The 72,089-nt window shown below is 37.1% G+C and overlaps 1 protein-coding gene across 2 annotated transcripts; it reads right to left on the bottom strand.

Moving 5' to 3' along the window:
- Nucleotides 1-18,016: 18,016 nt before the first annotated feature.
- Nucleotides 18,017-70,571, bottom strand: LOC131037879 (uncharacterized). Of its 2 annotated transcripts, XM_059220131.1 has the most exons (3): nt 70,075-70,571; nt 45,621-45,779; nt 18,017-19,191 (listed from the first exon to the last, which is right to left on the bottom strand). In XM_059220131.1, exons 1-3 carry the CDS (start codon nt 70,357-70,359, stop codon nt 18,814-18,816), a joined length of 822 nt encoding a protein of 273 aa, XP_059076114.1. In that variant the 5' UTR covers nt 70,360-70,571; the 3' UTR covers nt 18,017-18,813. The 2 variants fall into 2 exon arrangements, with proteins under 2 accessions (XP_059076114.1, XP_059076115.1); XM_059220132.1 differs by lacking the exon at nt 45,621-45,779 and having other exon boundaries at nt 70,075-70,552.
- Between the last annotated feature and the right edge of the window lie 1,518 nt (nt 70,572-72,089).

Raw genomic sequence — 72,089 nt, 5'->3', positions numbered from 1 at the left:
AGTTGATCAGCCATTTTGTTGAGTTGCATAATATCCGAAGTTATGGATAATATTAAAAGGTTGCTCGATGTGGATGATTACCAAGGCTTTCAACAATGAAGACATCATCAATAAGTTAGTGCACTTTGGTAAATCACCGAAGACTCTAGGAGATTCTCTATCGCCATTTAACAATCAAGTTGATGATGGAATGTTTAAGGTCAAGCTTTAAATGCCAATGGATATAGTGTTGAGTATGTCAGAGGTTTTTAAAAGAAGAGAAAGTTGTCGATCACTAAAGGAAGACACTTATTATAACTACTCGATGGCTCAAAGAAAGTAGTTATTATGACTACCAATGCTACAAACAAACGCAAATTGAATAAGCATCGGTGTTTTGCGCAACACAATAAAGTTGCCCATTTTTATTGTGAATTATCTCTAAACTATAGATATTGAAAGAAAGGTAGTTATTGTAACTACCTTGAGTATTCGTTCAAAAGAGATTTGATGAATCGGCTTTAAGAGTTTGAAAGAAAATTAAAAATTATAAGATCGAATTCCATAATATTTCCAGGCAAAGCTTGCATGCAATATGCAGATGCATATAAATGACTTGTGAATGGCAACATAAGACTTCAGAAAGGAATGTGGCCCCATTGACCCCCATGCCCGCAAGACATATAGAATATGAATTTGGTGAAAAGGCTTAGAAACTTGAGGCGAATAGAATTGGCAAGTCTAAAGCCAAATTCCACAACTTTCACTAGCATCCTTCCCGCTTGTGCCAGAACACGAGCTTTGGAATAGGTCACAAACGTTCATCAAAACATAGTGGATGGAGGGTTTTTGTTAGATATTAGAGTTCCAATCGCTGGAGCCAACATGAATGAAAAACGTCGAAGTGTAGATGAGACACAAGCAAACTGTTTGACAGTTTGCCTCAAAGAAACGATACCACATGGACCGCAATGACTATAGTGAGTGCACAAAATGAATTTTGCAAAGGAAGCTCTCAAAATTGTTGAATTAATGCAACTCAACATTATAAGTTTTGTTTGTGTTCTAAGCGATGGATGAGAGCTGAAGATGCTTTAATCGCATAAACTACATTATTTATGTGATTGATAATGAAACCAATGGTGGTCGTGTGTACATGTTTGCTTGGTGTTGGTAGATCATATTGTTAGTTCCCCCCTGCAACTTTCCGTTTTGAATACTCATACTTGCGGGTTGTTGTATTGTGCCTTTATTTCTATCAGTCTTTTGTTCTTCTTTGTACTTGAACCATTGAACTCTGTCTAAAGTAAAATTCAATACGTTCACAGTTCAAAGCGCTTTCAAAGAATCATTAGCGGTCTTTGCCCTCACGAAAGCAAGCATTCTATTGTCATCCGTTTGAACTTTGAACCCATGAACCAAGTTGGTTCAAGGTTCAAAATGTCTTTTGTAAGCCACAACAATGTGTTGTTGTATAACGAGCGGATGTCTGCATGTTTGAAGTTATTTTCCGTACGTGAACTTTGAACCTGTGAACCAAGTTGGTTCAAAGTTTAAAATGTCTTTTGTAAGCCGCGACAATGTGTTGTTGTATAACGAGCAGATGTCTAGATGTTTGAAGTTAGTTTCCGTACTTGAACTTTGAACCAATTTTTAAAGCGGTTCAAAAGGTTCAAGCGGTCTGCTTTATAAATCTTTGTCGTCGCTCGTTCTCGGTAATGTTGTATGGCGCTTTTTCCCTATTGTATTTTTTTAACGCATTTGAACTGTTGAACTCTTTGTGAAATGGTTCAAGGTTCAAGAGGTCACTTCTAAGGCTCTTGATGATAATGAAAGTGGCGTGGACCTGTTTGTATCGACCATCAGAAAGACTGCTTCCGTGTTACACCAACGACCCGATGACAAAGCACAACTGGATAACAGAGCATCGAATGAAGAGATTTCTTGTTATCCCAACGCCTGATAAGAAAAAGCAAGTTGAAGACATGATCATCGGACTTTGGGAGTGCCATGTAGATGTTACGCCGATGCCCGATAGGAAGTGAGGAGCGTGAGAAGGTGTCATCAGCCATCGATGAAGGTTTGTTTCGGTTACTCCGATTATCTGATGGAAGACGTGAACTTTGCAAGCCGGTTATCGGGCATCGGAAGCCAGGTTTTGAGGCTACGCTGATGACCTAATATGAAAAGTGCAGAATTGTTTTTCTTTTAACTTGTTAGTTGCATAAACGATTTTAAGGTTGGTTTCTTTGATTTTGCGGGGCGGAAGCTGATGACTTTCCGTGTTTCCTGTATAACCATTGGCCAAGTTGTGGCTATAAAATGATGTTTCTGAGACTTTAGATGGGGGGGGGGGGCAATTGTGATTTTTTCGCACAAGTAGTTAATATTCATTTTGTTATGAATTGTTGTAAACTGGAATGACTGGAAATCAATGAAAATTTATGGTGTCGTCTTTGAATTTGTGTGTTTGAAGATTAGTAATATTTCCTAGGAAGTTTACTATGAGCATGATAGCATTTTATGATCAGCTATTTATGTGTTTTCTTCAATTCATGTTGTCATTACTTGTGAGCAGATCCATTGTGGATTGATTTGTGCTAATCCCCCTTGTCCTGTGAGGCATGAGAGAGAATCGATTAGACATCAAAACTGTTGTGTTTTTGCTATGCTATGGATTTATACAATGAGCATGTTTGTGAATCAGAGTCTGTGAACTCTCACTAAATGTTCAGAAGATTTTCTCTGTTTTCAGTTTGAAGGCATTCATTTGTGTTGATGGATGAATGTTAAAGCCTTTTAACGCTTTCTGGTAAAAAGTGTCAGTGTATATAATAAATTTATTGCAAATCATATGAGGAGCTGCCCTCTAATGCAGAGGTTGAATTTTAATTAATTCATCCAATTGTTGGTAATTTGTTTCTTTTCACAAAAGGGAGAATTAGAGTCACATTTTTTCTTTTATCTAGATTTCAAAAAAGAGACAAATATGTTCACCAACACATATATAAACATATGCCAAGTATTTTCTAGCATGTAGCTACACTCCACAGTGCAAGAAGAGAGTTAATGATGAAATGGTTATAAAGACAAAAGATGTGGATGAAGACATGGAGGTCACCTTGACAAAATCGACATCAATTTCTTTCTTCAATATAATGAATTTCAAATTGCCTTTTGAAAAAGTGACTTATGTCACTTATTGTAATTAGGGTTAGCCCTTTCAATTCAACTTTGTAAAAGATAGGTAAATCCTAACTTGTCTCAAAAAAGGTAGTTACTAGAAGTAATAACTTAGGTAGTTATCCTAAGTGGTTGACTTAGCTAGTTATCCTAAGTAGTTGGTTGTCCTAAGTAGTTACTGGAGTAGTTATTCTAAATGGGTAACTTAGGTAGTTATCCTAAGTAGTTACCTAGGGTGGTTATTCAAGGTAGTTATGAGGTGGTTATTCTCTCAAGCCTATAAATACATGGCTATTTTATTTTTAACGAGGGAGACTCTTACAAAGGGAAGATGTTGGAGAACTTTTGGATTTTACATTTTGTACTCAAAGATTTTGAACTTGTATACTTTCAAAAGAATAATCAAGAATGCATTTAACTTGTATGTCTTGAATGTGCTTCTTATTTATTGTTATCAATTTCTTGTATGTTAAATGGATAATTCATTTGTGTACTTATGCAATCTATTGATCTTCAGTTCAAATGATATATGATGTAATGAAACACAATCAAGCTTTGGTATCTTGGTTTGGATGTGCTAGAGTTATGCTTAAATCCCTTTGTATCAATCATCATTGGTGAAATCCTATTTGGTGTTCGTATGTTTGCCATTGGGGTTTCTGTTATTCTCTTTTATTTAGTTTAGTTGTCTCCTTTTGTACTTTTGGGTCAAAAGTACATAAAAATCACAAATATCTCCATCATACAAGGGAGTTGCCCCTCTCAAATGCAAAGGAAGATCGCAATTTGATTGCAATCTCTCCAACTGTTGGAATGGTTGTCACTGCTCTTCGGGCGAACAGGGTCAATTTTCAAGATGAATTCACAGTAACAAATCTATTTACCAACAAAATGTTAATGATTATGAGGTCAGAGTTGCCAATGCTTGGGAATTAAATCATCTCTTTCAGTCAGCCAAACCTAAGTTAAATAAAAGAACCAACATTAGCTAGAGATTACCTCCCCGAGGTTGGGCCAAAATCAACTTTGATGGGGCAGCCAAAGGGAACCTTGGACTGACAGGATGCGGGGGAGTGTTGCGAGATCACAATGACAATTTTCTTTCAGTGGTGGCGCTCCTCTTGGGCACTAGATGAACCAACTTGTTGAAGCCATAGGGGCTTATCAAAGCTTAATTCTTGCTAAAAATCACAACTTTAGTTGTGTTTGGGTGGAAGGGGATTCAAAAAATACTATTAACTACCTAAGGGGTACCTCTAAACCATCTTGGAATGTTAAAATGTGGATTAAAAAAGATAGGGATATAATTAAAAATTTTGATAAATGCATTATATCCCATGTGTATAGACAAGCTAATGTGGCAGCTGACTATCTTGCTAATAAAGGGGTCACGAGTAAGAGTTGGACCAATGGTGACAAGCTGGACTTGAATCTTGTGATGCATTTGCTTCATGATCGAAGTCAAGGAAGTAACATTAATGATGACTCGAGCTATAATGACTCAGAGTGAATCTAGAAAGATTGGAACTTTTTCAATTAAGGCAAGTGGCCAGAGAGTACATAATTTTAAAAGTGAATTCATTTCACACATTTTGTGGGCGATTATTGGCATTCTTTGGGCCCTGTTTTTTGTTCTGAAAGTCGAGTGTTGTGAGAGCGACATAGAGAAATTGAGGATGGGGGGCGCTAGAAAAAGGATTGAACCTCCTAGCTACGCGAAGTTGAAGAAGGAATGTAAGATGTGGAAAATTTGGAGAAAGGGGGGTTTTCCCCTTATATCAAGAGGCTGCAGTGTTGTAACAAGGATGTTACGAATTATTTTACAAAGCTTTGGAAGGATGGGACCATTTTTCTCCATGGGTGGAAAGTTATGGTGGATGAAAGCCTCATTGCCCAAGTTATTCGGCTTTCCATGGATGGCATGAAATATTACAGGGATAGAGTGTATACGGAGCAAGCTGTGAAGGATTTTCCCAAGAAGGAAGCGGAGAGAGCTAAAATTGTTAAAAAGATTACCAGTTACTATTCCATTTCGATGTTCAAGTCCTTCTGGTAGAAGATTTTAAAGGTAATTATGAAATACCTTACTTTAGATGGTCGTTATACTAGAGTGTATGGGCATCATTTTGTGATCATGAATCACTTTCGTCGTGGAGTGAAGATATCATTCCTATTTTATCTTATGTCTTCCCTGAGAGCCAATTTTAATGACCACAGGAAGAACCCCACTAAGTTCCCCATATTGCATGAAGGTCTGTTAGTCCTTATTGATTCTCATTTGCGTGCCCTTCCTGCCCCTGATGACTATATTCATACTTCCTCTGAAGAGGAAACTTGTGCAGGTGAGTCAGGTGAAGATGAGTCTAGGTCTGATTTTGAAGGTGAGTCTTGTCCCCCTTTGAAAAAAGTTAAACTTGAGAAACCTATGAATACCAATCCCCCAAGGGGCAAGGGTAAAAAAGGACAAAAGAAAATTATGGTTTCTTCCTCTTCTACTTTGGCTAGAAATGGCTCCCCTGCTTTCAGTGGCACCAAAGCTAGTCCTGAGGATTTTGTGAGTGAGAAAGAAGCTAGCAAGGAGTCAAACAACCATAATCTTCAAACCCCTCTTTCCCCACCCCATGAGAATGCTAATGTGGGTGCAACAGCTCATGAGGACCTTCACCCAAAATGTGCAGAGCTTAGTGATTAAAAGGTAGATTATGAGAATGTGTTGGGTATGGCTTGGGAACATGCAATTGAAACGTTCAACATGTTAAAATGGTTGTTTCATGAATTAAAGGAGGTTAGACTCAATCAGAGAGCTCTGGGTAGTAAAATGGAGGCCATTCCTATTGGGAATGATCAAAGTAATCAAAAGGATGTGGGGCAGTGGATGGCGGAGGAGAAGAAGTTGGTGCTGGAATGTATTAAAAGAGAGGGTGAAGGGATTGATCAAATAAAGAAAGGGTTTGAAGACCACATCTCCAATGTTGAAAATGGATACAATAAAATCCAGACTACGCTTAAGGCTATCATATTGAACAGCCACAAGATTGTGAAGCATACCGGTGACGTTATGGCTACTATGGTGCATAGTTTGGAGTAGTAGGAAAGGGCTATTGTCACCATTGGAGATGACACTGATGTGACTCAGGTTGAAAAAGGACCCAGTAGAAGGACCTGTAGCAACATGAAGAAGAAGGACCCAACAGAAGGACCCGTAGCAACATGAAGAAGAAGGCAGTCATTCAGAATGTGGACTACAAAAAAGTGAAAGTTACTACTGCAAAAATGAGTGTCCTTGAGGCTGAGGTGGCTAAGACCCTCAAGAGCCTCATGTAATTGGGTATGTGTTTCTGTTGTCTGTTGTCGTTGATGTCTCTATTTTGTTGGTTATGTGTTTCATTCTCTTTGTTGGTTTTTTGTTGCCCGTCTAGGCTTTGCTATCTCTATGACTGTCATTTGTAATGTCTTTCTCTTGCAGCCTATTTTATTGTACATATATATTAAACTTTGATTCTAACTCTTAGAATCTTTTTGTAAAGGGTTTTGGGGCCCCTTCAAAACCTGTTTTTTCTTTAATCCAAAACACAACACACAAGAGATTGAATTCACAAAAATACAATAGCGTTTTTCATATAATTGGTTCGATTAATATTATTGGGCAATTGAAACTATCGTCGAACCATATTTTTCCCTTTGCATGGTTCTTGTTTTCTTAGCATGAAGCATATGAATAGGCACAACAATTCTTCAAAACGCTTTTTTTTGACTTGGCAAAGCCATTTTTTTTTGTGGTTAAAGAGATAAGTTTTGCTTTGCGTTCCTATTGAGTCATTTCCTTGATGGAGTGTTGGTGTTTTGTTAATTGATTTTGATAATCCTTGATGGTGAAACATTTCATGTTTTACAAATTCGCTGGCACAAGTTTGTCCATGGAAGTGGATGTATAAATGTTGGCAAAATCATTTTGCCTTTGGTATCATGGCAAAGTTTCTTTGTATATGTTGTGGAAAGAATATTGGGTGTTTTTTTTAATAAAAGAAACACATCTAAAAACATGATATATTTGTTTTTCACGTATTGTGTCAGAGGTTGTGCTTTGTTTTGAAAAGACCACGATCGGTAAATGAACGATGGGAAAAAAAGACATCTTTTCGAGTTGTTGGGAGGTGTGGTAAATGCTAAGAATTGACAGAATTTGAGGGATGTCTTCTTATTTTCTATATTGATTATGTGTTAGAAAAGGCACACCATGTGTTTTATACACTGATAAAAAAAATGTTGGATAGTGGGTGCATTACATACCTATTGTTATAGGTGTTGGCGATTTTTTTTATAGAAATATAAGTGTAGTTTTGATAAGATGGATAGTAGTTGTTTTTTTGTATCATGACAGTGAAATTGTGTGATCCTGAAAAGGTATTTTTGTGTGTGCTATCACTTTCATGATGAAGTTGGAGATCTTATTTTACAACATCAATATGTTTGCGATTTCAAAAATTGCTTGTGTGGCATTTTAACGCTAGCCTATACTGAGTTCCTAAAAGAGTTGAGATTACATTGCAAATGTGTTTTGAAGAAAAGGATATATGTTGATGAGTTTGTGTGTGTGTCTATGGTTGAACCAATTTGTTTAGCAAAAGGGTGGAGGTTTGACATCTTTGTGAAAACGAAACATATTTGAGTGTGAATAGGTATTGTATAGAAAGGTTGAAATGAGATGTAACAATGTCATGTTCACTTATAAAATTCATGTTCTTGTATAGCTTGAAATCTAGAGTTGGTGCTTCAGTTGAAAGAAGTTGGTGCTTCAGGGAGGGTTGGTTTTCTCAGTGAGTTAGTGCTCACACATGTAATCTGGGTTAATGCTCATTTGGCCTATAAAAGTCATTAATCAATCATGGCTTCTTACCCGAATGGGTTTTCCACGTGAAATTCTATGTTCTTGTTTCTATATGATCATTGTTTAAAAGTTTGAAATACTAGTTCACCCTCCCCCCTCCCCTCTTAGTATTTTATGTGGGCTTTTCAATGGGTATCAAACCAAGCTACCTTCATAAATAGAGAGCTTTAAAGCTTGAAGGTTGATCCTGTTAGTACACATGAATACACTAGAAGGTCTTGCTACAAATAGAGCACCCTTATTTGATGGCTCCAACTATGCAATATGGAGTGTGCAAATGAAAACTTGTCTTATGTCTTTTGGTTTTGATGCTTGGAATAGTTTTTAAGTCTGGTTAAACAATTCATTTACCTCTTCCAATGGATGCTGATGAGAAAGAGTTCAAATACAATGCAAAAGCCATGAATGCAATATTATGCAGTCTGTCAAAGATAAAATTTGTAAAATTTATGCATTGTGATACAACTCATGACTTTTGGGAGAAACATTAGAAAGCTTATAAAGGAGATAATCAGGTTAAGAAAGCTAAACTTCAAACTCATAGGATGCAGTTTGAAAGTCTCAAGATACAGGAAGAAGAAAATGTTGCTACTTATTTTTTCGAGTTGATGAAGTTGTAAACTCTCTTAAGGGCCTGGGTTTAAGGGCCTGGGTGAAAAGATTGAAGATAGTATTGTAGTTCAAAAAATTTTAAGATCTTTGTCTCTGAGATTTGATGCATAAGTTTCAGCAATTAAAGAAATGGTTGATTTTGACAAGTTGACTATTGATAAGTTTCATGCCACCTTGACAACCTATGAGATGAGAACAAACTCTAACTTGTCATCCAAAAGGGAGGCAACCTTTAAAGCTTCAAAGAAATGAAAAGAAAAAGAAAATGCATCTAGTCTTTAGTTTTGATGGTAAAACTGATTTTGACGAGGCTCACTTTGTAGGAGAGTTAAAAAAGGATTTTGGGAAATATAAGGGCAAGTTGCCTTTCAAGTGTTTCAACTATGAAAAGGTGGGACATTTTTCAACCAAATGCCCATATAAGAAGAGTGAGGACAACACCTAAGCCTAAATATAAATGAAAGAAATGCAAAGGAAAGGAAAAGAAGACTTAAAAATTCAAAAGGAATTTCTACTCTAAGGAGGAAAGTTGTTCTTCAGATACCAATGATGGGGAGTCATTAAATGATGAGATTCTTTTCATGGCTCTAGAAGAAACTATTACTGAAAGTAAATGAAAACTATTCTGATGAAGGAGAGGGAGAAGTAGATCTTGAACAAGAGCTGATAAGAGTGAAATCAAAAGACTTAAGAAAAAAATTAGAATTTAAAGGTGTTGCTACAAGAAGAGAATGAAGAAAAATCTAAGAAATCTCAAGCCTTAGAGGATGTAGAAAAATTGATAGTATATTTGAAGGTTCAAATTGAAGAAGCAACGAGAATAGAAGAAGAAATCAGAAGTCGGCTCAAGGTCAAAGAAGAAAATTGTGAGAAAATTAAAGGTAAAATAGTTTCACTTAGGAAGTTAAATAAATCTTCAACATTGTTGAATCATGAGAATATAAATCAGAAAAAGTCTATGTCTTTAGATGACATTTTAGGCTCACAAAATAGTCTTTTGATAAGAGTGGAGTTGAGCTTCAAGAATGTCAATGTTCTAAATCTACTAAAGAAGACCAGCAGAAGACCTATGTTGATAATACAACGGATTCATCATCAAAAATTAGAAATGATGCCTTCAAAAGGTCTCCTATCTTCAAACAAGCACATATGACTAGGTTTAACAATTCTTTCTTCTATGATTATTGTTATATTTGTAATTATTTTGGACACAAGGCAATCAATTCTAGAGTGCTTGCAAGGAGAGACTTCAAACTCTTGAATAGGTATTCTTTTGCTCCTTTGAGAAATTACAATGTTATACGTGTACTAACTTTGGGCACACTACAAGAGTGTATAAAGGTGGTGTGGTAGATTTCTCTAAAAAGGTTCATACAAAGAACAAAGCTAATGAGAGTACCAAAGTTTGGAGGAATAAGGAGAAACAAGTCCCAATAGAGTCCTTGATTGTGCAAATCGCCTTTCTTGCACAAAATAAAAAAGACATCTGGTATTTTGATAGATGTTTCTCTAAACATATGACTAGAGATAAAATTAAGTTTTTGACTCTCAAGAAGATGAATGGAGGCAATTCAGTGGTAAGTCATTAGCAAAAGTGCTAGGTAAAAACACACTTGTTTTAAACAATGGTGAGACAAAAGTTGAAAATGTTTTGTATGTAGAAGGGCTAAAACATATTTTGTTAAGTGTTGATCAGTTATGCAATCAAGGATACAACTTGGTTTTTAATTTAGATTGTTGTGTAATCAATAAAGATGGTAAACACATTGCTGATGCTAATAGGGCAGTTAACAATCTACACATTCTTGATGATATTAAGAGTGAAAAGTGTTGTTTGAGTCAGCTAGATGCAATTTGGCTATGGCACAAGAGATTTGAACACATGAATTTTGGTAATCTTATTCAGATCAGTAGAAAGGAAGTTGTTAGTTATGTCACAGCTTACTAATCTTTCAGATATTGTGCATAAAGAGAGTCAACTTGGCAAACAAACAAAGAAAAGCTTCAAGTCAAAGGAGTATTCAAGCACAAAACCTCCTGCGTTGATACACACTGATTTGTGTGGACCTACAAGAACTACAAGCTTGCAAGGTGAGAAATATTTCATGTTCTTAATTGATGATTATCATGTATAACTCGGGTTACTTTTTGGAAGGAGAAACCAAAGGCACTTGAGAAGTTTAAGGTTTTCAAACCTCCAGTTGAAAATGAGAAAGATTTGAAAATTAAGTGTTTACGTTCTGATTATGGAGATGAATTCACATCTAATGATTTTATAATTTTTTGTGAGAAAATGGCATAAAAGGGCAATACTCAGCTACTCGAACACCTGAACAAAATGGTGTTGTTGGGAAGAAGAATAGATTAGTCCAAGAAATGCCTCGAAGCATAATAAATGAGTCTAAGGTGAATGATTTTTTTTTGAGAGAGACAATCCATATTGTTGTTTATATTCAGAATAGAGGGCCGATTAGAGAAAAGCATAACAAAAAACCATGCAAATTGTGGAAAGGTAAGGCTGCTTCAGTTAAGTACTCTAGATTTTTTGGCAGTCCTTTCTCATTAAAAGAGATGAAGACAATCTTGGTAAATTTGATCCTAGGGTTGATGAAGGTATCTTTTTGAGTTACTCTTCTAAAATAAAGCTTATATATGCCATAACAAAAAACTACATAAGATTGTTGAGAGTATTAATGTAAAAGTTCGTGAGGACACTAACACACATGATAAGTTGGAAAATTGTGATTATAGCACTCAAAGAGATGAAGTGGAAGGTGTTGTCCAACAATCTTCTTCACATGTACAAGCTGGGACAGCAAGTGGAAGTATTAAAAATTCATCAAGAAGTGTTCGATATGAGGCTACAGATCTCCATACTAAGAATGTGTTGAAAATGTTGTCATTGATGTCAAGAAGGTAAGAAGATTATATGCTTCGTTAATGATGTCAAGAAAGTAAAAAGATTATATGCTTCGTCATTGATGTCAAAGATGAGAAGACCATTATAATAAAAGTTATGAAAATGTATTACAGTCAAATGTTTTAGGAACAATGACCTTATTAGTAAAGCTATGCAAACTATTAAGGGTTCAAAAGTAGAGATCGACTTGGACCAGCGACTCATTATTTTTAACATGCAGCGGTTTGAGAACGATAATCAAAAAGTTATATAAGGATTATTGGCAACGAATTAAAAGAATATATTTATTATGTGTGAGACAATGAATAGCACAAAATAGTATGGTCGACTTCTTAAGTTAGCGACTATGTTATATGGCAGCGATTTGTTAAAGAAAAGTTGCATAATGAAGAGATGGCAAATTTATGAAGAATAATAATTAAAAATTGTGATGGCAATGACACATATATATAGTGGTGGCATTGATCTGGACGTACTATCAAAAGGCGCCGGCAAAGGACAGACTTTAGCCTATTTACTGAGTAAAGTCGATAAAGAAGGTAATCCACTTTTGAATACTCTTGTGTGCGGTCATTCTGGAAATGATGAAGAAACATTCAGTGCTGCAGATGCGTATAAATTCAATAGAGGCATGGTCATTAATACACTTGATAGGCATGCAAAATCCAAATTCATCAACCTCTTTGCCATATGCAAATTAACATTATCATTGTACCGGCTACACATAAGTTATGTTAGTGGCAGAAACAACAATGGTCTCAATATCACATTAGATACAACGATATATATTGAGTGAAAAACAAAAGGGGGCAGCGACATGAAGTAAATCATTGATACAGTGATCAAATAGTAATAAGAAGGTATGACCTGAATAATTTGATGCGATAAAAGATTTTATAAAGGAAGCCACTAAGAGAATTGCAGCGATAAAGAAAGGTAGAAAAATGGACGACTTCTTCCTAAAGTGCAGCGACTGTGTTAAATAAGAAAGCTGTGATAGAGGAATCTGTAAGGAAGAACGAGTATGTTGTAAATCGACTAGTCTGCAAAAGGCATCGATCTGTATGTTCATTAAAGTATAATGCAAATCATATGCTTTAAACAAAGATGTCTAATTATGAACAGCAACTTCAGTGTGTACAAGGACGATTCTTATAAAGACAGAAACCAAGCTGGCCGGAAATGAGATTATTAATTATGAAGGTTGTTTGGCATGTTAAAAAGACTTTGATTAGTCAAAGCAGCGACCAAGTTCATTATAAGCAACGATTATGTTTGAAAAATATAAAGCAGCGATATATTAAAGAAAGCATGGTGTTTGGGAATCAAGTCTCGTAAGAAGAGAGTGCGATCAGCGATTATATAATGAAGACATGATTTTGATTATTAACAAACAATGAGTGACTAAAGGTGATGCGATTAAGAAAAATACGACTGATGCGATTAATGAGATTAGTGAAATGAAGCAATCAATTCATAGACAATGATATAAGCAGCGACTGATGATTGAGAGACAGCCGATGATCAATGGAGTTGCGATGCGATTCCTTATTAAGAAAGAAGTCAACGTCAGCAAACAATCTCGTTCATTATGTGCAAGCTGATTGATAACCAAAGGTGGTGGAAATATAAACAAGTCAATAATGACACTAGTTACGCAAGTCAATTAACATATGATGCAAACTAACAAATACGTAAGAAGCCTTGCGATTCATCTTATGTTGAAAAGAAAATATTATATATTTAATTTAGGGAAAATTTAAAATATATAGAAAAATTTTAAATGTTCATATGAAAACATGGATAAAGCATTCATATATATTATATACATTATATTTATATGAAAACATGAATATAGCATGTGTATGATACTATGAAAACATTTTAGAATGTAAATTTTGAACATACAACGTTGTCAATACTCAATATGCATTCATAATTCACAATTTCAATTCGTTCACATTGTCAATATGCATATCATAGTAGACATTAAAGAAATGACATACACAAGGCTACACTGCTGCAATTACGATATGAAAATCAAAATAGTACTAAGTAAATACAAAAAAGCAAAGTATAATGCTGCCCCTAATCTGAATCTCCTAACATTGCGTCAAAATCAGAGTCCAAAAAGGCAAAGTATAATGCTGCCCCTAATCTGCATCTCCTAACATTGCGTCAAAATCAGAGTCCTCGGAGTCTCTCCTAACTTTTACCTATTAAGTATTAGTATTAACTTATTAAGTTTGAAGTTTTAACTATTAAAATTAATATGAAATTCAAATTATTTAAATTTTATTTAATATGATAGTTCGAAGTATTGGGGTTGTCCCCGTACCGCAGCGGTTGTAGGCTGCGCACCTCCGGGTGGAGTTAAGTATTAAGTATTAACTTATTAAGTTTTAAGTTTTAACTATTAAAATTAATATGAAATTCAAATTATTTAAATTTTATTTAATATGATAGTTCGAAGTATTAGGGTTGTCCCCGTACCGCAGCGGTTGTAGGCTGCGCACCTCCGGGTGGAGGTCTCGGGGTCAAAACCCCTGAGCCTCATGTCGTGCCATCCAAGCTGGGCGGTACGGTGAGGTGGAGGTTTATCCCGCCCCTCGCTGACTATGACTGTCCGTAGGTCCCCCCATCCCAGAAAAACATCTGCTCTGCCCCGCTAGTGCCGACAAACCAATCTAGTAGCGCGTACCGCGAGGAAGGCCTAGCACAGATGTAGGGTAAAGCTTGATGTCGGCTCTCATTGTCAACGGCTCGATCGATGGTTTGTCTCTATTCGTTGGCCAATGGAAATGACGATTGGTGCTCTCAAGCCGTGCAGGTGCTTCAGCGAGGATGCCTTGGCTCATGACATGGAGATGAGGTCCTCCCATGTGATCTCACTGGTTCATTGCTCCAGTCAAAAGCGCTTGCCCTTAAAAAAAAAAAAAAAAAAAAAAAAGAAGATAATTCGAAGTATTAAAAAATTAATATAATAATATTAATATCGTTTTCTTTTTAATTTTTACTTTCAAACCATTTAGGGTGAAAATTTAACTTTTAATTTAATTTTTAATTATTTTAGAACCAAAAATATTAAAAATAATGACATTTTTTTATGTTTTAAATTAGCCCAGTCATTGGGGACGTCCAGCCGTCCCCGAGATGGATTGGGGACTTCCCAGCCGTCCTCGGGACGTACGGACGTCCCCCCATTTCTGCGACGCTCCCTGCAAATACCCACGTATTTGGGGACCTCGGGGGGGCGTCCCCTGGCCGTCTCCAAGTCCCCGAAACGTCCCCGGGACCGGGACAGGGGTTTTCACGCCAGGGACATGTCCCCGGGTTACATAGGAATATTATTGATTGCTTGGTCACAAACTATATTAGTTACCTTGAAGGAATGCTAAATCTATCCATAAGGAATTTTGAGAAAAAATCTCAGGGCCAAATTACACTTTAGTGGGCCCCAAAATACAAAAGCATAAAAGTAGAAAATAACAAAAAAAACAGATTTTTAGGAACTTTTAGAGTTCCATCTAAGACTGTCACTTGGATGAACTGAAATGTTCTATAAATAATTCATCGAGAGGATGGGCCCCATTGCTCCTACCTTCTATACCAGATGAGGGAGTTTTTGTTGAAATTGATTCCTAGTAAACTACTTGACCAGATGTGGAAGTAATTGTCCTCCCTTCAACACACGATGGAGTGGAATATTTTGATTCTTCATTTATTGAATCATTGAATCAATGATTTGATAGGTAAGAAATCAAGTGGCAGTATCAAGTTCAATTTTGTATCCTGCAACTTCTTACCAACAGCTTTATGGGTCCAACTGTGGACCACACTATAGGCAAAACGAATTCTACATTGAACATTTGCATGCAACCAGAGAAAGGTATCAAGTCGACCTCAAATGCATTGTCACCCACCTCATTGATGATGGCATACAACCCATATCACAATCTACTAGAGTCTTGATTCCTCTCTTTCTGAAGGTGCAGTTAGAATTTGTCTCCCACCTGAAACAGATGAGGGACATGACGCTACTCATGTTATTTGCTTGTACTTCTCACTGGTTCACTACAATATCTCATAAACATGCTGCTAAGCATGCCAGATCGACTCAATAAATTTGATTGCCTTTTCCACTACCATTTCTGCATTTGGTGACACCTCTTCCAACATGATCAACAATGCTACATGAGCCTACATCAATGGGTTCCAATATTTCAAATCTGAAGCAGACATAAAATGAGTTGTCTTGTGGGTCCATTAATAGCTCAGTTGTAGCTATGTAGGACATTGACCAAGTCATGAACAAAGAAAGTCTCAACATGTAATCACTGAATCTAGCCGAGCAAAATATCAGAAAAAACAGAAAAACAATACAAAAATGAAAAATACAATTACTTCTTTTAGTATATTATATTATGAAAAAATTTCTGATTCTTGACCAAGTTTTGGACAAACCTTTTATTGAGCCAAGTCAGAATCAAAATCAAAATTAGTTTTCTGGATAGTCACAAATTCTAAGCCTCGACACTGTGCCTTTTGTCATGAGCATATTATTGTTCAAAAACTAAGATGATGAAACACTCAAATGTTATCTGAAACATCAATTGAAAACTATACACAGTTCAAATCAAAAGCAATCATACACACAAACTAATATGAGTTATTGACTACAGTTCTAAGGCCTAGCCGAAATTAAGATTTTCTTCTGGGTTATGTTGCCTGGCAAGATTCTTAACAGCAGAGTATTTATACTTACGGCTGTCAAGAATCTACAGTTCATAGAATTTATGTTTAATTTCTCTTCCACGAAATGGCTAGGCATATATTTGTTGAATGTTCCTTTCCTACCATTAATTGGACACAAGTTTCTGCTCAGCTTCCTCTTCTTGCACTGCACTTACATAAGGACATCGACACTAAATGACCAATGTACATATTTCAATATCAAGTGTTTAGTTATTTGTTCCAGCTTGTGCCCTGTTCACGTACAATCATTGCATTTTGTGATCTAATGCATGAATGACCTTATATTGCTGAGCATCAAACTGACTCCAATTTTATTTTATTTTTAATTATAGGCAGGTTTCAGCATCCAATTCCATTTAAATTTCACTGCTTCAATAATGATCATCCACAGGGGTTAACAATCAATCTCAACCTTAAGTCCAGCCTCAGTCACATGGCACCCATCACTAGATCTTCTAAGCCGGATATGAATGGCTCAAGCCATGAAACCTACAATGTGTTGAATATGTAGATAATTTGAGACTGCCTTTTATAATGTCAGTGAAGGGCCAACTTTTCTAATTGAACTTCAAGTGACATTGCCACGATGATTAAGAATAGCTTGCCCACATACAACTATGAAAGCCTCAAGGGCCTTTACTTACCTATCTGCAGGATATTCAAGTTTGCAGGTACCTTCAAGTTCACAATCTTTCTATGCTAAAACCCATCCTTGGAAGCCTCATCCTACTAGAGGTCACTCAAAAGGCCTCAAAATCCAATCATATATAGTTTACTCTTAAACATGGAGCCAAATGGATCAACAGCAAAGAAGGTTTTGGTACAACTTTCAAAAAATGTAGCAAATTGATTTGGAGGTTTTATGCTAACATATTTTTTCCCAAAGCATGGCTTTAGCCTATGGTCTGCCTCTTAAGATTGATATTTTCTGTCACGCATTATCAGTATAAATTCAAAATTACAGAAGTTTGGTCATGCAGGCTGAACCTGTAAACGACTTTTTGAAATGCACTGCATCATATTTTGTGTAGGGCTTTAGCAGTAGCAGAATCCTCTGATGTGTGAAATTTTGTATGTTCAAATATTCACATTGATTTGGATTTTATTTTTCCCAATCAACTAAAACACAAAAAGGGAAAATTAATGGTGATCTAAGATTGATATAGTATTGTACAATCACGACATAATATCTTCAACCTTAATATTGGTGGCAGGTTGCTTTATGCAAGACCTTGAAATGTATTGCTTGCTATTCAGCTATTTTCTACCATTTTAGCATGCATATATCCTTGCAACTAAGAGCGATGCCTAAGACATATACAAATGTATCTTCGATTCTTCAGATTAAAGGGTTTCAAGATGGTCACTTCTTTTAAGGACCATAAAATTACAAAACAAGAAGGAAATCCGGGCATATACAAATGGTAATGTTTATACAATTCAAATTTGTAAATTCAATCATGATGTATCAAACAGATAAATAGTTGTCAACACTAAAGCAGGAATATTGCAACTCAAAATGGTGTCCAAAGAAAGGCAACTGCTTATATTAGTAAATGGTACAATAAGTATTCTTACTTGACATTGTTTTCTATGAAGCAATTCATTCCCTAGCAAACACTAGACAAGCTTTCTATGATCCCACAGATTAACTAGAGTAGGAACGCTGCAACCCAAAATAATGTCCAAAAAAAGGAAACTATTTATATCACTAAATGGTTCAATAAATATTCTTACTTGACACTGTTTTCTATGAAGCAATTCATTCCCTGGCATCATTAGACAAGCTTTCTCTGATCCCACAGATTAATAGTTATCAGCACTAAAGCAGGCACATTACAACTCAAAATAATTTTCATAGAAAGGCAACTGTTTATATAAGTATGGTTCAGTAAGTATTCTTACTTGATACTAGTCTCTAGAATCAACTCATTTCCGAGAAATCACTAGACAGGCCATATGTGATCCCACTTTTGAGAGCAGAAAGGCAGCATGCGCACACCTGCACACACCTTCAGCCCCCGTTTGCCTGCTTACCTCTCCTTGCCTCTTCCTTCCCCCTCCCAGACACACTCAGAGTCGGTCTCAATTTTTACAGAAGAGATAATTTAATTTTCAGCAGACCAATTTTTTCTGAAACAATACAATAGAGGATAGTCACTGGAGATAAGGTAATTGCTATATATGCTGAATTGTTCAACAAGCAAAATTGTTCTCTAAGACTTTAAGAGAAGGTTTCCTTGATCTGATGGTGTTCTAGCAGAACAGTTCCTATACCTTGAGAGGATAACATTTACCAAAATATACAGACTTGCACTTGCTTAACAAAATACATTACCTTCAGTATTAAAATGGATATCCATTTTAATTTTTATACAGCTATAATACAATCTGTCAATCACATACAAAATTGCTTGCACCGTACTGTAGAAGGATTACTGAAGTACACGAAGTACGAGTACTGCTTAATGATGTCCTATTGATAAGAGCTAATACTGCTGTCTTCTTTTAGTGAAGAGGCGCTGCTTGGAGTTGCATCACTTGAAGAAAGTTTTGTCAAAGATTTTGGGATGTGATTGTCATCTTGTGCACAACGCTGTTGGGGGTGAGACAACAAAATACAAACAAGCCGAAAAAGCACACGCATAAGGCCTACACCACTCTCAAAGATATATCCTTCATGTTCACTAACACGTTCAAGGGCATCAACAAGGGCGTCATAGACTTTTTGTGGACAGTTGTCTCGACCAGGTTTGTCGTGAAGATATAAAACATCTAAACTGAAGAGCCTCTGGCTTTCAGGCCACTGTGATGGGTAGTCTGGCACCACAGATGACCTGCAGTATATAAGAACCTGCCAAGACAAATCCATTATGTTATTTGCTACAGAAAATGAGAATCAAGAATTTAGTATATGTAAAACTCAATATCAAATTAGCATTCATCAATAACAAAAAGGAGATATGCACATCAAATATACATCAGAATTGCATCACTAACAGAACCCTAAATTTTCAACATGTTTTGAGTATGATGTGGCAGACCTCCAGAGTTGATTACCTCGCAATGAAGTTATATCATCATTTGCAACAATTTTATTGAAGCTATCTGCTATTTTCCAAACTTCCAGGTGGGACAACAAAGCTTTCTATGTTCATTTAACTTGATAAGAACCACTAGTCAACTTTTGATTGAGATAGTTTTTAATACAAATAAATAAAATAACACAAAAAACACCTGGAAGCCACCCTCCTTATGACCTTATAACTCTTTTCAACGTAAAATACCATAAAGAAATACTGATATGAAAAAGCGATGGTAATTTGAATTATATTGCAGAAGGGAAATTTTGGTGTTAAAGCTAATCAACCCTCATTCAAAGTATGCCACAGCCAAAAAATGATAAAAACAGCAAAAAACAGATACCAATCCAACTGATAACATTCTGAATAATCTTCTTAGATCCAAATGTGGTGGACAATGTTAGGAAAGAGTTTGGCAAGTTTATCTTTGATGAACACACAAATATACTTTTGGGACGAGGGGGGAGGGAGGCAGAGTGGGAATGAATCAGTATATTAACAAACTTTTACTTTTTCAACTTTAATCATGAGCATATAACTTATAAACATGTTCATTGTATAATATCATTCACATTGGATCTAATTTCCAAGCATCACAAATAGAAAACAAGATATATGTGAAAACCCTAATGGGAAAAACCACAGCAAATTAATGCTTTTATATTTCTTCTTTTACAATGTTTGTAGGCACCAACCTACTAGAGGCACCAACTCCTAACTTTGATTGTGAGCACGAACTCACTAGAAGCACCAACTCCCACTTCTGGATTTGTAGGCACCAACCTACTGAAAGCACCAACTCCCACTTTTGAATTTGTAGGCACTAAAATACTGGAAGCAGCAACTCCCACAACTGAGCACTAACTTAGCAAGAGACGCCAATCTCTTATTTGATAGGCACCAACCTACGAATTCTTCAATGGATGAAATTCTTCTCCCTTTCTCACAAATCTGATTACAACTTCTGATCTTGAATGATCTTCATATATTTATTTTACTTCAATCTTCCGCACTTATAAATTCATCATAAAATCTGCTTGCAAATCTTTCAAAGATCTGCTCAAATATGCTTCATAATTTCCTTCATAAGACTAGTTGAATCTACCTTATAAATCTGCTTGAATCTGTCTCATGTCTGAACAAATGTGCCTCATATGTTCGATCAATTCTGACTCATACATATGTCTGATGCAGAGTTACAAGACTCGCAGAGTCCAGAGGCGGGTCACCTTTGCCGAGGCCCATAGCCTCTGGACTTGGGCTCAGCGTAGTCTGACTGAGTTTTGGCAGACTCGCCGAGTCTGTCAAACTCGGCAAACTCGCTAAGTCCCGTGGGTCAGACTCTGCCATGCAAGCAGAAAATAACAAGTTAAAAAAAAAATGACATTAGTTTTAAATGAAAAAAAGGGTTAATATGTTTTGTTCCCCACCCTAAAAAGTCATTTTTGTGGTTTGCGAACACAAGGAGAGAAAAAGAGGGTTTTGAGCAAAAATAGAGGCATTGAAGAACAAACCAGCAGATAGATTGAAGAGGAGATGAGGATTGTTGATTGTTTGTGCAAGTTTGTAGCTTGCATTCAAGCATTTGAAGGTGTTAAAGAAAGGATTTGGAAGAGGTTTTCAAGCAAATCTATAGAGGTAGGTACCATTTTTTTGTTATTTTTTTAATTTTCTTACTTTCATATTTCCATTTTTTTGTACATTTGTTTTGTTTTTGGTTTATTTTATATTGATGAAAAAAATATAAAAGTTGAAACCCTAATTTTGTTTTTTCTTTCTATTTTTTATTTTTAGGTTTTAATTTATTTAGAATAAGAGACATTATGCTGATTTTTTCCATTTATAATATATTGCAGCATAATGTTTCAGCCTAGTGGAAGTGGTGCTTCAAAGGCAGCCCCAGTTAGAAAGGATAAGGCTTGGAAACATGGCATCCTTGGTTCAAAAAAAGGAGAAGTAACATGTATTCATTGCAAAACAAAATATAATGGAGGACGTATTAACCGACTAAAATATCACATTGCACAAATAGAATGCCATGATGCAAAACCATGCAAAAGAGCACCCCCTAAGGCTATTCGTGAAGTGCAAGCTCAATTAGAGGAATTTGAAGAGAGAAAATAATTAAAAAGGAAGCAAATGGAAGAACTGGCAGCCATTGGTGGAGAGGCTTATTCAAATCCTCGACCTCCATTCCCTGGATCTGGAAGTAGTGGTAGCGCGAGTGTGAGCATTGGGCCTCGCATTCGTAAAAATAAATCCACATTAGACTCACTTATTGTTCCACGCATGACTCCGGGTGCCCAATCATTGCTTGAGAGCATGGGTTGGAATACGGAGAAGCATGATGCTACAAAAATGGCAATTGGAGACTTTTGGTTCTACAACAACGTTCCATTTCATGCAGCGAGGTATTCATTAGTATTTTGATTTTTGTCTTAATTTTTTTGCTTTTAAGAAATTGAGAATTTAAGAGTATGCCACATTCATTATTTTAATTTTTAAAGTTACACGTAAAATTTAATAGTTATTAGTTAATACTTATTATGTTTATTTAATTTGTTTTAGGTCTCCGTACTGGAAAATTATGGTAGATGCCATTATTGGTTGTGGTCAAGGGTTCAAAGCCCCTAATGATGAGGAGATAAAAGGCCCTATTTTGAATCAAAAGGTGGCTGATGTTAAAGCCAAAATTACCGAGCAGTGTGAGATATGGAGGAGGGGTTGCACCATCATGACTAATGGTTGGACCAACAGAAGAAGTAGAACACTATTGAATTTTCTCGTCTCCTAATCAAGTAATTGTACTTCGTACTTCGTAGTTTGTAGTTTATATTTTGTAAAGTATATTTATCATTGGTTTAGTAACTAAGTTTTTTAATTTTTATTTTACTAAATCTCTTTTTTTTTCTTTCTTAGGTAGCACGGTGTTCTTGAAGTCAATTGATGCTTCAGGGAATGTAAAAAATGCTAAGTATCTCTATGGGTTGTTGGAGGAAGTGTTGGAGGATGTGGGTGAGGAGAATGTTGTGCAAATAGTGACTGATAATGCAACAAATTATGTTGCAGCAGGTAGACTTCTTATGGAGAGGCACCCCACCTTGTTTTGGACCCCTTGTGTTGCTCATTGCATTGACCTCATATTGGAGGATCTTGGTAAAATTCCATGGATTAAAACATGTGTAGAGGCTGGAAGGAATATTTGTAAATACATATATAATCGTGCCTAGTTCCTCAACCTTATGAGAAATTTCACAAATAAGAAAGAGTTGTCTCGTCTAGAAATTACCCGATTTGCAACAAATTTTATTACGTTGCAATCCTTGCTTCAATCCAAGGCCGGATTGAAACGCATGTTTGTAAGTGAGGAGTGGACGACATCATCATATGCAAAGACCACTGCAAGGATTGAGACGGCTAATCGGGTTTTTGAAGAGCATAGCTTTTGGCAACCGGACAAGGAGATTGTGCAGGTAATTATCTATTATATTTTTTCATTTTTGTTTTCATTTCCTTATTTTTATTCACACTTGTTTATGTAAAACTTAAAACTTAAAGCTTAATGTTGCAACTTTCAACTTGTTATCACAGTTCATAGAGCCTCTTGTTGTTCTCCTACGAGTTGTTGATGGAGAGAAGCCCACAATGGGCTACACTTATGAGGGCATGGACAGGGTGAAGGAGGCCATAAGAGTCATTTATTCGGTGAATCGAGCTACGTATGGTCCCATATGGGAAGTCATTGATCGACGATGGCACAATTTGCTTCACAAGCCTATACATGCAACTGCCTACTACCTTAATCCGCCATTCCAATTTCGGCCAGATTTCAAGGTTGATGACGAGGTGTTGAATGGCCTCTACGAAGTTGTAGAGCAAATGTCACCTGATACATTAGTTGGTGCACACATAGTCCGTGAGGTAGAGATGTTTAGGAATGCACAAGAAGACTTCTTCTCACGAGACATATGCAAGCAAAACCAGACACAAATGATGCTAGGTAAAAATCTAATCAAGGCATAGTTTAAAATTTAAATCCTAAACTTTTCTATCTATGATTCTATTACCATTATCATAAACTCAAAGTTATAGAATAGAAATGATTTTTATTATTTTTTGTTTCAGATGCATGGTGGGAGATGTTTGGTAATAAGGTGCCAAATTTGCAAAAGATTGCAGTTCGTATCTCAAGCCAGCCATGTTGTGCTTCAGGATGTGAGCGCAATTGGACCATGTTTGAGCATATTCACTCCAAAAAGCGCAATAGGTTGGCGGTGCAAAGGTTGAATGATCTTATGTTTGTTCATTACAACCTTTGTCTCCATCACAGACAAATCTTGGGCGTTGACACATCTCCTATCACTTTAGATGAGGTTGATCCACAGGGAGAGTGGAACACTGAGCTTGATGATCCTGTCTTCAGTGATGAAGACTTAGAGTGGGTTGATTAGGTGGATTGAGAGGCAGAGGTAGTGGTGATGGCAGAGGAGGCTAGAGCACGAGGAGACCCATTGGAGGACCTCAAGGATGATGTGGATGAGGATATGGATGTCACTGAGCATGATCCTGAGCCTCAGAAACAGGCAGAGATCATGGCTACAAAACATTCCAAGACCTATCTTAGGCGCACACATAGGACAGTTGCGGGTCGACTGATATTGGCTCCTCTAAGCCTTAGACTTCTAGGCTCTAGATTTTATGTTGAACTTGATATATGTTTTGAAATTTTGATGACATGGATTTCATATTCCATGAATTTTGTAGACATTTAACACTATCTATATTTCTAATGTGTTATTTAGTTTAGCTTATTTCCTTCAGCGCAAGCCTAAAATTTGCATTTATACTTATGTGATCAATGTAAACTTGTGTATGTGCTTCTATTTGATGAGATTATTGAGTCTTTAATGTTTATTTATTCAAAAATGCATGAAAGAAGTTTAAAATCCTTAAAAATCTTTGAATTTCTTGGGTTTTTCAATTTGCCGAGTCTCGACTGAGTCTCGACGCCAAGTCCGAGTCCGAGTCAAAATCAGCTTGCCGAGTCCGAGGCTTGTAACTATGGTCTAATGTATATACTTGATCTTTCTTCACATACATCACACAGTCTTCTCACATCTCATGAAAAAACATTCACAACTCCTTACATCATTCAATACATTCACTTCCAATGATTTTCAAATGTCATTTATACCTCTATGTCTTTTATGTAAAAAGACATACCATTTCATAAGAAATACACTTCTTCATTAATCGCACCTTCTAGATTTTGTTTACACACATTTTACTTCCTTATTAATCACTACAATCTAATAAGTATTTCCTTTTCTTAATGTTTTGTTAAGAGAGATCCTATTGACAGGTGTTTTATGACCACACCAATATAGAATAAAATACCAAGGTATTTTATCCTCTCTTGAGCAAAATCCTGTGTATGCTAAGATTGCAAAAGATCATACAGGTTACTCCAAGGTTCTTTGTTAGGCCCTGACATGTGGATAAGCTCAATGGTCATTGTGATATGCTAATTACACAAAGGGACTTACATTTAAATCATTATTCACTTCTTTTGCAATGTTGGCTGCAACTTCTTCATCAAATATTGCAATCTATTGATGCTTCTTCTTTGAATGGACACAACTGAAACAAACTAAAATTAAAGGGCAAAGGATTAGAAGGATCTAAATCTACTCCTAAGGACAATGATATCAATGGATAGTGCTCTAATGGACAAATTCCAAATAAACCAAGTTCCGCTTAGCCAAGATCAACTACAACTCCACAAGAATTGGTGCAATCTTCCAAGGGTTATGCAAAGAATTTTCAAATCATAATGAACACCATCATAACGAACAATGCACATTCAATGATTGAAGCTAAGAATCCATATAAAAGGCTCAACCTAGCTTTACACTACAACTTAGAATCAATAAGATGCAAAACAATGTATGTTGCACTCATGGAGATATCATTCATTGGACAATCAAGATGATAATCTCCCACGGATACTTCAATGCTGCGGCATTTTCCAAAACAACTAACAATATCACCATCTCCAATCAAGACTTGAAACTCTAGAGCTGGATATGTAAAACGGTTTAGACAAGTAACCATTTTTGTTGTTGAATTTATGAGTACTACCTGAGTCAATCAACATTGTTACTCGTTACTTCTTTAAGAAACCCACTACCTTGAGATTTTGTGAGGTTGGGAACCATGTGATTCCTCATATAACTCTGTACCATTCTCTAATATTGGTTTCTCCTCTTCTTCCTCATCCTCGGACCTTCAATATAGAACAACTTCTTTTCACTACATTTATGTCCTCGACTATATTTTCCATCACAATTGAAACTTAACTTTTTTGCTCTCTTCTCAATTTGTTGTGGAATCAACCTAGTGATGGAAATGGTGTAGGCGAGCTCTTATCCTACATATTTACAATCCCTTGTCGCCTATTGGCCAAAAACTTCAATTTGTTTTACCATAACTCGTGCTTGTAACACAAATTGTGGTTGGAACAAACATACCTCCTTTTATGTGGTCCTTTAAACCTCCTAGAAATAGTTCCTTCAAATTCTCTTCTGTAACATTCTCCATTTGACACTATTGTCTTGAAATTGATGAGTATAGTCCTTGACAATACCTATTTGCCTTAATTGGTGAGTTGGCAAAAGTAGCTCTCCATAATGGGTAACAAGTTCCTCTTGAAAAATTGACCATGTGACCACACATCCCTTCTTTCTCTTCTCATCACATAACCAATGATATCAAGTAAACTGGTTTGGTTCTAAGTATAATGATTCCATAGCCACCTTTTGTTGATTTGGAACATGGTGAAAATCAAAGAACTACTCCATTTGGCAAACCCAAATGGTTGGGTCCTTTCCATCAAATTTTCTCATATCCATCTTGGGTATAAATTGCCTATGCATATGATTATTTAAGAGTTGATCCTTCTTGATATCCAAGTTGAGCCCACAAAATTCGTGTCTTGTAAAAAAACTATCTTCCACCTTATTAGGTGAATCTTCTTCCTTATACTTCATTCCTTGAAGAATCATGTCCAATTTCCTTGATTTTTCATTCTTGTCCTTTCGCATCTCCATTCTCACTCAATCATCTCATTCTTCACCGATAATATACCTTTAGCAATCTTTTTCTCCAATGATTAAATTCAAACCCTAACCTTGTTGATTTCCTCATTAGCTATAGTATCCTCAATTTCTAGATCATTCTTATCTGGATATTTCCTACATGTGGTGGCATTCTTTTTGCCTCTTGTTGACAGCCAAGTCATGATGAAAAAAATAATTTTGCAATAAATCAAACAAATCAACTCAAAACAATCTGAATTTTTTTTTAGAACTTACCAGGGCCTAGATGTAACCTTCCTAGAAAAATCCCCAAGAAATTAGCTGATTTGCAGCCTTGGGAGTGAATTTGTTAGAAACTTCAATACCTTTACAAAGAGTTTCTGCTCCAATTTTTCTGAAAATTTTCCTGAAGACTCTTCAATGACCTCCAAAAGAACCCTTCAAAAATGAGGAATAGATCTGCTCAGACCTGTGAGATAAATGCTTCAGAAAAAAATTGGCAGAAAATTTAGTTCTGCTATATTTCGCTCAAACTGGCTCCAATTCTGCTAAAATTTGGATTGAATATGCTTCAATATGAACCCTTTAAAAAACAAATAAAAATTCACCAAATGTGAGAGACATGCACTTCCCAAAATGACCTCCAAAATTGAGAAAATAACTAGCCTTTACAGTGCCAAGATCATGATCTGGTACGACTTGTAATAAACAACTTGCATCGAAGAGAATAATGTTATAAAATCTGCTACAAATACTTTATATTAGCTAAGAATATCAAGCCACTTCAAGGGGGCAAACCTCCAAATATCTCCAATAAGAACATAATTCACAATCTCACAATTAAGACAGACTCACTACCTGCTATATATACCCTACTTATGCCTAGGATATCACCCAAGCCGACTTGTATATGACTATATAGGTCCTAGGTCAACATTGATATAACTATATAGGCACCAGGCCAACATTGATATAACTATATAGGCCCTAGGCTGACATAAATAACTAAATAGCAATAAAATAAAGATAATGACTTAATTAGGAGTTAAGGTAGCCACAAGCTGACCACTGAAATATCCCCTATAGTGTATTGACTGAAATACAAGGAATATTTGCTAATAGGTGACTATCCAATCTGCATGTTATGCAGTTTTTGAGTTTGCGTGTTATGCTGTCAGGTGTCTCAGAATTTTCAGGATTGGTGTAGAGGCGAACCATCATATATTTCTCATAAAAAAAAACTACAATGACTGCAAATGAAGTATGAAGAATGCATATACAACAGATTTATAGTGTTCTTCACCCAGCTAGACACATAATTATGCACTTACTGGCAGCTGACATTATAACAAACAGTTGGCAAGTAACCTCAGATAATTCATGTAATAGAAATGCAAACTTGTTCTCCCTTCTTATTCAAGACGATGTTCAATGGATCCTTACAGTGACAATACAATGACCAAAACTCAACCTACTTATGACTCAGAATTTTCTAAGGACATTGGCAACCATGGTTATTATAACTATCTGAAAATAGTACATAGATTGATGTCAAATGCACCTGATGTAAATCGCCTTGCTGGAAAGTTGAAGAAGCAAGCAATATCCTGAGAATTGAAGCCTTCAAGTTGCCAAATTAACCTTATTCCAAAATCGCCCCTGCTGCAATATAGGTGATCTGATAATAATTGTGGAACAGCTGCTAACCTTCAATTTCTCCTCTTAAAATGTTCGCCTTCACCCTAAAAAGTGTGGCGCTACGCTTCTTGAGGTCATTCGATGCTAATATGGGAAGTTGTGAGCAAAATCGTGGGGTCTTAGTAATCAGCTTTGTCTTGTCTTCAGATCTGGTATGCATACAATATTCTCCTTATTACTCCCTTCAAACACTCCAAAAGGGTCACCTTAAGCTTCTAAAACCAGCGCTGTCCTTCAAGGTAAACTTCAATGCTCAAACAAGGAGATAAAGGCAAAATCAAGGGTTTGTAGGAAGAGATCCGATTTTGTTTCAGAACTGATGCGACTCCTGCTACCACCACAAAAACTCTTCCCAAACGCTTCTATCAAGATCGACTAACTCCTCCTTCAATGCTGATATAAGAATGGATCAAAATGAGCCCTTGGAACAAAATATCGTGGTACACACAAGCTGATACAAGTCTGAAGATGTCTAAGATGTAAATTCAGAAAATAGAAAGTCTTCTAACACCAAAAAATGCCTCCAATGATCTCCAAACTGAATTCTATCAAAATCGACCCTTGACCATCAATGAAGCTCAAGTGAAAGGACTGATTTGTACTTCCCAACCACCATGAAGATGTAGCAAACTCGTTAGGCACAATGTGGAAGACTGAGTTATCTCCCACTCTCAGCTGCAACCCCTCAAAAGGTCTTCCACTCCCTCAGTTATGCTATCTATGGGAGTTTTCATTCCCAAAGACAATATTCTGTAGACACCTCTCAGTTCAACAAAACCCGATCAAATCCAAATCAACAATCCAAGCTGCATGAAGCTTCAGTTAGATCCCCCTTTATACTTTTTTCATTTCATCTCTAGAAGCTTCTAGAAGTGACTTTATGATATAATATTTAATTAAGTCACTTTTATTTAGTTAATTAAATATAAAGGCATCTTTTAATTTTAATTTATTTGATAACTTTATAAATAATTAACTTAATATTATTGATTAAAATAATTAATTAAGCTATCCATGAAAAATGATAATAATTTGGACAACTTAATTAATTAATTCTTCTCCAAAAATGGGGACATTACAGCCACTCATAACCCTATGTATATTCTAGCATTTTACAAAATCTATCAACTACCACAAACAAATACTTATGTCACTATCAAAAACTTTTAGAAACTCTTTGTAAAGGTATTGAAAACTCAAGGAATATTTCAGAAGTACATGTTCCAGTGCAAGAAACTTCCAAAATATCCTAAATTATAGGAAATTGCAGGATGTTTCAGATGTTTTCACTCATAGATGAAAAACTCGGCGAGCAATTCAAAAACTCGCGAGTAATCACGATCCATAATCCCGCGTGAGTTAATCGCGGAAATACTCGGGGCGATTTTTTTATATACTCGCCGCGATTTTTTTGGCAAATAATCGCCGTTAATGGCCAAAACCCGCCTGAAACGCGGCACAAAATGCGAGAAAAACGCGACTTAAGTCGCAGGCAAAAAAAAAACCGAAGTCTTTATTCCATTTCGCGGCTCGCGCGACTCCGGAAGGCAAAAAACGCCACGCGATTTGCATAGGGTTTGCATTTGCACGCACGACCAGGTATCTTTTTGTATTGTTTTATTTCGAATACACAGTCATTTTGACTGTGTAATACACAGTCATTTGAAATGACTGTGTATTACACAGTCATTTGAAATGACTGTGTATTACACAGTCATTTGAAATGACTGTGTATTACACAGTCATTTGAAATGACTGTATTGTTTGCATTTGCACGCACGACCAGGTATCTTTTTGTATTGTTTTATTTCGAATACACAATCATTTTGACTGTGTAATACACAGTCATTTGAAATGACTGTGTATTACACAGTCAAAATGACTGTATTGTTTGCATTTGCACGCACGACCAGGTATCTTTTTGTATTGTTTTATTTCGAATGACTAAGACTGTGTAATACACAGTCATTTGAAAATGACTGTGTATTACACAGTCTTAGTCATTTCAAATGACTGTGTATTACACAGTCACAGTCATTTCAAATGACTGTGTAATACACAATCATTAGTAATTAGTAATTACAATTTACAGTCATTTCAAATGACTGTGTATTACACAGTCATCAGTCATTTGAAATGACTGTGTAATACACAGTCATTTGAAAATGACTGTGTATTACACAGTCATAGTCATTTCAAATGACTGTGTAATACACAGTCATTTCAAATTTTCAAATGACTGTGTATTACACAGTCATCATTACACAATCACAGTCATTTCAATTTTCAAATGACTGTGTAATACACAGTCATTTCAAATTTTCAAATGACTGTGTATTACACAGTCATCATTACACAGTCACAGTCATTTCAAATGACTGTGTATTACACAGTCACAGTCATTTCAATTTTCAAATGACTGTGTAATACACAGTCATTTCAAATTTTCAAATGACTGTGTATTACACAGTCATCATTACACAGTCACAGTCATTTCAAATGACTGTGTATTACACAGTCATCATTACACAGTCACAGTCATTTCAAATGACTGTGTAATACACATTCATTTTCAAATGACTGTGTATTACACAGTCATCAGTCATTTGAAATGACTGTGTAATACACAGTCATTACAGTCATTTCAAAATTTCAAATGACTGATGACTGTGTAATACACAGTCATTTTCAAATGACTGATGACTGTGTAATACACGGTCATTTGAAATTTTGAAATGACTGTGTAATACATAGTCATTTTCAAATGACTGATGACTGTGTAATACATTAATCATTAATGTACATTGTAATTAATGACTGTGTATTACACAGTCAATTGTGAAATACTCATAGTCATTTGAAATGATTGTCAACTGTGTAATGTCAATGTGTATTAAAGTATTTCATTTAAATTTAAATTTGAAGTTAAAAACTTAAAAAAATACACAACCAATTAAAAATTTTAATTTTAGAGAGTCATCTATTTTGACTGTAAATAAAATACAGTTATACAGTCATTGTAATTTTTGGATGTTTGTGATTTTTTTTGGTAACAATGTTATTTATCTCTAAATGTTGCCTCTCTTTTGCTAGGTTCTTTTCCACATCTTTTTGAAAGAAAATGGATTCAGCTTCTACAGTTAAAGTTGGTGGCAAAAAGAGAGACCCTTGTTGGAAACATGGGAGACCAGGTCCAAAACGAGGAGATGTTTTTTGCAACCATTGCAAAAAAATTGTAAAAGGTGGCATTAATAGGTTCAAATATCACCTTGCAAAAATTCAATGCCGAGATACCACAAGCTGTACGGAATGTACTGAAGAGGCTACGAGAGATGCAATAGCAACGCTTGAAGCATGGGTCCTGAATCTTATGTATTACCAAATACATCTACAATCACACATGGGTCCTGAATCTTATGTATTACCAAAAAAATTTGATTTATATATCATGGAAATCATATATGTTATACAAATTTGGTGTAAATGTGTGTTTTTGAATTATATATAAAAAAAAAATGTATTTTCAAATGTTCGATAAAGTTGCCGAGTTTTGCCGAGTTTTTTGCCGAGTTTTGGCGAGTCCCGAGTTTTTAAAATTTTTTGGCCTTGCCGAGTTATTGCAAAATCCGAGTTTTTCATCTATGTTTTCACTCATTGAGAAGGTATTGGAAAATTTTGGAATATTCTAGAAGGCTGAGATCAATATAGTAAATTTCTGGAAACTTCAAGAAACTAGCTGGAAATTACTAGGGACATTTCCCAAAGTTTTTGTCTTTATAGGAATTTCCAACACAGAATGTTTTTTTAAAGTGTTGAGACTATATAGCTTCGGTAAGATAAATGATTGAATGAGAGACTTCATTCATCTCTCATTCAATCATCTATTCTATCGATAAGACTACAAGCTAATGGTAGACATCATGATTGATTGAACTTGTTATAATCATCTTTATATGCATTTCATGTTTCAAGCATTTCTAATCTATTATCGATCGAGATATGATCGTATTTCTTATGCAGAGATTTCAGTTATGTTGTGAATGTGATCGGATCTGTATATCTATTATAGTTAGTGTTGCCATATGATAACCATAATAGTTATCATATAAACTTGCTTTTGCTCGTATACCGATCCTCTATTTGATTTACATAATCGAATTACACTTACCATGTTTGGTATCGATTATCATTAATAGCATTAAGAATAAACCGATTAGTTATCGGTTAAAATGATAATTAAATTGCATTGGAAATAAACCGATTTGTTATCGGTTATGATTATGATTGAAACAGCATTAGACATAAACCGATTGGGATCGGTTATTATTCTTTATGTATCGGCATTTATATAAACCGATAGTTATAGGTTTTTCTTAATGAAAAGGCACCTCTCTTGGATTGATCAAGACATGTCTTGATCGGACATGTCAAGAGACATGTCCGATCAAGGCATGCCTTGATCTTTCAAGGCTATGCCTATATATTTGCCATGAAGAATGTTGTAGTAAACATCGAAATCAATAAATGTTATCTACAGCAATCTGCAATATAAGAAGGAACAGTCAATACAAACAGTCAAAGATTAAATATATTCCTTAAGCATTGAAGTAATTCAATAAGAAAGTAAAAGAATATCTAAATTCTTACAACTTCAGATTTTGAAAATAAATTTGAATTACATTTACATGGTATCAGAACTAGGTTGATCGCACCCAAGGCATTCAAATTTGAGAAGTTCAAATCGAGTATATAAACATCACATTTCCTATGGCTAATGCTATCAGATTTGAGGATAGACTTGAAGGAGCCGATAATTTTTCAGCATGGAAATTCAGAATTAAGATGATTTTAAAAGAGAATAAAGTTGAATCATTTGTAAAAGTTGAATCTAAAGAACCAAAGAATGAACCTGACAAATCGACATGGATTGAGGGAAATGAAAAAGCCATGAAGATCATAGTTGATAGAGTGAAAAATCATATTATGCCAATAATAACAAAGCATGAGACTGCCTACCATATGTTCAAAGCACTCGAAAGTGCATTCAAGATAACCAATGCAAGTAGAACCTTGGCTCTAAAAAAGGAAATAAATCATATGAGTATGAACAAAGGAGAGTCAATCAATGCATACTTTATGCAGATATCAGCCCTAAGGGATGAAATGGCAATGCTTGGATATGAGATCCAAAGCAAAGAGCTAACGCTCATTGCTCTAGATGGGTTGCCTAGTACATGGGAAACATTCGTCCAAGGGCTAAATATCCGAAATTTGAAAGGCTAAGAGCAGATTGTCTTCAAGAGGAGTCAAGGTTAAATAAGAAGGGGATCAAGCAAAAGAACATAGATGAAGATCTCCATGTTCTAAATACAAACTCCAACAAGAAAAGCAAGAAGAAACATTTCAAGAAGAGAAAGAACCGATGTGAGAAAGGGTCATCTAAGAAAGACATCTCCCACATTCAGTGCTTTAGGTGTGATCAATACGGGCACTATGCAGCAAAATGTCCGGATAGAATCAAACAACAAGCTACATTTGCAAAAGTGAAAAGGGAAGAACATGACTCCAAGAAGCATGTATTTTACTCTGCCCTCTCTAGCCAAGTATCCAATAAATCTAACACCTGGATCATTGACAGTGGGTCTTCAAGACACATCACTGGGTATAGAGAATTATTGGATTCCATGTTAGAAGAATTTGATGAAGAAGTAACCATTGGTGATGACTCTGCACATCCAGTGAAAGGCGTCGGTACCTGCACCATTAAGCTAAAGACAGGCATGTCCCTTCAACTCACCGGAGTCCTATTCGTTCCCAGCATCAAGAGGAACTTAATCTCCGTATCTGCACTTGAAGATGATGGGTACAGAATAACCCTCATGAATTATAAAGTTCTAGCATAGCCACAAAACTCTTCCATCAAGAAGGCTATAAACATAGGGCATAGAAAAGGCTATTTGTACGAGGTATGTACTGAATCTAACCTAGCCCTACTTCATGAGATTGCAGATTCTAATGAAATTTGGCATAGAAGATTAGGTCATTTAAACTTTCATGCTTTATGTTCAATGGAAAAATTAGTAATTGGTTTGTCTAAGTTAAAACAATACCATTCTGGTACATGTAAGGGGTGTGCCCTAGGCAAAAATACTAAAAGTTCCTTTCAGAATAGTTCTAGGAAAACAAGCAATGTTTTAGAACTAGTTCACTCTGACCTATGTGGGCCAATGTCTGTACCATCATTAGGAGGGTTCCTTTATTATGTAATATTCATTGATGACTTCTCCAGGAAAACCTGGATCTACTTTCTTAAATGTAAAGAATCTGAAGAGATCCTCAAGAGATTTAAGGAAGTCAAATCTCTCTCTGAAAACTCTTCCGGAAAGAAATAAAAATCCTAAGGACTGATAATGGGAGGGAATATACCTCAGACATTTTTAGGGAATTTTGTAAAGAAACTGGGATTAAGAGGGAGTTCACTGTTCCTTACAACCCCCAACAAAATGGGATTGCTGAGAGGAAAAATAGAACCATTGTAGAAGCAGCCAAAGCCATGCTTCTTGATCAAAACTTAGAAACTCATCTTTGGGAAGAAGCCTCCAACACTGTTGTATACATACAAAATAGATGTCCTTACTCCCACATTGAAGACAAAACTCTTGAAGAAGTTTTCACCAGGATAAAGCGCGATATCACCCACTTTAGGATATTTGGATGCCCTATTTACTTTCATATACCTAAAAAAAAAAGAACAAAACTAGAACCCTCTGGAAGAAAAGGAATCTTTGTTGGATATAGTGAAACCTCTAAAGCCTACAGAATATTTGTGCCTGGACATAGCAACATTGAACTTAGTAGAGCTATAATATTTGAAGAAGACATAGCCTTCAAAAGGGCTAAATACTCTATTGAGTCAGAAATCTATGCTCCATCTTCAAACCTAGAAGAGGATCCCACTCCTGAGATTCAGAGGGAGTGTTCAAAAGAAAATGAAGTACAGATTCCTCCGCAAGAAATCCCTAAGAAGAGACCTTTATAGGCTCACAAAACAATGGAAGATGAAAGGGACTTTGCAACTCCTTCAAGGACTTTTAGAGAAAGTAAGAGGCCCCGAAGATTCACTAGCTATGTAGCCCTAATGAATGATCTCTCCAAATCAAAACCCTCTAGTGTACTAGAAGCTCTTAAACATCAAGTTTGGAAAGATGCCATGTTTGAAGAATATAAATCCATCCTAAACAATGATATATGAGAAATTGTTCCTAGGCCAAAAGGGAAATCCGTTGTCTCATCCAAGTGGCTATTCAAAATCAAACATGCTACAGATGGTAGCATAGAGAAACATAAAGCCAGATTTGTTGCCCGGGGGTTCTCACAGAAAGAAGGAATAGACTATGATGAGACATTTGTTCCAATTGCTAGATACACCTCTGTCAGAATAGTGCTCTAGTTGTAAAACATATCATGAGATAGCTTCAAGGCACTCTTAACTATGGATTCAAGTATGAGAATGTTGGTTTGGATCTTCACGGGTTCACTGATTCAGATTGGGCTAGAAGTGTGACTGACAGGAAAAGCACTTCAGGGTGCTACTTCAGCTTGGGTTCAGCCATGATATCTTGGATTAGAAAGAAACAGTCTTCAGTAGCTCAGAGTTCTACAGAGGCCGAATATATCGCAGCTTCCATGGCTGCACGAGAAGCTGTATGGCTACGGAAACTACTTGTGGGATTATTCGGAGAACCACTGAAGCCTACTATAATTCATTGTGATAATCAAAGTTGTATAAAAGTCTCCATGAACCCTGTATTTCATGATAGATCCAAACACAGAGAGATTCCTTGTCACATTCTGAGAGATATGGTCGATAGGAATGTGATTCAGTTGCAGTATATCAGTACAAGAGACAAGACAGCAAACATACTGACCAAGCCTCTATCCAGAGTGAAAGTTGAACACTTCAGGAAAGGACTTGGTATGATTGAATTGTAATTTGATTTATAATATGTACTAATATATGAGATGTTTAATGTGTAAACTTCTTTTGTCGTGTTATGACTTTATGGGCTCCACCCCTTGTGTACATTTCTAAGAGGTGACGATCTTTTAGATAATGAACACTTGTACTAAACATTACAAGGTGACGATCTTGTAATGTTGATATCATGCTGACTTGATATCATCTTGACTCATGGATGTGCCATGATATGTTATGGTAGACATTATGCGACGTAATGTCAGTGCACATACCATAACCTGGATATAAGAGAATTCAATATTCTCTAATTATTCTATATCCAAGGTATTGCGTGTTATGCGATATTGATATCATGTGCTATGTGATATCCCTATATCACGAGATGATGTGATATATTTTCAGTATCACGTGTTATGTGATACATCATGTCACGAGCATATGTGACATGATCTTTTGTATTACGAGGTCATGTAATACATTCTATTATGAGAAATGTGATGCTATATAATTAGATGATTATTTCAATGTTTACGTAGGTCTTCATTTATCTTCCCTAGCTAAGAGGGAGTGTTGAGACTATGTAGCTTCGGTAAGATAAATGATTGAATGAGAGACTTAATTCATCTCTCATTCAATCATCTATTCTATCGGTAAGACTACAAGCTAATGGTAGACATCATGATTGATTGAACTTGTTATAATCATCTTTATATGCATTTCATGTTTCAAGCATTTCTAATCTATTATCGATCGAGACATGATTGTATTTCTTATGTAGAGATTTCAGTTATGCTGTGAATGTGATCGGATCTGTATATCTATTATAGTTAGTGTTGTCATATGATAACTATAATAGTTATCTTATAAACTTGCTTTTGCTCTTATACCGATCCTCTATTTGATTTACATAATTGAAATACACTTACCATGTTTGGTATCGATTATCATTAATAGCATTAAGAATAAACCGATTGGTTATCGGTTAGAATGATAATTAAATTGCATTGGAAATAAACTGTAATGTCCCCACCTTTTTAGCATCTCAGTGGAGTTCTTAGCCTTTACATTCTCCAAAGGCTAAGTGGAGAAATAAGGAGAAATTGATTAAATTAATTTCTTATTAAGTCATTAAATAAAATAAAATAAAAAAAGGTGACTTTATATTTAATTAATTTAATTAAAAGTGATTTAAGTGATTTATTTAAATATTTTAATGTTATTATAAAGTTATAAAGTAACTTTATAATAATAAAGTCACTTTAATATTATAATGTGTGAATATGTCTTTAATCCCACATTGGCCAAGAAAGTGTTCGAGCTCTCATCAGAAAGAATAAAAAGGGACTTAAGAGCTCATTTTAGGGGATCCATCCAGAGAATTGATATTTGTTTGTTATGAACTTCGGAGAAGAAGCCAAGGGTTTCTGATTCAGTCAGCCATTGGAGAGCGACAATTCTTCAATGTTGCAACCATTTGAGGTGGTGAAATATCCACTGAATTTGGCATTTCAGGAGAGCTTCATTCTGGAGTTCTATTTGGGCTTTAAAAAGAAGGGAAGACATCTAGGGTATGCAGATTTTCGAATATATATCAATTGCAGACCTACAGTTTCATTTGGCAGCCATTAAAAATCAGAATTGAAGCAATCATTTCAAGATACAATTGCTGCTACAGTACCCGCGCTACAGTAGACGCTACAGTAATCCGTGAATAGTGAAACGCTACAGTGGCATGAATAGTGACGTGCTACAGTACTAAGAAATCAGGTATTTAATTGGCAAATTATTCGTAGCTACAGCAGGAACGTGTTTAATTGGCAGTCCATTGAAGAGTGGAGACCATCATTTGCAGCAAGCATTTTACATATCAGGTTCTCTAATTTTGCTGTCATAAGTTTTGGAAATTACATGTTATATCTTTGTAACTATTTGGTGTGAGAATAACTAATAAAAACTTCATTATGCTGCTGCCACATAATTTCTAGTTTGCATGCCAAGTGTTTGATGATTTGTCAAGCAGCTGTAGTTGTTATTTTTAGTTACTTATATGCATCAAAATCAATTGGCATATCATTTCTATGACATTGTTAGTCAATCTTTCATGTTTAGAGGCATTCAAAACATTAATTGCAGTGTACAAGACCCAAACAATACAAACAGAAAACTCATAACAGCAAGTACAGAGTTTGCAAGACAAGTGTTTGACAAAATTCCCAAGGGTAGAAATCAATGATTTAAGGGCAAGGTTAGTAAGGGTTCTTACATTGGTATCAGAGCTAAATCCTGCCATCCTGAGGGTTAGCAATCACATGCAGCTGCCTGAGGTTGGCTCTCACAGATATTACACTCGCAGGCGAGCTTTGACAGGGAACAAGAATTTGATAGGCAGCCGGGCACCATGGGTGACAGGCCAGGGGGTAGCCCACCCAGAGGCAATAGGAATGAGGAGCAAGAAACAAGGGAATTTTTCAGAGTAATGGCTACAGGACAGCAGCAGATGGCTCAGGTCTTGCAGGCACTCACCACCATGATTGAGTGCATGAACCCACAAGACAAATAGAATCAGGAGCAAGGGGATAACAGGAGTGCAGTGGGGTCACCTAGAGCTCATAGGACTCATTCCAGGACAGCAGACAGGCCTACACGTCCTACCTTCTTTAGAGATGAGCCTGAGGTAGCACCTACAGGAGAACCAGGAGAGGAGATGTTCGCAGATATCCTCATGGCTGCGAATGACGAATGGGATTTATTAACTCCACAGGTGCGAGAGAGGATGACATTCGAGAGATTTGTTAATCAGAGGAGAGAGCATTACAGGTCACTCAGACAGGATAGGAGGCCTAGAGGTCAAAATAGTGAGCTAAATAGAGTTACAAGCAAGCTTACTATGCCTACATTTGATGGGAGTGGTAAGATGACAGCTCAAGCTTGGATTCATAAGCTTGACAAATTTTTGGCACTGAGGCCAATGACAGAGATTGAAACTATCAAATACGCCACTTTGCATTTGGAGGGAGTAGCACATGATTGATGGTACCATGGTATGGTAACACTTCAGCATAATCAGGGGACAGAGTACCAGGACTTTGTGGAAAGGTTGGTTGAAAAATTTGACAAGAAAGATCTAGAGGTTTACTTTCGGGACTTAGCACAACTGAAACAAACAGGCAACTTGGAGTATTTCATTGGTGAATTTCAGCGGTTGGCAGTCATGGTGCCAAACATTTCAGAGCGTAGATTGATAGTTCTTTTCATTGAGGGCCTATCCGAACCACTGAGAGGTTGGATAAAAGCATTTGATCCTATTTCTTTACAGGAAGCTATGAAAAAGGCAAGAAGTATGGAACATGCAGTCCCAACAAACAAATTTCAGTCCAAAGGAGCATCTTCTAGTAAGGATAACAAACCATTTTATAAAAAACCAGAGAGGACTGATTTTAAAAATGATTCGAAAGATAAAACTCCAGCACCTTTTGACAGGGAAACATTAAATGATTTGAGGAAGAAAAAATTATGTTTCTACTGTAAAGGACCCTATGATGCAAACCATGATTGTCCTCTTAGACCAAAGGGCAAAGCTAACAGAGTTATGTGGGCATACTATGAGGAATCAGAATCAGATAATTCAGACCAGCAGTCTGATATAGAGGAAATAGATGGTGAAAAAGAGGAAGACAAGGCTGAAAACTTGTCTAAAATGGAGTCCAAGGATGGGGAAGGAGATGGGCAACTTAGGGAAGCTCGTCTCACAAGTATTAGGCAAGAAGGGTCATTCAGGATGAGAGGAGTGCTTGCTGGACAGCGAGTCATAACTTTGGTTGATACAGGTGCCACTCATAATTTCATTGATGCTAGGATGGTGGAGAAGCGTGGCATACAAACAGAGGAGTTTGGGGGAATTAGAGTGAGGATAGCTGATGGCTATGTCCTCAAATGTGATCGTAAGATCACTGGACTCCCATTGAAAGTTAATAATTATGACTTTAAGGCAGATTTCTATGTTGTGCCTATGGGAGATACAGATATAGTCCTTGGGATGAGTTGGTTGCATGATATTGGGGAGTTCACTCTTAACCTCAAGGAGATGGAGATGAGGTTTAAAGTGAATGGGAAGACACATATTCTTAAGGCAATCAGGGACAGTGATCTCAGGATGGTTTCTTTCCGAAGGATGGCTAGATTGATTCGACATGATCAGGTAGAGTGGGCAGCAGAGTGCATGTTGATGCCATCACAGGAGGGACAGCAGAAGATTGAATATCCTCTTGATATTCAAGAGCTTAGAGTTAAACACTCTAAGGTGTTCAATGACATTCCACCAGGTAGACCACCAGACAGGGGTATTGAGCACATCATTGAGTTAGAGGAGGGGGCTAAACCCCTCATGATTACACCTTACAGGCATCCGAAGAGGTTGAAGGATGAAATTGAGAAAACCGTAAAGGAGTTACTTGCTATGGGCCACATTAGACCAAGTAAGTCTCCTTTCGCTTCTTCAATGATCTTAGTGAAGAAGAAGGATGGGACATTGAGAATGTGCATTGATTACAGGGTGCTTAATAGGAAGACAATTAAAAAAAGGTACCCCATTCCTAGGATCGATGAGTTGATAGATGAGCTTCATGGAGCTTGCTTCTTCTCGAAGATAGATTTGAGATCAGGTTATAACCAGATTAGAGTTAGAGAGCAGGACATTGAGAAGACAGCCTTTAGATGTCATTGTGGCCATTTTGAGTTTGTAGTTATGCCATTTGGGCTAACTAACGCACCTGCTACTTTTCAAGCAACAATGAATCGGGTTTTCCATCCTCAGTTGAGGAAATTTGTTCTTGTCTTCTTCGATGATATCTTGGTGTACAGTAGATCTTGGGAGGAGCACTTGGTTCACCTTGACACGGTGTTGGATATATTGGGCAGAGAGTCCTTGTATGCAAAGGAGTCGAAGTGTGATTTGGGCATGACAGAGTTGTTGTACTTGCGTCACATCATCAGTGCAGAGGGCGTACGCATGGATCCTGAAAAGATTCGTGCCATTGTGGAGTGGCCTTCACCGGTGAACCTTACACAGTTGAGGGGCTTTCTGGGATTATGTGGTTTCTACAGGAGGTTTGTGGATGGATATTCTAGGCATGCAGCACCCTTGACAGATTTGATGAGAAAGGGAGCTTTCTTGTGGACTCCTGAGGCACAGGAGTGTTTTGAGAAATTTAAGGAGTTGATGACTTCTTGTCCAGTGTTAGCATTACCAGATTTCAGCAAACCTTTTGAGCTACACTGTGATGCTTCCGGGGAGGGCATTGGAGCGGTGCTTATGCAGGAGAAGCACCCTATTGCTTATGAGAGCAGGAAATTGAGAGGGCCAGAGCGGAGCTTCAGCATTTATGATAAGGAGATGTTAGCTATTATGCATGCTATGGCTAAATTCAGGCAATATTTGGTAGGTAGCAAATTTTCTATCAAAACCGACCATAATAGCCTAAAATACTTTTTGGGGCAGCGAGATCTCAATGATAGGCAGCAGAAGTGGGTGAGCAAGTTACAGTCCTATGACTTTGACATTACATATTTTAAGGGGACACAGAATGTAGTTGCTGATGCCTTATCACGTCGGCCCCATTTGAGCTTATTGACAGACATATCGGAGGATTGGAGACACTTGATCCTTGCAGAGTATGCAAAGGATACTTGGGCAGCTGGATTCATAGATGGGACTATTCAGGACAGCAAATACACCCTTGTGAATGAGCTCATCATTTACAAAGGGCGAATATTTTTGGTTCCAGGATCAGCAGTGAGGAGGATGGTTGTGAAATTATTTCATGATTCACCTATGGCAGGACATCCTGGTTTCTACAAGACATACCGGCAGATTAGAGAGCAATTCACATGGAAAGGGCTCAAAGCAGAGGTACTTCAGTATGTTAGGGAGTGTCCCACCTGCCAACAGAATAAGCAAGAACACTCCTATCCAGCCGGTTTACTTCAGCCACTTCCGATTCCTGATAGGAAGTGGGAGTGTTTGTCTATGGACTTCATCACAGGACTGCCTAGAGCCCAAGGCAGGGACTGCATATATGTGGTTGTGGATCGCCTTACGAAGTTTGCACACTTTTTTCCAATCACTACTACATACACTGCTACGCAGGTGGCAGAGTTGTTCTTCAAGGAGATATTCAGATTACATGGCTTACCTCAGAGCATTGTGAGTGACAGGGACAGCAGGTTTATGAGTCACTTTTGGCAGCAGCTATTCAGGTTGTGTGCGACAGAGCTCACTCCGAGTACTAGCTACCACGCTCAGACAAATGGTCAGACGGAGATAGTGAACAAATGGGTGGAGGGATATCTCAGAAATTATATAGCAGGGCAACAAAAGGCATGGGTAAAGTGGATTTATCTCTGTAAGTATTGCTACAATACCACTTATCACATGTCTATTCAGATGTCACCCTTTATGGCCCTGTATGGGTATGAGGCACCCAATTTTATGGATCTGCTTTTGAGTGACAGTAGAGTGCCCAGTGCAGGTGATTTGTTACAGGAGAGTCAAGACATTGTTAAGACTCTCAAGGATAATATAACTAAGGCACAGAATCAACAGAAGCAGTATGCAGATCAGAAGAGGACTGAGCAGACTTTTGAGGTTGGAGATATGGTGTATCTTATGTTGCAGCCTTACCGTCAATCCACTCTCAAGAAGAGTGGTGCCGAGAAACTTAAGCCACGATACTATGGTCCATTTAGGATTATCAGGAAAGTGGGAGAGGTGGCTTATGAGTTAGATTTACCGGCAGAGAGCAAGGTACACAACGTTTTTCATGTGTCACGCCTCAAGAAGGCGCTAGGACATCATATTGTGCCTTCTACAGTACTACCACCCCTGGATGATGAGGGAAAACTTGTTTTGATACCAGAGGCTATCATTGATTTCAGAGAAAGGAACTTGAGGAGACGTACCATCTGGGAATATTTGGTGAAGTGGAAGGATTTGCTAGTAGAGGATGCTACTTGGGAGAATGAGGAGATTTTGCAGCATCCGGAGTTGAAGTTGCTTGAGGACAAGCAATTTCAGGAAGGGCAGACTGTAATGTCCCCACCTTTTTAACATCTCAGTGGAGTTCTTAGCCTTTACATTCTCCGAAGGCTAAGTGGAGAAATAAGGAGAAATTGATTAAATTAATTTCTTATTAAGTCATTAAATAAAATAAAATAAAAAAAGGTGACTTTATATTTAATTAATTTAATTAAAAGTGACTTAAGTGATTTATTTAAATATTTTAATGTTATTATAAAGTTATAAAGTAACTTTATAATAATAAAGTCACTTTAATATTATAATGTGTGAATATGTCTTTAATCCCACATTGGCCAAGAAAGTGTTCGAGCTCTCATAAGAAAGAATAAAAAGGGACTTAAGAGCTCATTTTAGGGGATCCATCCAGAGAATTGATATTTGTTTGTTATGAACTTTGGAGAAGAAGCCAAGGGTTTCTGATTCAGTCAGCCATTGGAGAGCGACAATTCTTCAGTGTTGCAACCATTTGAGGTGGTGAAATATCCACTGAATTTGGCATTTCAGGAGAGCTTCATTCTGGAGTTCTATTTGGGCTTTAAAAAGAAGGGAAGACATCTAGGGTATGCAGATTTTCGAATATATATCAATTGCAAACCTACAGTTTCATTTGGTAGCCATTAAAAATCAGAATTGAAGCAATCATTTCAAGATACAATTGCTGCTACAGTACCCGCGCTACAGTAGACGCTACAGTAACCGCGCTACAATAGACACTACAGTACTCGCGCTACAGTAATCCGTGAATAGTGAAACGCTACAGTGGCGTGAATAGTGACGTGCTACAATACTAAGAAATCAGGCATTTAATTGGCCAATTATTCGTAGCTACAGCAGGAACGTGTTTAATTGGCAGTCCATTGAAGAGTGGAGACCATCATTTGCAGCAAGCATTTTACATATCAGGTTCTCTAATTTTGCTGTCATAAGTTTTGGAAATTACATGTTATACCTTTGTAACTATTTGGTGTGAGAATAACTAATAAAAACTTCATTATGCTGCTGCCACATAATTTCTAGTTTGCATGCCAAGTGTTTGATGATTTGTCAAGCAGCTGTAGTTGTTATTTTTAGTTACTTATATGCATCAAAATCAATTGGCATATCATTTCTATGACATTGTTAGTCAATCTTTCATGGTTAGAGGCATTCAAAACATTAATTGCAGTGTACAAGACCCAAACAATACAAACAGAAAACTCATAACAGCAAGTACAGAGTTTGCAAGACAAGTGTTTGACAAAATTCCCAAGGGTAGAAATCAATGATTTAAGGGCAAAGTTAGTAAGGGTTCTTACATAAACCGATTTGTTATCAGTTATGATTATGATTGAAACAGCATTAGACATAAACCGATTGGGATCGGTTATTATTCTTTATGTAACGGCATTTATATAAACCGACAGTTATCGGTTTTTCTTAATGAAAAGGCACCTCCCTTGGATTGATCAAGACATGTCTTGATCGGACATGTCAAGAGACATGTCCAGTCAAGGCATGCCTTGATCTTTCAAGGCTATGCCTATATATTTGCCATGAAGAATGCTGTAGTAAACATCGAAATCAATAAATGTTATCTACAGCAATCTGCAATATAAGAAGGAACAGTCAATACAAACAGTAAAAGATTAAATATATTCCTTAAGCGTTGAAGTAATTCAATAAGAAAGTAAAAGAATATCTAAATTCTTACAACTTCAGATTTTGAACATAAATTTGAATTACATTTACATTAAGAAATATTGAAATGCACTTCCAGCCTACTAGAAATATTCTCCTAGATTCAATAATAGAACATCACAGATCTTCATCAAATGTGGTTTGAACTGTCCTTGCAGAAATGAAGATAGAATCCTGGATCAACTGACTGGTATCTGGGATAATCCCTGTCCCATCTTTTAACAAGAAAATGATGTTTTAAACATGATTCTAGAAAGACAGAAAAGAAATTATATTGAAATCAAACATAACGAAGATGTACCTCCAATCGCATTAGAGAAGTAATTGGGTAAGAATATCCTAACATATGAAAAATAACTTAACATTAAGCACTAAATAAAGGTAAACAAAACAAGCACATATAAGTTTAAAATGGTTAACCCTAAGGAACTAGATTCCTTTTATTATCCAAGGACTAAAGCTTCTAAACGAATAAATGGTGTGGTTGGGATCAGAATCTGCAAGCTTTCATTCAGTATTAAATGAAATCTTGAAACATGTCAAGAGACATTCAAAGCAACTTCAAACTTGACATTGGAAGCAGATATCTGATATGTGTTCAATTTTAGTTTTATTGTTGATATGTGATGAAAATAAGATCAGAAAAATATTAGTAGTAGGAAACAAGGTAATCACCACTCTGAGAGTTCGAGATTGAGAATGAGAATTCTTAGTCTCAGCAGCAGCCATTTTGAAAAGCTGGGTGAGGTCAGATCGTAAGTACAGTGCATCTGCTGCCAAACCTGCCACAATGGCCCTTATCTTACCTACGTCATTTGTGAATTCCCTCTGCCTCTGCAAACACGGAGCATAGTTAATTTCTAAATGAACATTATGGTTAAAACATAAAATTCAATACCATTGATTAATCAATAGAAATAAATATATTGATTCGTGCATACAACATAAAATTAAATATCCCTGGGTTGATTGAAATGCTTCTAGAATCAACAGCATTTTGTTTGCATCAACATTTTGTTCACACTCCATGATCAATCATAAGGATGGTGAGAAAAATAATGAGTGGATTAAAGGTTTAGGTTGATAAGAAGGCTTGATATGTATGGGAAATGAGAAGAAAAACATCTTTGAAAAGAATAATTAAAGTTTTTGGTATGGAAATAGTTATGGGTAGGTATAAGGTAAATTTGGATAATTTAACCAAGAAATATGGCAGGTAGGCAAAAAATTAAAAAACAAATGATGAAAAGATATATTGAAACTCAATTGAAAAGTGAAAAATAAAAATTAATAGAAATGGGTGTAGAACACAGATTTACTAGTCAGAGGGCGGGGGGTGAATCAGTAGTAAATAAAACTTAAAACCTTATTCAATTAAATCTTTTGAAAAACTTATTAAAAGCTTTTGAACTGAATTCTGAAATGAAAGCAATTTAAAACTGAGAACTGAAATCAATGCACCACACAAGGAAGCAAATGCACAAAAAAGTATGTGGAAAACCTGGTGTGGAAAAAACCACGGTGAGAAACGCCGCTAGGATCTACTGTCCTAATCCAGCCTCACAAATAATTCAATTACAATGTTTAAGGGCACCAACACTAAAGAGTCATCAAACCCCTATTCTAAGAACACCAACTCTTTCTGATCTGAGCAAATACTCAATATTCAAAAATACCAACTTTAATGATATACAGATCATAGTACTTCTCAATAAACATTACAATTCATGAACATTACCAATGCTCTCTTAAAACAACTTTCTCATATATACTGCTCTCTTCTATTTACAATGATATCTGCAAAAACATAATTAAATCATTCAAAGATATATCACTGTTAACAAACTTATCCTTGCACATCTTCTTCACAAAATTGACTTTGGCACAGCTCTCCTTCATCAGGTTTATAATCTGCATGATATGCCTCTGCCCAGTGATCTCATTCACACAAATTTCTGCAATCTATTCAATGAAATCTACTCACAACTTCTTCATTAGACTTATAATTACAATGACTATCTGCACATTACAAGACACAACTCTCTCCTTTACATTTGTGGTTTGATTACTTCACATCAGAAATGCTTTGGTTTATGTACTCACACTCACTCTTAATTTCAAAGATATTTTGCTGTTGTTATTAACATAATATAATCTTTCAAAACATACAGTGCTAACAGCAACACATTTATTTTGTTTGATACACAACACACTTCGCACCTGAATCACACAAAATACAAAATATTTACACAAAACCATCGAACAGGTACAGATGGTTAGAAAATAAGTTAGAACTCCCAACTGTCTTCAGTTATAACTAAACTTAGTTAAACCCAATTTTCAGCGAAACAACTTATTTTATTTATTTAAGAAGACCGATATCTTCTTTTGCAGCAGCAATTCCCAGTAGTGATTGCAAATCAATACACAATATAATCTGCAATCTCCAAACAAGTGTTAAAGCTTGATGAACATAATACTGACGTTGCAGAACAAAACCAAATGAAAACAAATCAGCCCATTACTCCAAAATGACTCCCTTCTAACCACATTTGTTGTGCCATCCCTAAGATATTCGAAATGTGCCAATATTTCTGTATTTGTACCTATGAACACTCCACACAATCATTGTAATCACTTCTTGTCCAAGTTTTGGAAACCTGAAAAAATATGTTCAGCAAAGAGTATTGATGATGCCTTCAATACTTTCTTTCTCAGGAGTTTCGATATACAAGCAGTAACCAGATAATACGTGGCAAAAGCAAACAACCAGAAATACGATGAAGATATGCAATCAGAAATACATGAAGTTGCTTGACCATCATCTACACAAACCATTAATCATTCTTCATTCCAGTATCATTTCATCTGCACTATAGTCCTATAAAAGCGAAACCATTACTGCCACCACTGGTTCATTCTATCTATCGGCTCCAAATGTGTTCCCATGTATAAGAAAAAATGCCAAACTATATCTTTTGACTGAATTGTAATGCCTTTTGCCTTGTCTTTCATTAGAAACGATTCATGGTATCAAAGGTATGTTCTCCAGCACCACACAACCTGCATTTTCAGAGTAGGATATGTGCATCGTATCTGATCTTTTGATACATTTTGACATCAATGTCAAGTAGTCTAACAATGGGCGAGAAAAATTCTTGTGGATTAAAAGACCCAAGAACATGAAACACTATGGAGCAAAATGAGTGTAAAATGAAATAAACAAGAAGAAAAACAATGGTATAGGCAATGGTATATGTTGAAATAAATAATTTATATATTAATTATTCACATAATTGCATTAATTCACTAAATAATGTATTATTTAGTTAATTAATTAATTAATTAATATTTATCTCCATGCATAATGCAAACTAGGAAAAAGCAAACTATGTTTAGATTTTCGAGAGTTTCATGCATTAATTAGTCTATTATGCTATTTGTGCATACATGACTTATTCATGCATTGTGTTTCAAACTCTCAGTCTATCTTGTAGACTCCACCATTTAGGGTTTCTATCTTTAGAGTTAGATTTCTTTATAAGAATGTCATATCGTTCATTGTAACTCAAACAATTAGCAATACAAGCAATTCAATTATTGTTATTTGTCTTCAGTTATTTTGCTGTTCAATTCTCTCTTTATGTGTGACACGTATTCTTGCAGAAGATAATTGGGCTTGTGGGATTTGCATTTCACGAATTCTAATGATATAGGCTAAGTTACCAAGTTTTATAGGTGGATCCCCTAGGTCCAGGTCCTGGTCCTGGTCCAATTCTTTCTAGATTCGGCCAAGGTCCTGCCCACAGATTGTGAGTTCGACCCTGCAAACCTGGGAAGAGCCCAGGCAGAATTTTGGAAAATTTCAAGGAACCCGGAGGAATTTGACACTGAAGTCAAATTTTTTAACATTTTTTAAGCATTCTTTTGCCAAAAAGGTCTGATATGTTAAATTCAGTTGATGCTATGAATTGTACAGAACCCCCTTAGGACATTCATGCTTCAAGGTACGCCTCCCAAAGCCTCCAATATGCAGCAAATAGTGAGTTACAAGTCTGCAATAAGTTTTTGAACACACCCAGCATTGAATAGACCCATCCAAATGTAGGAATGGACAACTATAGAGTCATAGACCAATAAAGAATAGGAAACACTCTATATCAGATAGGAAAGCAAGTAAGTATACCCAGCTAATTTCCAAATTCATCAACAACACTCTAGAAAGCCTCAACCTGTACTAGCACCTCGAATATTAGCTCCAACTCATACCAAGACTAATTGAAGAATTGAAAACATTTAGTTTGCTGCTCTAAACAACCTACGGGTCTGCTTGTGATTTGCTACTGAAAAAACATGCCTAGAACTGTATGGCACATCAAAACATGGTTTTTTCTTGAGTTTCCCCATGCAAAACCCATCAATGCTCCACCTCCAAATCAAGGCTCCACAAGATGAAGTGAATAACATCCCCATGAGGTAGCAACTACGCTATCATGTTCACACATCGGCAGCCATCAGTTTGGTATATACATCATGACAATCGAGTTTTGACTATTAATATGGTGGTGTATTTTGCTATGTTATTTGACTATTAATATGGTGGCGTATTTTTAATTTTCTATGTTATTTGACTATTAGCATAGTGGTGTAGTTTGAACTTAACTATTGTTGCATATATGTATGTATTTTTTATTTTTACATGTTTTTGTACTAATGAACCCAAAACCCCAAAAGAAAATTTGGCTAAACCCACAATCCTGAATTTGAACCCGATCCTGAGCTCGAACCAGACAGAACCAGCAACTTAAATTATAGGTATAACAAAAATTAATTGCTGGAAACAGTCTACATTAGTGGTAAATTAAAGGTGGAAATAAAAGAAATGGCAAAGAAGTTGATGGATGGTGGCTTTGTTCAAGAAAAGTCATTTGCAATTGTCGTACGAAGTCTAGAATTTTTTCTAGCTTGTGTAAAACATTATGATCCTAAAAGGAAAGAGATCAAATCCATGGATGGAAAACACCTATGCAGCCTTAAATCAAATGAGGTTGAATTGACCTTTTGTAAACTCACATATTAAGTATTGCTCAAAATAGAGTTGGAAAATTCAAGAAGGCTTGGTCAAACCATCTAGTGGATTGATAAAAGCAAAGCGCCAAGCTTTGGTTGAAATAGAATAAGTCGGTTTTACCTAAAAAATTGAATCAACTAGAATTCAAAGATGAATTCGCAATTTTTATCGCTCTTCTCAATCAAATCATATGTAATGTCCCCTTTGTTGATGTGTTTTTATGCACTTCAAACACAAAATAAAATACCAAAGGTATTCTATCCTCTTTTGATCAAAATCTTCCTGGATGCTAAATTGAATCCAAGATAACTCCAAGGTTTCTTTAGTTAGGTCTTGATGTGTAGATAGCTCAATGGTTGATGTGATTGCTGGTAATCCAAGGGGACTTACGTTGAATACTTGAATGTTGAATGTTTGGATGTTATTGGAACTTAGATTCTAACTACTTGCTTGGAAATAAAAAGGGCAAAAGACATAAGGTTTAGGGATTCTAATCTAATCCTAAGAATATAGGAACGATGGAAAATCTTTTGTGAAACTCAACTAAGCCTTGCTTTGACATGCAAAGCAACAACTCCACAAAGTCTAATGCAATCTTCTAAGGTAAGCACGTGATGTTCAAATCAATATTAACACAAAGATACCATCAAGGTAATGCATATCAAAATGTGAATAGCAATTGAAATTAAGCTCATTCAAAAATTCCAGTTGACCACACAAGGCAAAGTTAAAATCAGCAAATCGCTAGTGGTATGGATATATGGATTTCACCATTGATCATGCACAAAGCTCTTTCATTAATCTAAACAACATGAAAATAAATTGAGAAGTAGAGACCATGCAACTTGTTGAAATAACACATTAAATTCACCACAAATTCAATGAAATCATATGCTCTTTACAACAAAGTCTTGGCAACAATCTTTGCCTTCTCCTAAATTAATTTTTATTCTATCTTCTACTCTATCCTTCTTATTCTACTATTCTTATGTTAACCTTTACAAATGGGAGAACTGAGCCTTTTATAGTGCTCTCAATACAATTCAATGGATCAAATTGATTTACCAATCAATGGCCACAATCTTACAATAAAACCCTAATTAGGTTTTGTAACAACAAACTTCCTTCTGACCAATTAAACCATTACAATGAATTGGACACATGTCCATCTTGATTTCTAACCAATGAGAGAATAGGATAGGTAAATAAAATAGTACTTGATAAGGCGCCATGTGTCCCTTGCTCCACCATGAGATGAATCAGGTTCATTGAACTCGGACCTGCTGATGTGGAAGTAACTTGATTGACTTGAATGCGAATAGGATGCCACATCAGCCTCTTCTGAAACTATCTCCATTTCTTGATCACGTTCACTCTTCTTTACTCTAACTTGGAAATTTTCTTCTTTGTGATGCATTCACAACCTCAACCTTTGAATCATGAAGTATTTCCTTCCTTAACCTTCTTTAATCTTGAAATTCCATGCCTTGGATTTGGAATATGTTGTTGTCTCCTTTGGAATCCATGTGATGTGTATCCTCTTCATGCATCTTTGAGGTATCTTCTATCATGTTCATGACCTTGATGTTGAAATGTGAACCCTATGCTTCCCTTGGAATGTTGAGCTAGACCTCAACGTGTGGATCTCCTTGTTGACTTGGCTCAAATGTGTTGATGTTGTGATACTCTCTATCTCTACACTTTCGAGCTTTCAACCTCCCTCTACGATGCCAATTTTCCTTCTCCAAGTTGCCTTGATTCGTAGTGGTATCTTCCCCTAACATGTTCATGTGCGAAGCTAGAAGTTAGAACATTTGAAGGATGATTTAAAAATTAATTTAAAAAATATTCCCAAGTTCTGATTTCTTCTTGTGAATACCAATGCTTTCAGATTTACAAAATCAAAACTTAGAATCATTTATGTTAAATTCTGAAGATAGCATAATAATGCATTCAATTTGTATTTCAAAACCTGAATTTTGTGACCCTGGAGGTCTGATTATCACTCAGAAAATCTGAGATATATCTTTCCTTCTTAACTTCTGGAACAACTGATTAAGCTCTGCAATTTAATCTCTGAGTTACTAATAAAGTTTAATCAACACTCAGAATTTGGAAACGATTTGGGCTTTGGTCTTTGACCAGCCCCTTTGACTCTTCTTTCCCATGACTTGATGTTTGAAAATATTTTCTCTCCAGCTGTATCTTCTTAGGGCAATTTCGTGACACTTGATTACTTTCTGATTTTCAGTTCTCAAGATGAATTCACTGAGTCTTCCTTTTATGCAGATCCAAAGCAACTCCATTTGATTGAGGTTGGCGAACTCCCATCCTTAAGCAAGGTTGACAATACTTCTTGAAGCAATTTTAAATTAACCTGTTTGCTATGCAAACTTTGAAGAGCAGAGGTAATTTAATTTGAATTTGTTTCCATCTAAAAGGCTTATCTTCCCTTACATATATGGCTTGAAGTTGAAAATTGCACCTTTTCATCTTCCCATGAAAGCCGGCTTGTATTTAATCAAAAAAATTTCCCATTTTGCTTCATCTTCCAGCCAACTTCATCTTAGGCATTCATAGTTTATTATTTTTTGGTCGGTAATAAGGAGTATTATTTATTAATAATTTGAAGATGTACATTTAACAGTATGGGTAATAGTAATATCAACTTTCGGGCTTTGTACAGACAAAAATCAGAGCCATCTTCACCTACCTACTCAGCCCACCCCAACATCATTAAAATAAAAATTCCCCATTGACTACCCAAATGACACAATAATGGCATAGAACCCACATTAACCACCCAAATCTGGGAACAAAAAGCCAAAAATTATCTTCAAGGTACCACAAAAAACATCAACCCCGTCATAGTACATTCGATTAACAGAAGAACACAGAAAGACAAAGCAACAGAGCAAGCCAAAAGAGGAGGCCACCATGCCCGTTACTAACCATGCACACCATCACAGAGGCTTGTTGCCACCCAAGTCTACCGCCGCTCACTTCCTTCCCGGTTCCCTACACGTTATCGCCACCATTGCCATCTGCCAGCACCATTGCACCACCCCCAACCAATTCCCTTTGTCTAAGAAGAATTTCCAACAAGCCACAAGCAATGAGGGCTTCCACCCTTCTCTCATTTTTGATGAAGCCAAAAGGCCACCTCATGAAAGGGACCAATTCATGCAATTCGGCCAACACAGGGTCTTCAAAACCCACCCTCACGTCAAAGCCCGCACCAGGAACAACCCACTCCAAAACCGAATTTAATCCCACCAACCATTCATCGACCGCACCACCCACAATACATTCTTGGTGGTATCACCTAGCTCCAGTCCCCAAGCAACCACCATAGTCACGATATCCATATTCATCCTATATTGGTGTTTAGCTTCCAAAAACACCTTCCTCAACATAGCTCCATCAAACGGATAAATTTCTCATCCCCCATTTTGAAAAGCCCCTTCAATCTCCTCATCAAAACCAGCCCAAAGAAAGCAGCTTGGGGCTTGAAAGTGAGAAGGGGGAAATTCGCCTCCATACTAGCACCGCCAACCCACAGAAGCAGCAAAAAAGAGAAGAAAGGCACGGTCGAAACCAAAGCCTACCAATTTATTGCCACAACAGCTTGACCTTTCACATTAATCAAATCCCCTACCCCTTCATTAATATCGTTATCATCATTCTAAATGCCAAAGCATTTAATCATCAATTGGAATGTTGCGAAAATCTTCTTGCCAGTTCAGTCCCTCGCTCAAGCAGGTTGTTGATTCCATGCCCAGAATTCAAACAAGGGCGACTCTAAGAGGAAATCTGCTGGTCAAGCAGTCCTAAGCCCAAGACAACTGAATATTCGGTGTGTTCTTTAGTTCATCAAGCCTTTGGAGGCAACATCTTTCAAGCACCTGGCGACTCTGCAAACATTTGGTGAATCTGTGGTATGTTATCAATCTCTGGTTGAGAGGGTTCGTATGCTATTTTAAGCATTTTGTTAAACAAACTCCATCTCCTTCAAATGCTTTAAAATGAGTTCATATCATGGGTGTAACTTCTATTCACCCCCATTCTATGAGAATCCCCTCCTTACCAGCAGGACCGAACTAGGACTGCTCCTAGTTTCAACCCAATCAGCTTCACTTCAGCAATAGGTGGGTACTTTCCTAATGCTTGCCACCCACCCACCCCTACTCAAACTTCTTGGCAGCCCAACCAGCCCCAAGATGATGAAAAAGTGCAAATTACATAAATCAAAAGTGTGTTGCTTGATATCACCAAGCAACTGGAGGAGTTGAAGAGGCAACAAGAGTGGGATTTGCAACAAGATCAGCTTGCTTATCAGGGTCAGCTTCAGCAACAACAGTTGGGAGCCCAAAGACAACATGAGGAGTTCCTTGCAAGGCAGCTTGCCTCTGCTAGGAAGGAAGAAATTAAGCAACTAGCAGCCATAGAGATGCGGCTCATGCAGGAAGAATGGTCTGCCCCTAAGGTGCCCAAATTTGAAATTCCAAGTTTCAGACAGGGGAGTACTGTTGTGACGTATTCACACATCGCCCCATTGTAAATGGGGACCCCTACCTTTTTGCTTTCTAGGGTTAGTTTAGTTTGCTTGGTTGCCTAGTCTTGGCTATTAGTCTTTGCATTAAAGGGTCACCAGGGGGCTCATTAGGATAGCAAGCTCTGCTTGAGTCAGGTGGATCTCCTCAAGAATTCAGGTCAATTGAGTGATTAGGGGTTATTTAGATCATTCCTAGGGTGTTTTTTGTGTACTATCCGATCGCACTTCAAGTTGCTAAATCAAACCTTGGTTGAGTGCATAATGTCCTCCTAGGTCCCATCCCTTACATCAAGGACAGAGCGAATTCGCCTTGAGAAGTCTGGAATGTCATCCTGATCCTCGAATTTCCTGAAATTTGGCTAAGTCTGGAATGTCATCCTGATCCTGAAATTTGACTAAGTCTAGAAAATTGAAGAATCCTCCAAAAACTAGATTTTGCATTATAACTCCTGGAGGTCCGAAACCACTCTCAAACATCCTAACAATATATATGGAATATAACTTAAAGTATAAGAAAGAAGAAAGATATAAGGAAATGTCACTTATACTTGAATGTTATATTCCATATATGAATCCTGATGAAGAGGCTAAAATGTCAAATTTCGCTCCTGACCCTTCCGAAGGGTCCAGAGCGAAATTTCATAAAGGACCTAAGATTTCACCTAAGTCAAAGAGAGGTTGAGCGAATTTGCAAGGATATGGAAGGAAATACATCAAAAGGTTGAATCTAAGGCAAAGTCAAGTCAAATTCAAGGTAAATTGAGCCTAGAGTGGGAATTTCGCTCGTGACCCTTCCAAAGGGTCCAGAGTGAATTCCTCCATAAGACAGTCCACCTTGATCCAAACTACGAACTAACTCATTCCCAGGCATTAGTGAAGGCAAAGCATTCGTTTGGATGAAGAAATGTGAGAGATGAAGTCAAGATTTGAGCCTAAGGGTAAATTTCGCTCCTGACCCTTCCAAAGGGTCCAGAGCGAAATTCTTGTAAGACACTATTTCTTCACAAAATCTTAAAGTAGATGCCAATTTGAGGAGCAAACTGACTTGATGATGATAGGAGGAGGCCTGAGAAGTTATATCCAAAGCAAGGAAAGGAGAAAGGGGGTGTGAAATGAGCTCAAGGAGGAATTTCGCTCCTGACCCTTCCAAAGGGTCCAGAGCGAAATTCACATAACCTCTATGTTGCTACTTGTTATGGCCAAGTTTTTGACTTCTAAGGCATGGTTTGAAAGACTTTGATGTGTTCTTGCCTTTGAAAAGTGGATTGAGGCAATGGAGTAGTGAAAATCAACCCAAAATATGAATTTCACTCCTGACCCTTCCAAAGGGTCTAGAGCGAAATCCTCAATTTGACCCTCTATTTTGCCTAAGACATTGAAAAGTGAGGATTTTGAGCTAAGTGGATGGCATATTCACTTGATTATGATGAAAGGAGGTTGGATAAATCAAGTTTGAAGTGAATTGAGGAGAGAAGAAGTGTGAAATCAACCCAAACTGTGAATTTCACTCCTGACCCTTCCAAAGGGTCCAAAGCGAAATTCTCCATAAACACTATTTTCTTCCTTGTTTGGGTCAACATCCTTGTTCCTTGGACATAGTGGCGGTAGATTGATATGTTCTTGCCTTAGGAAGTGATTGAAAGTGAAGGAGATGAAGGATTTTGTCCAAAACATGAATTTCGCTCCTAACCCTTCCAAAGGGTCGAGAGCGAAATTCCTCAAAAGCACCTTCTTTCCTTTGTGTGAGGTCAAAACCTTGGCTCTTATGGCATGGTTGAAGGTGGAGTGATATATTCTTGCCTTTTGAGGTAGATTGGAGTTGAAGAAATGAAGAATCAAGCCTAAATCTTGAATTTCGCTCCTGACCCTTCCAAAGGGTCCAGAGCGAAATTCTCAAAATCTCCTTTTTTCTTCCAATTTTGTGTTAAATCAAACATTGACCAAGGTGAATTGAGCTTGAAGATACCCCTAGGCATGCCTTTGAATAACTTGTGATCACCAAAAGTGAAGATTTTGAGCTAAAATGTGAAAATCGCTCCTGACCCTTCCAAAGGGTCCAGAGCGAAATCCTAAAAAGGTCCTGTCCTTGGCCATGGTCTGGAGCGAATTTCTCCTTTCAGGCCTTCTTGAGAATCAAGCGAGTGTTGTCTTCATGAGAGAGGAGTCCAAAGGTGAGAATCATGGCATCGCAAGGTAAGAAGAAGGTAGAGTTCAACCTAAAGGAAGAAAATCGCTCCTGACCCTTCCAAAGGGTCCAGAGTGAATTTCTTCATAGGACACTATTCCTTGCTCCAATCTACAAGCTAGTGCATTCCCAATCAATTTTGAAGCCCAAAGACTTGTTCTTAATGACTTAAGGGATGAAGAATGAAGCTAAGTGAGGGAAATCAAGCAAATCATGAATTTTGCTCCTGACCCTTCCAAAGGGTCCAGAGCGAAATTCTCAAAATCACCTAATTTGCTCATGATGGAGGCTAAAATATGAATCCCTAGGCCTTGGTGGAGAGAAGACTAGTATATACTTGCCTTAGGAAGCAATTTGGAGTAAGGAAATGATAGAATTTGGACCTAATCATAAAATCACTCCTAACCCTTCCAAAGGGTCCAGAGCGAAATCCTTTGAACTCCCTATTTTTCTCCTTGTTTGAGCTAGGCAAGAGGCTAATTGTGTGATCATGATGGGAAGAGGTTTGAAGGGTTAAGTTCAAGATTGTGAAATGATGAAAATATGAGGTCTAATTGAGCAAAATGACAAAAATCGCTCCTGACCCTCCTGACCCTTCCAAAGGGTCCAGAGCGAAATCCTAAGATAGCCTTATTTCTTGCCAAAAACACTTTGAAATTGACATCACTTTGGAAGTAATTGAGCAAGAATGAGATGGGGAGAAGACATAAAAGCCAAACTTAGAAGTAAGGTTGAACGAAATGGTCAAGATTTGTGAATTTAACAAAAATCGCTCCTGACCCTTCCAAAGGGTCCAGAGCGAATTTCACTATAGGGCTTGTCCCTGGAGAGGATCTTGGGCGAATTTCATCTTAATGCTTTCTTGTTGATGATTTAAGGTGAGAAATATGTTAGAATGAATATATTATGTACATTTAATCATCTTTTGTTTGTTTTGCAGATCAACAAAATCAAGATGGAGGAAGATTAGGCCAAGACAAGGGCGACTTATTCCAGTCCCATCAAGACCACCAAAGACAAAAGAAGACCAACCAAGGTCAGTGCAAGGGTACGTTGAAGAAGCACATAGTTTCAAAAGAGTTAATCAAAGTTAGCTTCTCAGAATCACCAAATTGAGTATCAAGAGAGATACAAGCAAGTACCAAACAAGGTGGCATCCCAGTCACTATTCCCCTAGTCAGATAGCTCCACCTCAACATGTCCAGATTCAATGTACCTGACTCACTAGTGATGGCACAAACATCGAGGCACCTGCCCCTGCTTCCTATTGGTTCTCAAATTTTGATGTAATTTTCTCATTGGCTAAAGGAGTTTGTTATAACAAACCCTAATTAGGGTTTCATCTTGTAATCCTAGCCATTGATTGTAAATCAATCAAAGCCATTGAATTGTAAAGAGCTCCCTATATAAAGCTTTGGCTCTTCATTTGTAAGGGTGAATAGTTAAGAGTTAGCTAATAATAGTTAGAGATTAGTCAATAGTGAATAGTCAGTAAAAATAGAAAAGCAATTAGAGTCGATTAGGGAGAGAAGGCAAGGAATTGTTGCCCTGATTGTAAATGAACTCCATTTTCATTGAAGTTATGGTGAAGTGTGTTGTTTCTTTGCAATATGCATGGTCTCTTGTTGAATCTTCATTTTAGATGGTAAATAATTAGATTGAATGAAGGAAGTTATTGATTGCCCTTGCGTGGAATCCGCCTAGTCCAAACCACTAGCCTCTTGTTGATTGTAAGTGCGCCCTGCGTGGTCAATTGGCATAGAATGAGCTTAATCTTAAGTCGTTACGCGTCTATTGTTCATGCATTAACTTGAATGGTGATCAGTGTCTGATGGTGTATGATTTGAATATATTCGAAGCATCCCTTAGAAGATCGCACTGAGTTGGTGTCGGATTGTTCAACCTGATGGTGGGACCTAGCCCAGTAGGACTCCACCTAGTCATTCATCCATGTTCTTGCATTCTAGGTCTTAGATTAGATTCTCCAAACCCTGTATCTTCTACCATTTCTTTATCTTCCAGTTAGTAGATAGGATCCAAGTTCCAGCAAATCAAATGCTCAAGTATTCGAATGTAAGTCCCCTTGTGATTCCAGCATAATCACATCATACCACAAGAGCTTATCCACACATAGAGAACCTACATATAAGAACCTTGGAGTTGCCTCGATTGATCCTTAGGCGAAATCTTCAACATTCGAGGAAACTTTGTTCAAGAGAGGATAAGATACCTTGGTATTTTATTCTGTGTTCGCATGTGCACAAAAAACACATCAACAGGTACCCTCTAAGCCTTTGATTGAACCTCCAAGATTCAACATCCCAAAATTTAGAGGCTCCCAATCCACTATCTCATAGAGATGCCCACCTCAGGGGTCTTCTCCTATGCAAGAAATTCAAATGCCTCAGCTTCCCTTGCAAAAATTTTCACCCACTCAGTGCTCTTGTCCTGGTACTATTTCGCTCTTCAAGGGCAGACCTGTCATATGGAGAGTTGATTGTGCCAGTGAGCGGGGGAAGGAAGAGTTGCAGCCTACCATTTGTGAGCTTTCACACGCTCATGAGGGTGCATTGTCAGACTTGTTGCATAAGGTGATTGAAGATAATCACTCTCAGGGAACCTCTATCCAAGCAAACAATGACAACAAGGAAGAGGATTCATTCCTCTTATTTGATGAGCTTCCTTTCTTCCTTAAGAATGAGGAAGAGGACATGCCCACGGTTGATAAGGTCTCGAATCATCAATAGATGGAAGTCAAGGATGAGGGGAAGCTGCAACATGAGCATGAGACTAAGCTGGAAGTGGCAAAGCATGGACACATTTTTTTCCTCAAAGATGAGGCAGTTGACATGCCTAGGGGTGTCTCTCAACCTATGCATAACATCACAATAGAACCTACGTTCCAAAGGGAGGAGCTTCATACTCCTCCCAATAGTCATCAGGATTGTTGTGATGTGGGGGCGCTTCCTAGCACGGAGCGAAGCATGGAGGAGATTGATGAAGATCAATTCTGGGATGAGTTGGAAATTGTTTGCTCATCCATCCATATCCAATCGTTGTCTCCTCGACTAGAAGAGTGCTATGAGCAACGACAATAGGGGATTCATGCCTCATTAGATGAGTCATCAATACCCACCCTTGCCAGCCAGCAAGATATCAAGGCAGTTGAGCCAGATAGCGAGATCAATGTTTTTTGCTCGAACTTAGAATTATCAAGAGGGTGTCCAATCAGGCATCTGGCACGGATTGAGCTCTGTAGGTCATCCCATGTCATGCTTACCTCTAAGCATGAAGTTGAGCATCAAGGAGAGCAAGTTCTTTTCACCCATCAGCCTGAGGAGGACAACATGCAAACATGGCTGAACTTCATTGTTCTCAAGCTTTGGGAGGCATTCCAACAGATTGTCGGGTGCCTATCTTTTTTCTTTTCCTGGCTGGTTTTTCACAAACATGAAGAGCATCAGAAGCTGGTTAGGAAAGGCAGCTATTTTGACAAGCCTGCCAATAGCTTTGTTTGATTTTCCTTTCCATATAAAGCAATGTAAATAATAGACCATAAGTTGTTTTGCTTTCATAAGTGCTTGTGCACATGCCACGTTCTCCTTAAAAGGGTGTGCGCTCTAGTTTCTAGTTTTCCTCCAAGTGATGGCACACACATGTTTTGGGTCTTTTCAATGACTCAGTGCCCAATGGATGCTCAAGGCTTCTGGACTTCATGCTTAGCAGGCAAGCATCCCCAAGAAATCGCCAAAAAATTTGTCATTTTATGACACCTTGGTCCATTGGCAAGAACCGATCAGAGATACATTCTATGGACCAGCGTTGCTCCAAAATTGATCAAGAGAAGACGATGGAATCATGAGGTTTGGAGTGTTGCCTTGTCAGAAGTTCTTGGGCCCTCTCTTTCTCTTTCCCACGAACTCTGGAACCCTGAGGTTCTGAAGTTCTTTGCCTTAGCCGCTTTCTTTCTTGCTCCGGAACTCCGAAACCCTGAGGTTCCAAAGTTCCTTGTCCTTTTTTCTCCTTCCCTCTTCGGAACTCTGGAACCCCGAGGTTCCGAAGTTCTTAGCCTTCCTTTCCTTCACCTCTCCTCTTAAGCTTCTCCTTTTCCCGAAACTCTGGAACCCTGAGGTTCCAAAGTTCTTTCCCTTGTTTTCCTTCCTTTCCCCTGAACCCTGAAGCCCCGAGGTTCCGAAGTTCCTTTCCTCTCCATAGCCTTTCTTCTATCCTTGCCCGAAACTCCGGAACCCCGAGGTTTCGAAGTTCCCTCCCCTTCTTCTCTCCGGAACTTCGAAACCTCGAGGTTCCGAAGTTCCTTTTTTTCTCTTCCTCTCTCTATCCCGAAACTCCGGAACCCCGAGGTTCCGAAGTTCTTTTCTTAGCCTTTTGATGTTCTCCGAAAACCCCAAGGTTCCGAAGTTCTTTTCTTAGCCTTTTGATGTTCTCCGAAACCCCGAGGTTCCGAAGCTTCTTGCTCCTTCCCTTGTCTTCCTCACTTCGAGAGTCCGAGCTTCCTTCCGACTAGCGACACTTCCGGATGGCGTGATTGACACTCAAGGCTTTAAATGCTCCAACAATTTTGGTGACTTGTGCACTTTCTTTTGTGGAGCCACAAGGGTGCATTAAATGTTTTTGGCAGGATTTCCATCAAGGGAGGTATGGGGCCATGCTTGGTGACTTATGTCATGTTTGACTTTGGAAGGTTAGTCAATCCACCTTCTCAAGATTGCCCTTTGTGGGTATGGCTAGGTTGCTTGCATGTACAAGTCAAGTGCATGCACTTTCCTGCACCTCCAGACTGACATACAGGGGTCATGATCACTCTTGTAACCAATTTTCTATATAAAGGTTGTTGAGCAACATTGTAAAGGGTTCTCTCTCTGCTGCCTTGAGCTTTCTTATGCTCTTCTCTTCTCTTGAAGACTTGAAATTATTTTTGCATTTCTGCAACTGTAAGTTTGGCCTTTGGCCTTCGAATGAATTGAAACTACCATTCTTGCCTCACTACAACTTATGCATGTTGTGTATGTGTTCTTACCTCCATTATAAGTGTATGTTTGTGGTTTTCTTTCACATGTATGTTGTGTTAACTTATTTTTTGAGTGTGACTTGTGGGAATCCTTCTCCCCTCTTGATACTTAGAAAGTTCTAACCTCCACACATGCGTTTGGTTCACTCATACAAGTGAAGTTTGTGCATCTCTTGGGCATTTCAGTTGATTCCTTGTGCCATTTTGGGTGGGGAGAGGAACAATCTCTTCTTGGTGCATCACCTCCTCCTATTTCAAGCATTCTCTTTTCCCTTTACCTCTGCAATTTGTTAGGATAGGCCTAGGAGTTAGTTTTGAAGTGTTGAGTTGGTTCAACACCTGCACCTCGATTGAGAAGGAAGTCGACCTTCTCCGGAGATTCAACCCCCTTGCGCAAGGTCCCACACTTCGGGGTTGTCTCCATGTTTCACAAGGTTGCTGAGTTGATAGCTCAGCAAGGGTGCGAGCTTTTGTGATAACAAGACCCTCAAAGGAGATGTGGATTCTTGGAGGCGAGTTGTTCTCTCGTTATGCATGGAGGATGGGAATATTTATGTTCTCTCATGTTGTAGAGATGTTTTACAAGTTCGACAATCAAGAGATCCACTCATGAGTCCAATTTGGTGTTTCTTGCATGTGCAAGGAGAATTAGTAAAGGTGCTTCATCAAAGTCTATAGAAGGGCTATTGTGTTCAGTCCTTGTAGGATTTTGTCTTTTGTTTGGATTGATATGATAAGAAGGAGAATATGGACATCGGTAGTATTTAAACAGTATTAGGGAGAGCAGCTGGCTATAGAGATCCTCTACTTGTTAAACTTCTTGCAAGTATGGTCTGTCAATGATAAATTCACTGGAAGTGAAAGTGGGAGAAGTTCTCATATGTAGGTTATCATGTGCAACAAGATTCAAATAGCAGCTGCAGAACTAAAAGTATGCATAGACATATGGTTCTATTTTCATTTCATGTGATGTACTTTCTCCCCATGTTCACACTAAAGAGGAGTGCTAGGAATTAGTGTTCACATAGGTTAGGAATATTATATTATTAGGTTTGTTTATTAAAATATCATATATTGGTTGCACGAAAATATGTTTCTTAGTATTGAGTTATTAAAACAACTCATTATATTTAGGGAAGCAGTTTAGGGACTTTACAAAATAAGATATGAAAATCCTATAAATATGTAATGTATGTCAAAAGAAGAGATTATATTATTATTCCATGCATAAAATTATATTGGATTCAATGACTCTGCCCATATTTTTTTCAGTCAAATCATTAATGAAGCTTGGTGTCATCCAAGAGGGTAGGTGGGAGCAACAAGAAATGGCAGGAGTTTCAAGTCGGAGAGGGTTGAAGGAAACTCATACCACATGCAAAGATCAAAGCAGTGGAGAATCACAGAACCGGGGTAGACCAGGAAGTCATGCTAAAAGGAATATAATATAGAATAAAGTGAACAAGGTAACCCCGGCAATGAAGGTTGTTAGAATCAAGGTTCGAGGATACCTCTAAAGAGATACCAACACAAGGGATGGCAAAAAGTCCAACTCTATGAGATGTATTTTTTGTTGAATTAAAATGTGAAGTTTTGAGCTTTCAAGGTTGAAAGAAAAAGAGTGCTTGAATAAGGAGTGGTCAAAAGTTTGACTCTAAAAGACTTAAAAGAATTTTTCGGAAAGCAATGGATCAAAGTTCACGGAGTAGCGAAGTAGCGGAACAAATACCAAGAGATGGGATGGACAAATAAGTCCAAGCATCTGATGAACTAATGATGTCAGCATGATTGCATTGAGACTGCTTACATCAGCATGACACCAACAAGGAAAAAGTTTATTAAATGAAGGTATCAAGGATGAGGCAAATCTAAAATTCTAGTGAGGAACTTAGTGGGAAACAGAAGGATGTCATACTTTCAAGGATGGGCATGCTAGGGGCAAAAGTCTGAAAGAGATGTTGGGATATGACGTGCCAAAGAACCAAAAAAATTAGAGGAATTTTGACAAGGACTTCAACAGTTTTAGACCTTTGAGGTTGAGGAAGATGGCACATAGGTGAGAGAAACCCTGACACTTCGAAAGGCCAAAAAACTAAACACACGAGCAATTTACAAAAAGCTTCTAGGCGGCTTTTGAGATTGATAGGAAAGGCATACAAGCATGGGTATCCCAATACTCTATTAGTCAAGGAAAACACAACCATCACCCAAACTTCAAACATGTTATGGATTTTGGGCACCATTTGACCTCTAAGGGATCCAAATAGATCAGTTATCAATGTTGGGTGAGATAGGATCAAATGCACAACAAAGAGGCAAAATGAAGTAAAATGAGACACAATGAATTAGGATGCCAACATCTACCAAAGAACAGTGCGAAGTGATATTTGGTCTTCATCATCCATCACAACACTAATAGACTTCAACTAGGCAATCATAGCGTTGGGCAACCATAGTGTTGAACATGTTCAAAGTGTTCAAATATGTGGTCACAATCACCCATTCTCGATGAATATTCCTTATGCAGAAAAAGTTTATTCACCAAAGATTTGATCTAGTAAAATTTTTTAACTTCACCCGAAGGGATTCATGATTGATTCTCTTGAAACATTTAGGACTACTAAATTCGTCAAAACAGAGTCAAATAAGGCTCCTCACTGTTTTGTCCAACACATCCCATACATTTTGTTGCATCAACATAGATTTACTTCCAAAGACTGCATCCCATGGATCTCAATCTATTAGCAAGTTCTCCATTTTAAGCTTCCATAGCTCAAAATTTGTGTCATCGAACTTTTCTATCTCCACCTGACATGTGCTTTCCATTTTCTCCTATTTACAAAATCTCCTTTACACACAACTCCCACTAAAACCAAGATTAACATGGTCAAAAAATCCTTCTAAACCTATCCTAAGATCTCACAACTAGCCAAATTTTGATACCAAGCCAAATAAAACTTCCCATATTAAACTAAGTGGAGAATATTGTAGTAAAGAAAAATATATAGTTTTAGACAAGAAAGAATAAAAACACTCAAAATAGATGACATAGTGTACACTTTGGGAAAACAAACCAAGTCTCCAAATCTCAAACCAATTTATTATCAGTAAATTTGATTACAATACAACCAAGTTCAAGCCTTCACAAAGGTCACACTAACATACAATTCTAGAGATATTCCAGCAACATAATAATACCTATTATGACATATCATAATATTTCCATTATGAGCACTCAATATATAGCCAAAACCAAAACCACAAACTATAAGTGGTTTCTAAAACCATGGATTAAATTAGTCACCCAAATCCACGCAAAAATTCCAATGACCAAAATCATGGTGAATTAACTAACGGTCAAATAGAAACAACTATTGCCAACTTGAACACTCCATTTGGTTGTATCATCCTTTTTGAAAGATGCTCCTTGATTTTCTCCTAGTTCACACTCAACTCCCTCTTATTATGCTATTTCTTAAGAACTCTTATACACTTTACAAGTTGTCATAGTTGCATTTAGCAAGATCCATGATACTAAGTGAGACTTACAAATTGGCAAACTCGAAACTACAAGTAACACATAGTACAACAAGTGGAAAATTGCACTCAAATCAGCTAAATTGATTGTCAACACACATAATCATTAATCAATTGTCATGCCCCCGCCTTCACACCCCAGATTGCAGCATTACTGGCAATTAAACCTAGGTGATAATAATGATTTATTGCAAGGGGCTGACCAAGGTAAAAAGGAATATAATAATCGACAATTAATTAAAGGAATAATAAGCAGTTCATTCTATAAGGATGCATCCCTTGCAAAGAGAAGGGGTGTGCATCCTCCTTATTAGAAGATATAAAAGAGAGGACAGTTCATTTGTAGAGGGAAGAAAGGAAGAAACGATGAAAATATAAATCAAGGAAGGATAATAGACAGGAATGCAAAGAAAATATGGAAGGGACTATTTCAAAGAGCAGAAATTATGAAAGGTTGTACTCTTTCAAAGGGTGGTACTTGTGAAAAATTCTCCTGCAAAATGCAGACATGATGAAGAGGTGTGAATTCTGCCTCACATTGGAAGATAAAAAGGGAAGAAGGTTTCAATTGAGGAGGACATGCAAGAAAGATTAATTTGGAAAATAATTTAATATTCTCAAAAGGCAGCAAAGGAGGGTGGTGACTCAATTCTCATGAAAGGTTGTGACCCTTTCACCAATAAAGTATAATGGAGAAATCATTCCAAGCATTCAAGGATCACATATCAATCATCTCTCATCAATACATCAAATCAACACTCATACAGTAATCACTCATAAATCCATCAAAAGCAATCATCAATTATCAAATCAAGCAAACAATAAATCAGCAAATCATCATCATAAATTATCAATTCATTCAATCAATCAAACATACAAAAATCCATAATTCCAACATCAACTATTGAAGCATCAACCATTCTAGCATCAAATAATTCAAATATCAATCACTAAGACATCAATCATTTAAGCATCAATTCTTTTAAGCATCATATAAGAATCCACTCATCAATCCCTCAAAAAATAAAGAGAAATCAAGCTATTAGCAATAATCTAGCAAACTCCTTAAGAAATCAGTTTAGTGTCCTGCAAACAGCCTTCCAAGTTCACGAAAGATGAAAGGACAGCCCTCCTTTCATGCTCTTATCAAGTTAAACCAGATGTCGAAGGATGGCCACCCTTCCATGTCCTTGGGCTTGATCAAGGAGGGCCAGCCTCCAAGGTGTACTGGGGGATGGAAGGGTGACCGAGATTCCATGCTCTTGGCATGTCAAGGACAACCAACCTTGAGAATTGCCAGTTTGCAAGTGTTTCCAAGGAATTCACAATGTGATTGGCTGCAAGGAATATGCTATGATATATTAATCTAAGTATCATTGAACTTCGACAAGTCAGTCTGAAGGAAAATTATTGCAGAAAATCAAGATAGATCCTATCTTCTGAATTATTCATAAAATTATGAGTTAAATATTATAATAAAATTTCTTCAATTTTGATAAAGATATTTATAAATATATTGCAATTCTCAGTTTAAGTTTGAATTGTTGTTTTAAGACAAAAAACAGGAATATCCCAAAAAGGGATATTACATTGGTAACAGAGCATGATCGGCCAGCCTAAGGATCAAAAAAAAGGAATGTATTCCCCTTTTACATTTTCAGCACTTGCCTAAAATGAGAATTATGTTCTTCATACATTCTACTAAAGGCCAAGATATCATCCAAGTAAACAATCACATAGTAATCGATAAGTAGCCTAAGTAGCTCTTTCCTCAACTTCATAATGTTATTTGAAATATTGCAGAATCCAAATGATGGAAAAAACTACTCAAACAATCCTTGCTCAGTAATAAAAATTGATTTCCAATCATCTTCTTCTTTCATTCGAACTTGGCAATACCATGATTTCAAATCCAGCTTTGTAAAATACTTATCATGTTGTAGTTGACCCAATAAGCCATTAATTCAAAGCAGCAGGTACCTATTTTTTTAATATAATTTGGTTCAATACCCTATCATCAACACACACTCACCAAGTTCCATCTTCCTTGGCACAACTGCAAATGGAGAACCTCAATGCAAATTGATTGGTCCAATCACACCTTGCTCAATGACTACCTTTAGCTGCAATTTAACCTCAATAGCCTCTACAACACTTTGACAATGCAGCCCATACAAACTATTATCTCAACCTCCAAATCCTCTTCTTTTCCACATAGCAACAAAGAGAAACTTTTTGAATTGCATCAATGGGCCTGTTGGATCGAGAAACTCTAACCATGGAGATCTTTAACCTATTGGCACATGATCTCATTTGTGTTGGATAAAGATCTTCTCATGCTGAATATTTTGCTACATTCCCTGAAAAGCTCTGTCATCTCATAACATAATAAGCTTGCCTGTATACCTTGAATTAATATCATTAAGCTGATGGTTGTTGAGTGGTAAAGGTTGTTTAAAATTATGTAGAAGCAAATCTTCTATCTCCCATTCTGACAAAATTAACTATGGCTATGAAAGAGAGCTGTACTATCACTTCATTTGCTAGTCTATCTGCAGGTTTGTTGCTTTCCTTAAAGCAAACTGAAACTCAAATCTTTAACATCTGCACTTCTTCTAGAATGTAATTTAACTTCCAATATAACTTGCCCTTTAATTCAACCATTTATAACAACCTACGAGTCACCTTCTACTTCTAAGCACTTACAACCCAGCCCTTTGGCTGACTGCATATTTTCTAATAAAGCTAAACTCCCCAACATGAAGTTCAAAGTGAAGTCTTTATCATTCTAATGTACTGATTTTTCCCTTAAAAGTGGATGGCATCTCTCACATGGAGATCGGGACTTACATGAAAGACACCATAAACATATATCATCAACAAACACTTCATCCTTAAACTCCGGATTAAACCATATGTGAATTTACATTGCCTTGTTACTCAGATGTCCACTCTTTGCTTCAGCCATCCTAAGTCTAACAGATAAGGATGACCCATGGTTTTCAACCCAAGCTCACCTTACAACTTTTGGCACATTAGGTTTGCTTGCGAGCATGTACCAAACAATGCATTAATCTTCTCACCCTTGACTTGTATCTTGATAATTTCGGGAGTTCTTCCTCTTGAGAACTTTCACCCACTATAAATGCACCCTTACACACCATGGCACAAGACAATCTATCATCAAAACCGTAAACATTGTTACACACATAACAAGATTTAAAGAACAGTCATAAGGATGTTCTAAATAATCATGAGATTTGTTGAAGGTGTTCTACAAACCCAAGATAACAGTAGTTGAGTGAAACAAAGTCAAAAAAACATATAAGACATAAGAAAGCATATGGAGGAAGGTTCACAAGGGTGTAATGCAAACTAAAACAGTCATGAAGACCAAAGGCTGTGATAAGTATAGGAAAACATTGCAAAGTCAAATGTACAATGAACAGAGGATAAATGAATTTACGGTCCATCTCTGTTAAATGGCAGCTCTTTATAGATGGAAGATATTTCATAATTTCTTATATAATATAAATAAAATCTAATGGTTTTCTTTGGATTGTTCTAAAGAGTGCAACCACAAAAGCAACTAAGTTTGTTGCGTCAAACTAACCTACTCGTTGCCCTCTCATCCAGGACAGCAACGTTACTCCAAGTAAGTGCATGTATATCTAGGCATTGCTTATGGGGCAATTGGTCAACAGCAGAATTACATCCTAGGGCAGCAAACCAATTGGTTGACCAATTACCCTCTTATCCATGACGAGTATTACTCTACTAGTATGTGGAGTTGAATCCAACTGTTGACTATGGCACAGATGGCCAGCTGAATGGTTTCCTCCACACCATTGTGGGGTAGTGCTTGTCCGCTGCCCGCTGTTATGGGGTACTAAGGTATCCTTTAAAGAGTCCTTACTAGTAAGTTAGAATGCCTTCAGCGTCCACCTTTGTAAGGTACCGCTAGATTTTTCTCAGCTGGTGCTGCTCGGAGAATTTTGGAGCCTTCAACCTAAAACTTGGTCCGATGCAATTTTGAATTTTTTCGCTGAGGAAAGGCAGGAAACCCTAGAGTTCGTAAGCAGATTAAAAATTCCTCCCAAGTATATATTTAAAATTTGCCTTATGGCTAAAGCAGGGCTAAGTGATTGCTGAAAGCTCTGGTCTACCCTCATCACGGCGTATTGTAAGGCAGTGGTTCCATAGATGTGAGGCTTCTAACTTGTCTCTTTGGGTTCTACTTAGAAATTTCAGTACCGGTTTCCATAAAGATTAGTTTCGTACAAATAAAACTGGGGTAAATTATCCAGCCAACCAATCGCCCCGAAACCAACGACTGGATTCACTTTCAATTCAATTTAGTATGCGAGTGCAACAAGCAGCATTACAGACTGGATATGTTTTGGGGCATTCTAGAAAATTAAATATGAATATTGATGAGAAAATAAAGCCCTATCTAAAATTTTAAAATGGACATACTTTTGAGAACAATACAACATTGAATATGTATGATCTATCAAATAAAAAATTGGTCAGAATCCAAAATTGCAAGTAATGGTACTTCATAAATAAGTAGTTATGAGTTTTCCGTAATCCATAAAATTAGTAGGGAGTGCTTTTGGATTCAACTATGCATCACAAAGTTAAATCTAAAAGCACTCTCTACTAAACTGGAATGATTGAACAGACTTACTTATCGATGAAAAGAGCAAATTGGAAAGTTTAAGATTGCAGATGGTAATAATTCAATCATACCCATGTGGCAGAGTGACCCAATGTAGCAAAGGCAAATCGGTGGTTAGGATTAATAGTTAATTTAGCGTGAACAAAGAGTAGAATGGCTTGTTTGACAGAATCCATGCGTGAGAGACCTTGCCCTTTGGCGCCCACAGATTTCAATTCCGTTTCCATTTGGCGATCTGTGTCTATGCACAAAATGATGTCTTCGAAAGAATGTTGGAGTCTGAGGAGATTATATGATGGCACCACTGCCATGGGATTAGCTCCTCTCGCCTCGACTGAATCCGCCGTGGATTGCATTTTTTTCCTTCACAAAAAACTTGATCAATCTGTTGTTACATTCTAACATTTATGAAGCACTAGCATTGTATCGGATCGCTATCGCAGAGCTTCCGGAAGTTTTCAAATCCCTAAGACTCTGGGACGTATGTGAAATTGGGGTTTACTTCATGATCTCACGCAGCTGCTTCTTTGTTTTAATGGGGAAATTAAACATATGTGGAAACTCTCTTAAATTTGTGGGGCAACTATAATTTATTTAATAGTTTAGGAATTGGAAATATTTTTGAATGAATATTTTTTATTTAATTTCATGTAATCAAGAATAATAGTAAAATATTTTAAAAAGATGGTATGCAATTAAAGTAAAAATAGAATGGAGAGGAACCTTATCATTAAGATTGTTTCAAACATTTATAGGGACAAAAAGTATCAATTGACCCCAGTCAATGAGAACATCTTCATCGAGAGGGTTATCTGAGAGCTATTAAGCATAAATATGAAAGATAGTCAATTCTAGGTGAGGAACTTTGTTTGGATAGGGTCAATCAGGAGCACCATGATGCTTCTAAGAGGAGGTGGAAAGCAACCTAGAAGGTTGAGATCAACCACAACGAGTTGCATTGTCTCTAAAACCAAAGGGTTGAGAGTCATGGGTGCAATATTAGTGAGATCCATTGTCACATCTAGTGAGTTGGTTATGTCCATATTGATACCCTTAAAAAGGAGAGGAGGGATTCAATGGAACTTTGGTAACAATATAAGGGGTGTTCCCCTAATGATCTAGTAGCTCCTCTATAGATGTGCAACTTTAGTAGCTTGCATCTAAATAGGCATAAGCACATAAGAGCAATTTAAGGCTTTAGTATACACAAAATAGTGAGTATCAACAAAACAACCAAAGAAAAAGGTATTATTTCTATCTTCTCAAATACTAGAGTGAATTTCCACCATGAAGGCCAATCTCCAAGCAGAACCATATGCCAAAAAAAAGGATTTAGTCAAAAAGTCTTGAAAATGTCATGAATCTAAGTCCAAGCTTCTTGTGCTCTTGGACAAAATTAGAAGAGGTGCTTGAAGGATTCAACTTGTCCATACGAGACAAACAATCACCCGAAGGAAGGCCTTGGTAAAGAATGCACTGGGAAAAGTCAATCAATTTAAGCACTAAGACTATGGAACAAATGCATGGAACTTACAATGCCAACTTCCAATAGAGGTTTGAAGCTACCACTTGAGATTTGGTTGATCAATTATAGAAAGATGAGGGAACAACCACAAATAGACCTTGTTAGGTTTGTAATTTTAAAATGTTGTATTTAGGTACCATTTACAATCCTTTCCCCAAGGCTTAAAAGTGCTAAGCCTTATTTTATGAAGCATTTGGATAGGTATAACATCAATCATAATCCAAACAGTCAAGTGTCTTGATCTTGAGTAGAAAGCTTAAATTTCAATTTGAACTCATGCTGAGAGAAAAAATTCTTCATTGCATTGTTGAGAAAGTTTGATAATATGCAAATGCTTCTCTTAAAGAATTTGAGGGCATGAATCCATGGTACTTTAGCTATATGACAATCTTGACTAGAGAGAACCAAAGACCACTAAATAGATTGTTGATTGATAGAAAAGTCGTTGCAAAACTCATTTCCTATCTAATGAAGCTAAAGTGATAGTTTCTTAGGACTTTCATATTTTTTTTATGACAAAATGTAACATAAACCCTGTTTAACAAAAAAAAAATTTATAAT

This window comes from Cryptomeria japonica, chromosome 4 (genome assembly GCF_030272615.1).
Source record: "Cryptomeria japonica chromosome 4, Sugi_1.0, whole genome shotgun sequence".
In the NCBI taxonomy this organism is placed as follows: Eukaryota; Viridiplantae; Streptophyta; class Pinopsida; order Cupressales; family Cupressaceae; genus Cryptomeria; species Cryptomeria japonica.
Note: the sequence above shows the minus strand (reverse complement) of the source record. Positions and strands in the feature narration are given on the sequence as shown.

Excerpts from the sequence above, each read along its gene's own strand:
- LOC131037879 (XM_059220131.1), bottom strand. The coding sequence starts at position 70,359 with ATGCAATCCACGGCGGATTCAGTCGAGGCGAGAGGAGCTAATCCCATG. Across the intron at positions 45,780-70,074 it reads TGGGTCACTCTGCCACATGG|AGGCAGAGGGAATTCACAAA; the intron begins GTATGATTGAAT and ends CCGTGTTTGCAG. Across the intron at positions 19,192-45,620 it reads AATCTCGAACTCTCAGAGTG|GTTCTTATATACTGCAGGTC; the intron begins GTGATTACCTTG and ends TTGTCTTGGCAG.